Below are 60,839 nucleotides of genomic sequence, written 5' to 3' on the forward strand. Positions count from 1 at the left end.
CCCTTAATTTTCTTTTTTTTTGGGAGAAAATTTTAGCTAGATTTGTGACAATTTGTGTAATTTTGTATGCTTTACATGGAGATTATAAGATCATTAGATTTTTTAAATACCACACGTCTCTCATGTAACTAAAAATATAAAGAAATGGAAAGATTTAAATGTAAGATGTTTTTTTCGCACAAATATCATCCCCTCCTTAAAATAGTCACGCAACTCAAATGTCACTCAGTGCCTAGTGCTTACATTTTAAATTTTACTCTAAACTCCTTCAAAGGCACTCCATAGAAGCCGGCCCTCTAGGCTTTGGCAAATCTGAACTCATACCAATAATTCATCTTTGGATTTCATCAACATATTGTTGAAACCAGATGGGGTTTAATATATTTTCATTTGTGCCTTCTCATTCATCCTGTGCTCATTTAAATTCCAAGACAAAGGTTAGCCCTACTTGATTCTTAAGTAAACAAAATTATTTATCATATGTGTTCAGAATAAACAAAGCAGACCCATCAATTGTTTGCTCACAATGCTAATCTCTAATTAATGCCACCGACCATAATTTTTTTTTTTTTTTTGAAATTTGTGGACAGAACATGTCTATATTTTTGAGTGGTGCTAAACTTGTTATCTTTTGCCATCATACAAAAAGCAATCCACAAAATCTCCTTCTCTATTTTCTGCTTTACATATAAACCTTTCAACTATTATGAGGTAATTTAACAGCAAAAACTATATTCCCTCCCCACTTCATTTTTTTTTTTTCAAATTCCAAAATGATGCTACTTAGGAGCAAGTTGCTCTTGCTACTTTAAATTTAAAGTGCCATGCAATATTTGCTAGCTTATTGGTTACCCAGACCCCAAAGCCACACACTACATGTTTGCAGGAATATGACAATAAGTACACTTAGAAGGATTCGGTTAAGGTACTATTGTACATTCATTTTAACATCTTTGACGAAAAAAGAAAATGGAAAATCTCATTCAATACATGTAAGATATACCTTTGGTCATTCTTCCAAAAAGTTACAATGTATTTGAGTGCATTTTTGGATTGGATGCATAGTTTTGCTTTTTTTACAACTTGGTGCGGCAAGGACTAAGATATGTGGCAGTACGATATTCACAACAGTAATATGCTTTAACACTGGACTGGGGTAGTCACACCTGGTTACTATTTGATGAGATATAGGGTTGTCCCCTTATATTTGACTGGCTCGTAAAGTATATGATTCTGCACTAGAGGGATCCACAATGTGTTTTTTTTTTCCTTCCTTTGTTTTTCCCTTCATAGCTATAATTAGCTTACTTTGTCTCAACAGTATAATCATGCTGAAATGAATCTTGTCTAAAGTAACCAAACCATGAATGGGGTTCTTTTGGGTTGAACCATTATATACTCATATTCTCTTCTTGATTAGATAGCTTTCCTTTCCTACCCGAAATTGGAAAAAGAACAAAGTGCAAATGAAAAAGAGACAACATATTGTTTTTTAATTATATTAATGTGACAGCTTTTCAAAATGAGAATTTTGTTCACCAATCATGGATCAGTCAAAGAATTTCCAATTCCAGAGGATTTTATATATATCTTATGCTTCAACCCTTTCAAGTGTTGTCAAATCGTTGGTCATAATAATGAATTAGCAGCGCAATTTTGAAGTGTTAAAAGTGTGGACTACATGACCCGTCTAGTATGCCACGATATTTCTAAGTTTTTACTAAGTGCCTATATATGCTATTCTTCCCCTCTTCATAAAATGGTTTCAGGAATAGCACTTATGTAATTTATGCAATTGATACAATCATTTTGATTTTGAAATGGCGAGTAGTGATGAACCACATTTAAACAGAATAGGAGTTGAACCAGAAGAGAGGCTTGTTAAGAAATAAACAAAAGATACAGAAAGCTTACAGCTAGTATACATTTTTACCCTGGACCAGAACTTGTTTAAAATATAAACTTGTGATGTTGTCAACGTCTAGGTATGTTTTTTTAATAAATTATCAGATAGATAAGCTGTGCAACTTTGCCCTTCCTTATTTCTGAAGCAAGAAAAACACTGTATCTTCTTTTGCTCTAAAAAAATATGAAGGTATCGCCAAAGTTCTAATCATACAATGCCTAGACTACTAGCCAATCATTTCTATGCAAGAAACTCAAAGCACCAATAAAGTAAGGTACCCATGTGTCAATATGATCAGAGCTAGGTAGCATTGCTCACAAAGGGACATTTTGGAACCATATCTACAGGATGCGATCACTCTTAATTGAAAATGCTTAATGACTAATTGTACACATTTTCTTTACTTGAAAAATGGCAACAAAGGTGTCTAGGCACTTGCGTATCATCTTTGGCATTAGAAAGAGATGCTTGATCATAAAGCTCTTTTCTTTCCATCTCCGCACTGTATGTTTGTTTTAGCAATAAAATTCTTTCAGCTTAAAAAGCAAACAAAAAAAAAAGTTCATATCTTCACAACAGTTTCTGAAGCCATAGCCCTCAACAAGCTTGGCATCTTTAACCTTCCATTATCACAATTTGAGCACCTTCTTTTTGAAAAAAAGATATGAACATTTCTTAGCCAAAGAATCCCCTAGCCTTATTATGTTCAGAATGACAGCCTATTATTGATCACCCCATCAAAAATGCCAATGGAAACCTAAAAAAGGAACAATAAGCATCCAATAGGAGTCATGAAAAGAGCTATAAAGATCGAATCTTATCAATCCACCGCCCTGATTTTTCCATTCTTGCTCTAAAAATCTATCATTACACAATTAGTTGATCATTAGGAAACCATCTCCCTGCTATGATAAAAATGAGAATGCAAGAAGACTCACTTAATGGGGAGAGCAGTATAGAAAAGAATTATTATTAAATTCAATCAACCCAACAACAATGATTCCAAAGACTAACTTTTGACTAAACCACAAAATTAGAATAATTGATTAAAATAATCTAGTTCAATTTCCTATCATTGCACTGCTATAGATTATGAGATGATTAGCTGATTAGCCTATAGGAAAGATACCGAAAGAGAATTTTCTCAAATATGAGAAGAAAATGACCAAGAAAAGGTTTCTTCTTGTTGGTACAGAGGAAATTCCATGTTTGAAAAATTTTAAATATTGGTTTTGAAAACCTATAGTTCAAGTGAAACTCATTTTTTATGTTTGCACACGAATGGTATATGATTATTAAGTAGACCAGCTCTATTTTTTTTCCAATATTTTATCTATCAGACAACCATATGTCACTGATGATGAAACTTTTGGTCTAGAAAAGAAAAAAAAAAAGTAGTACAAAGAAATTGTGCCTTTTTTGTTAGTGGGAAATCAGTTGGACTGCCATCCAACAGCTAGCAGTTTAGAATTCAAAACTTATTGGAATCAATCTCCAGAAATGAGATAGTATACTATTGTTAAGAAGAACAAATATCATATGATAACTAGAGCTGTATACAAATTTTGCCAGCTCCTAAAGAATATTTCAGTTCAATAAAATGACTATCTGCTCGAATAGAATTGAAAGTTGAAGCTTTAGATGGATTCAGTCCAGGGCATCTGCTAAGTAATGGTTAGAGATGGTTATAGTTGACCAAACTGTAGAGGTAGAATAATTCTCATAGTTTATTATTCTGTAACTTTCTTGTGATTTGCGCACTCAATCCTTTACTGCATTCAGTATTTTATTGTTCTTGTCTCCACTACTTGGAATTAGGAGTGAGGTCCATGTCATGCTAATGTTTTCTGGTTTGCTTTGCCTATTTGTTCACAAACGCGCGTGCGTGCGTGTTTTGCCTTTCATAAGCTTGATTTTATATGAACAATAATGAGCAGTCCTACTCTTAAGCATATTCTTTATGGCTTGGTTGACAGCTTAAGTGAATCTTTCGTCTTGCTGGGAGAGTGGCTTTTCCTTTTCTAGTTTTCTTTCTCTTAACTTTGTATTCATAATCAAGTGCAATTTGTGTTAAGCAAAAAGTAAAATGTAAATTGTCCCACAAGTGGTCAAATGCTAGAGTAGCTCTAGATCTCTCAAGCAGAAAAAATTCCTTCAGCGTGGAAAGAATCCACAAAGTTACTCATTAACTCTTTCCTTTCCAAAGGTATTTTGCAAATGGGGTCTCTTTCAAGTCTTAACAACTTCAAGATGGTGACACGCTAGTGCACGCCGCAGTGTGAATGCTACCAATTTCAATACCAAACGCAACTAGAGGTAAATCAGATATAAGTTAGTGCTTGTATAATTTTAACTTTTGAGCCACTCTAGAAGGAGAATCCAAAGAAGACACTCAAGGGGGGTCTCTTAATAACTTCAGTTTGTGACAAGTGTTTATAGTTAAAGGCAGTAGTGTAGTTACAGCCAATTGTGAAATTGAATACCAAACAGAATTTAAGGTAAAGGAGATGTTAGTGCTAGTAACTTGTGTGAGGCAAAGTAGTGTTATTATGTCTGCAAAATGGTTTGTCTGTGGGGCACATATCCTATCCAATGAACTCTTCGAACTACTAGAATTTTAATAACCAAGCTCTTCCTTTACACTTCCTCTACATGTGTCTTTCTTTCTATATTTAATTGAAAAGAGGGTGGTTTTCAACAAAGCACTAAGCCGCCCATTTTTTGGTCGTGAAAACCACTGCCCCTTATAGACCACATCTTCAATTTTCAATGGGACAAGAGTTGGTGCCCACTGCTCTTACATAATATAGACCTTAAGATAAATGGGGCATTGATGTGTGGATTTATTATATATTTACCTTTACATCATAGAAAACAAGGACGTGCCAAATGGATTAAGAGAGAGAGAAAAAAGAGTTTAAAAAATGAAGAAAAAGAATACTAAATAGTATGTTGCACATGCAAAGAAGTTAAAAAGGGAAATATAATGATGTGACTTGCTTTGCCATTGAGAAAATATAATTATGCATCACATTGTTATTGAACTAAAATGGTTTCGTACTACACTTTCAAAACGATGAATGCTGCTAATCTCTCAAAATTCTTGTGGTGTATGTACCCTCCAAAATCAAATTTTGTTCCCTATCAAATTCTTTGCTATTACCCGACTCCCCAGATAATCACCAATTATATGTATCCTCATCATACATGAACAAAATGTTACTTTTCCTTCTTCTTCTTCTTCTTCTTCTTCTTTTTTTTTCCCATTAATTCATACTTTCAAACTTCAGTAATTCATATAATATGTAGGCACTCTTCAAACTGACAAGGCTGGGGCACAAGATGATACGTTTATATTGGTACAAGTTTTGTGAAATAAAATTCCCACATAAACTTGTGATTACTGGCTGATTAGTGACTAGTGTTCCTTATCCAAAGTGGTTGTGTTATTTAAATAAAATAAAAAAAAAGTAGGCTTTTGTTTTTACTATATGTAAACCTCAAATAAGTTGTAGTGTGTGGTTCCAAACTCATCTTTCTTAAGTTTCTTGGAATCGCATACAGATTTTGAGTAAATTCCTTCTTAGATTTACCCATCTTGATAGCTCCTTTAACCCAATTTTACAATTAGGCCTTACATTTAACTGTTATCTTATATATTATTCCTTTTATTAATGGACTGAACACCACTTGGTTTTGGCTTAGTTGTAACACCTGTTTTCTTACCATTACTTTCCAACCATAAATCTTGGCAAGATATACTATATGCATTTTTTTTCTCTGCTAATGTGCGCTCAAAGTTTTTCAAACACTTGACTACTTCCCTGGTAAATCCAACCCCTTGGGAGTTGGGATTGATTGAAAATAGACTTTGACTCTCTTCTCTATCTTGCTGGTTTTATTTTATTTTATTTTATTTTAATGAGTCTTGGTCCCAAGGGAAGAGGGGAGGTTCAAAATCCTCCACACTTAATGAGGTGTGAATCGTGATCACCAACTAATTGTGCTGACCTGGGGTTAATTGCCATTTTTTTGTTATCTACAAGCAACTACTTTTATTCTTCAGTATGTACCACTGTTACTCTAACAAGAAACAATCATAGAGGGCTTTTCACTAGATCCTTGTGAAAGAAGACACTATGATCTAGTCCTAGGAGATTATGTAGTAAGAGACGTATTATCAGGGACTGCAACAGACAAAAAATCAACCTTTAAGTACAACATATTTACATAATTCTATATCTATGCAAGATTCTTTCTTGCCCTTGTTCACTTACAAAGCTTGTTAACTTTAGGTAGCTAGAATTCAGATTTAATTTACTTATTTGCAGCAAGAATTTCCATAATATTAAATATTTTTCCACCAAAATGAGCAACGTTCTTTCATTGAGACAGAAGCTAAAAAACCTTAGGCAGGTCAGAACACATAAACAAGCATGATAAACCTATGGCAGTTAGTTGAAAGCTAAAGGAGTTCAGTAGCTAGCCACTGAGCCTATGATATGAGCTGCAACATGAGTTCATAATCTAGAAAGTATGAATGAAATCAATCAGTAAAGGAGTTGTAAATCATAATTACATCACTGGTCATTCTTTTTAAAAACGAGAAAGAGAAAAACGAATTACACAACTTTAACTATCACATTTGATCAAAATACTACAAGCCTGCAGCCAAGTGTTGGTTATTCAAACCTGAGGAAAATGCAGGTGTGTCCATCAATGCAATTTTTTTTGGAGACTTAAACATCCTGCATTGCTGTGAAGAAGGATCAATATCCAGCAGCTCAGATGTCCATTAAAAAGGAGTTTGAACTTCATTTGGCAGCTCAGCCATCTCCACAGTTACCCAATTCCAAAGGGGACTCGCAACCTGAAAATACAAAATCAGTGATCCATATGTATACCAGCTTAAGAAATTGAAAAAGGAACACATTGTGGGAAAATAGGGACAGAAATGCAAACCCACCTTTCCTTGGCTCTGATCTAAAAGCACACTCTCTAACAACAATTGCATTGAAAAAAGGGAGCACAATTAGTAATCAAATACAAGCATAGAAAAGAATGTTAGGCGTGGCATTAAATGAGCAACATGAAAAAGGATATAGATTATTACCATCATCCAATCCAAGTTTCCTCACAAAGAATTCCATGTCAGCTGCCCTTGTTTTCTATTGGATGCACCCTTTATGATTGTGCGGGAAATTTTCATCTTCAACAAAGCCAACCTTCTTGGAATAATGATTAGTCTTTGAAGCCTGATGTAGATATAGAGTTTCTATATTTAAAATGTTCGTTAGTGCTTTCCTGCCATTTACTTTATTTTAAGCAATAAACTGATGGCTCTTTGTTGACTGGCTTATAGTGGGTTCAATAACATTGACCTACCCTTGGACAAAAGATATCGGCTTAGAGATATCAATCTCTCTATTGTTGATGCTCAACTTGTCTGTATGGTTCTTCTTTGATGCCTTAAGTGTAGAGGGTTTCCCAGAGTTTGGAAACTCAATGAGGGCTTCGATCTTTCCTCCAGAAGGAGATGTTAATTTACACACATTATGCTCTCCATCAACAGCAACCAACTTATTGGAATGGTTCTTCAATGCCAGGCATGTTGAGGGTTTTGCTGAATTTGAAAGGTCAGCTAGTTCTCTTTGACTGCCCACTGATGCAGTTTTCTTTCTAGAAACTATAAGTATGAAAGTTGAATATTGAAACTATAATAAGACACAAAATAATTACAGTAAAAACAACAATAAACAATAACATTTACAGAACAAAGGAGTTCAAATTCTCATCCTGAATCAAACCACCAGATTGAGTTGCCATTGTTCTTTTACTGTGAAAGAAAGTTGGGTGTGCAGCAACAAATATTCAGTGCAACATTATCAAATAGGGTTTTCAATATGATATCTATTCTGACACTGATGCTTGACATTAAGATTGTGATATTAAACCACGTACAATTCATAGAGTGGAAATGTTATCCAGTTGGTGTAGATTACAAGCCAAAAACGCATTGCCATTTAACTTACATCTATGTAATTAGATAGTCGAAGCTTGATCTTTCAAAGAAGCAGGAATCGTGATAAGAAGAAAGAACATATAGCATATCATATGAGATATGCAATCATATATTCAAACTTCTATCCTATGTATGATGAAAATGCTCTAGACCAAAACTACCCAAAGCTAAAAGAGGCTTAGTAAGTCATGATAAATACATACTAACAAACCTGAAAAATTAAAAAGGTATGAATTAAATACTTAAGTCAATCATTAAAAAAAATCATAATGACAAAATATTTGTATATAATTCAATTTCTTTATCCTCTTTCTTGATTTTTTTTTTTTTAATAATTTGCAGTCACTCTGCTTTAATAACCACTAGGCCAGATTCAAGACCATGTATGAGTGAGGTTGTTAACTTGCCTAACCAATATGAACCTTCCTGCTTTGGGGCTATATAGTAAGTCAATTTGTTTTTTTCTTTGTATTCAGGTAATTGCCACCCTTAAAGGAGGAAAATTTTGTGATATGAACGTCAGCAATAGTCTTACAAAGAGGAAGCTGAAATGCTTGCACCCCAGCTCACAATGAGGACAAAAGTACGGTTTCCCAATTCTCTTATATTAAAACAAAAACAAGTCGATTCGTCCAATAACGTGTTTCACCCATTAAATTATGAATTTTGAACTCCAACCAAGTACTAGGACTATTATTATTATTATTATATCAATCACAATTAAAGATTACCACAATTCTGTCAACACAAGAAAACACCAAGAAAGACTCATCAAGAAAAATAAAAGAACAGCTACAATAAAACAAAAGCAATTAAGAAACTAAATGAAAGGCAACATTTAATTTATAGGGGAAAAAAGGGAAGGGCAGTGTCTCACCAAGAAACTAAAGGAATAGAAAGAATAAGAAGAAAAACTCACATTTGGGTAATCTCCGAATAGTTTTGCTGTCTATGAAATTTTGTCGAGTTGCTTTTATTTCATGGAATAGTTGTCTATCAAGTAGTTTTTTTTGTCAAAATGTTTCAACGTGTTTGGAGCAAAACTTTGTCCATAACGTTTACGAGTTGCATGATCATATTATAATCCACATCACACATTAATCACTTCTTTTGACGTAACTAAATTATCCAATACTCCTTCTCAAAAAAAAAATCCAATCTTTCAATGCACTCCTAAATTTCTTTTTGACATTACACTGACCAATTGCTACCAGCCTATCACAAATTAATTTTGTAACGTTGACTCCAATTTGATTATTCTACGCTTATATAAAAATTTTTAAAAAGTAGATCATATAAGCAAATAAGTAAAGATGAAATTACTCCATAATTCAAATGTGAAATGCTACTAATAATATTGGTAGGTTTGGATATGGAGAATGGGAAGAATCCAACATGAACCAATTCATGAATATTGTTTCAGTGTTTGCCTTCTATGTTTCAGATTTTTTTTGGAGAATCTATGAGGCATAGGTTCAAATTGACTATATAAACCAACCACAATGATGTAACTTTGGAACACTTTTTAAGTTTTAATTAATAAACTTTATAGGTTCAAATCACAAAAAGTCATTTTTACAGTGGTGAAGAAAAAGTATGTCTTAAAATTATTATAATTTTTTAACTGATAACTTGCAACACGGTATTGCGCTTGACCCATTCATGACTTTTCCTACCCTAATTAATCCCTTGTTCTTTTCAAACAATGCATTCACGACTTTTCCTACCCTAATTAATCCCTTATTCTTTTCATACAATAATGTATGAGCATCTCCGATACATTCATACAATACTCATCTTTTTGCTTCCAATTCCATACATCATACGAGACATTTCATGCGTCATACAATATTATCCAATATGCACCCAAAAAAAAAAATATATATATATATATATATATATATATATTTATATCGCAATTTGTAGATAATCTTTCACTTAACTAAAAATAACTTAAACCATTCAAATTAAATAACTTCAACAATTTATACCCAGAAGGGGAAGATCGTCATAAAAATTAGGACAAAGTTTAACAACAAAATTGGTTGTAGCCTTAAGCTACAACTTTACTCAATATCTTTTTATTAAAAATGAATTTTAATAAATCCACTATTGGATTACATCTTCTTCTTATATCTTCTATAACCAAACTAATTTCTTTTAAGATTATGACAACACTTGATTTTTAACCCATCTTGTGAACATATTATTAATCCCATACTAGGCATGTTTTCGTTTTATGATTGGCCTCTTTTCCCTGCGCACCCTTTTTGATTTTAAAACAATTGAGATTTCTCTGGAGATGGTGTAGACGACTAAATTTCTTAATTCGAAATAAATTAAACAAGTAAAATAGTTTCACAAATACGAATTTGTATTGATAAATGTGTGGTACAATTCTTTGTAATTACAAAAGAGTGATCCTCTGATTCGATCTCCTTGAAAGATTTATTGATTGGAATTGTGGTAATGTGATTTTGATTTGAACATAAGATATTCTTCAATTTGGCTGAGGAATGGATCGAAGATCTTTGAAAAGGAATTACAATGAATCTCTGGCTATGAGCTTGTTAGAAATTCTTTGTTCTTCGTGTTCTTCGTGTGTTCTTCATGTTTGAAGGTTTGTGGTGGAAGTTCTTCGGTGCTTTAGAGGCTTGATTCCGTAGAGCTTCGTTGATTTATGGTTTGTTGAGGTTTCTAGAGGCTTTTGAGCTTGATTCCAGTGAACTTTGAGATTTGGACGAGTAATTTGGATGACTTTGCTTCGAATGTTGTTTGTATTCGAGGTTGAAGTTCTTGAATTTCTTGGAGGCTTTGAGGTTTGATCCTGGCAGAGCTTCTGGGTTTTTGAACTCAAGATATCTTCTTCCTTCTCTCTGTTCTGTGTCCTTCCCTCTCTGTGTGTTCTCCTAAATGTCTTAGGAAGGCTTCTATTTATAGGAGTTTAGGGGTAGGTGAGCAACACGTGGCGGAGTCTGATTGGTGACACTTGTCACAGCTTGATTGGTCTGCTTATGTCATCGCTTACACATGCAAGGCTGCTTATGTCATCGCTTACACGTGCAGGGCTGCTTGTGTCATCGCTTACACATGCTGATGCAGTTTCATGCCTTTATTTCAATGACACTTGGCGAATTTCTATTGGAATCCGAATAGTGATGGCAAAACCTAGCAGCAATACGTGGCGCCTTGTAATTGGCTGTATTTTGTGGACTTGGTAGTATGATGCGTCAGCTTGTGATAGGTCGAGAATTTTCCCTCTCTACAAATGCCCCCTCGAGACTCGTTCATGCACACAGTTTTGGAGTGTGGTGAATGAATGAGTCTTGAAAGAAAATGGATCTTTTTATACTTGACTCTTCTAGTGAAATAGTTGAAGGTGGTGGAGCTTTTAACAGGATGAAGTAATTGCAGAAGAGTAGACCCACCCATATGAAAGGTTTTGATGAGACTGTGAAGGGGTCTGCCAGTATTTGAATGTGCTCGTGTGACCGAGCTTTCTGAGCAAAGGTTAAGTCAAAGTAATTTCAGAAGAGTATTTTGGATCGTTGGTGGCGATCACAGGGTGTTGAAGATAGAGAAGAGGTGAGGATGTTGGCTGGGTACAGCATGCAGAGCTCTGGAGCTAGCCTCTTCTTTTTAAGGACTTCTGGTGAAGTTATATCTGAAGGGTATACTTCGGATCACAGAGAGAACATGTGGGAGTGTGGTTGAATGTGCTTGCGTTATCACATCACTTAGGTTAAGTTGAGGTAATTTCAGAAGATTATTTTGGGCATGTTGTTGTTGATGGTGAAAAAGATGGTGATGAAGCCAAGTGGATGGGTGAGACATACGACACCATGGCCCTGACCCTGCATGTTGGGGACTCTCTGGCGTAGATGCCTCTGGGAAGTACACCTTCAGATGTGGGACTGGCTGCATGCTGAATGAAGTCCGACGGCAAGTCATTGAATGCGCATGTGTGACTGGACCATACTGACAGACATTAAGTTGAAGTAATTTCAGAAGTATATTTTCTGAAATTCTTCAAGCTGATCTTAAGTTGGAGTAATTCCAGAAAGTGTGTTTTGTGGTACCAGCAATGATGACCTTTGGACCCCATGATGGTGGAAACATAGGATGAGGCTTTGGTGACCATTCACCGACACCAAAGGCTAATTTCTGATAAGCTGGTACCCGGGAGGTCATCACAAGTGTTGGATGGGAGACAATTTGTAGGATACCCCAACACTTCTTACCATCTTCAATTGATGCAACTTTATTGGGAAAGCATAACAAATGAAAGATGGAGCTAACTTGTGATCCTGGTTTTAGAAACCAGCCAAGTTGCTGTTTGTTCCGAACCACCGCTTCTATTGGGAGACCAAACAGTTGAAGAGAGACTACGGAAGTCCTGTTTTTAGGAACAGGTGTCTCAACTGGACTTGGATTTCCTGGCCAACCAATTCCACGGAGGCATGGGAGGTCGATGCAGACCTTGTTATGAGTAACTCTATGAACAAACGTGGTCATTATGTGAGGAAACAAAATTTGTTTGAATCCTAAAACAGTGATGATGTTGTGAGAAGGGTTACTACTGAACCATGAAGGGGTTGATTTCAAACTGATCATGAAGCGATCTTGGTTGCTAGGTATTGAGCATGACGAGGCCATAGTGAGAACTGGCTGTGAGAAGGAGGATTTGAAAATTTGAAAGAAGCAAATCTTCATTTCATGACTCAGTGTATGTGTTTTTTTTTTTCTTGATGAATTTAGCGGATTCGGCCCTTCTATTTATAGCGAAGAGATGAAGAATGGTAGCTGGGTAGTTAAGAATGGCGGATGAGACTTCTCGGTAGGAACGGTGGATGAGAATGGTAGACGCCGAATGGGAACGGTGGTGGATGAGAATGGTAGGCGCCGAATGGGAACGTTAGGTTGGAGACTGGTAGGCACCGACGAAAATAATAGGTTGAAGCAGTGACCCAATGTAATTTCAATTTCGAGACATACTTGTGAGAGTTCGTCTATTTTTGAAAGGGGAGCCTTGATCAAGTCTGGAGGATAATTTTGAGGGAATCCAGACCAAATGGATGGATCTCAAATTATGATCTTGAGAGCTTAAATTTTGGACACCGCTAGTACTTTGGAGAAGCGGGTGTAGTTTTTAAGTCCAAAACAAATACCCGGATTTCAAAATCAAAATCTTTGCGAAAACCTGATAGGACAAGTTTTGCTTGAATATCTTGATCTTCGGTCAAAGTTTACACCAAAGCCAATAATTGTATACTCACACTATTTGAGCAATTTTGGATTCTCAAATGAATAAATAGACCCCAAAATTGAAAAGTACGCGAAAAATTGAGCAAGACAGGTCAATCTTAAAAATTTTGACTTTTGGTCAAAATTTGTGCAAAAGTCAATTTTTTTTAGAAATTGGACTGTTGTGTAATTTTCGAGCCTCGATTGAAGAAACAGACCCCAAAATTGGAAAGTACGCGAAAAATTGAGTGGGACACGTCCGTTTTGAAAATTTTGACTTTTTGGTCAAAGTCAAAGTCTTAATTTGTCAAAGTTTTTTTTTTTTTTTTTTTTTTCCAGGCGGTCCGGATCCAGGTCGGATTTTCCGGGTCGAACCGGGTCTAAGCATATTGAACCGGGCCAGGAGGATGACGTCATCCGTGACGTCATCGACGAGGAACGCGTGTCACGCATGGCGCGTGCAAGCGCGTGAGAGAGCGCCGGCGCGTGGGAGCGCGTGAAATCATCCAGCGGCGCGTGGAAGCGCGTGCAACTGACCCTGGGATTTCCGGACTTTCTGGCGGCGCGTGGCTCATCTTTTGGGCTTGAAATTTTCACACTTTCTAGTTATAAGGCCGTAGAAGACTGCTATATGGTCGGTTTTGTGAAATTGTGCACAGATTTGCACAGTTTTGATGGACTACACCAGTGGTCATCGCTAGCTTGTGGCGGCGCGTGGCTCATCGTTTGGGCCTAAAAATTTCAGGTTTTGTAGATCGAAGGCCAATAGCTCTAATGGTGGTATCAGTTTTGTAAAATTGTTCTCAGATTGGCACAGATTTGAATGAGAAACCCGCGAGTCACTGAGAATTTGTGGCCATGTGTGGCGGCGCGTGGCCTGGTATCTGGGCCTGAAATTTTCAGATTTGGTGGATCGAAGGTTGTAGAAGACTCCTGTGAGGTCGATTTTGTGAAATAAGGTCTGAATTTTCACAAATTCGGCTGAGAAAGTCGTGGGTCTTTGTTGAATCTTATGGCATTTTGGTCCAATTTTGTGGAAGCCGCCCTGACAGGATGTAAAAATTCAGACTTGCCACGTGACTTGCCATGAATTCAGACTTGCATTATCTTCTGTCTCTATGGCTGAAGATGCTCTTTGATTTCAAAATTCAGCACAGACTTCTCTGATTTTAAGTGCATTTGAGTTTGCAAAATCTGACTTTGAATTCCAATTGTTTTCACATTTCTGAAATGTGAATATAAGTTTTTTTCATTGGTCGGTTGGTAGAACCATTTTTGCTGACTTTCTTCATTTTTTTTTGTCTGCTAGTTTAGCAGAAATTCTCTATATAAGAGGTGAGATTGGCTTCGTTCATTTGGGCATTCTTAGCCTTCAGTCTTCTTCTCCAGCTTTTAAGATTTTTTTTTTCTTTCTTTCTTTTTCTTTTTCTTTTATCCTTTGTTTAGCCATGCAATGAGATTTTCTTCTGACATTTTTTTTGTTGTTGCTTGTTTTTGTTTTGCAGCTCAGTTTCCTTGATCTTTGGGTTTTGACATCAAACTTCACGCTGACGTTCTCATAGAAGTGTTTGCCTTCATTTGGTGACTTTGTATTTCATTGATAGCAACGTTGCAAGAACGTATGCCTTCATGTTGTTACATTCTTTTCTTGCATCAACAATCTTTTAGTGATATTCGTCTTTGCAACGACGTTTCCATAAGGATATTCAGCTAGACAATAATGCTATCGCCCATAAAGCTACGTCAACACTTCATTTGCACAAAAGCTATGCCAACATTCATCTTTGCCATGAAGCTACGTCAACACTTTATTTGCACAGAAGTCATGCCAACATTCATCTTTGCTATGAAGCTACGTCAACACTTCATTTGCACAAAAGTCATGCCAACATTCATCTTTGCCATGAAGCTACGTCAACACTTCATTTACATCGAAGCTGGGCCAATAGTTCATCTATATTGAAGTCGTGCTGACATCCATTTTTGTCATGCAGTTGTGTCAACACTCCATTTGCACAGAAGCCATGCCAACATTCATTTTTACCATGAGGCTACGTCAACACTTCATTTGCACAGAAGCTATGCCAACATTCATCTTTGCCATGAAGTCGTGTCAACACTCCATTTGCACAGAAGCTATGCCAACATTCATCTTTGCCATGAAGCTATGTCAACACTTCATTTGCATCGAAGCTGGGCCAATAGTTCATCTATATTGAAGTCGTGCCGACATCCATTTTTGTCATGCAGTCGTGTCAACACTCCATTTGCACAGAAGCCATGCCAACATTCATTTTTGCCATGAAGCTACGTCAACACTTCATTTGCACAGAAGCTATGCCAACATTCATCTTTGCCATGAAGTCGTGTCAACACTCCATTTGCACAGAAGCTATGCCAACATTCATCTTTGCCATGAAGCTACGTCAACACTTCATTTGCACAGAAGCTATGCCAACATTCATCTTTGCCATGAAGTCGTGTCAACACTCCATTTGCACAGAAGCTGCACTAATATTGGCCTTTATAATGAAGCTTGAAGTTTCAAGAAGCTCCCATCAAGACTTTGAGGATGCAAAGAGATGCCAATAAAACCTTGAAGATGTGAGAAGAATGCCGCCATGATTTTGACATTGCACGAACATGCCCTTAGAGGAGAGATAATGCAACATCAACTTCAGATGTTGGAGGAAGGTGACGTTGTCCAGATTTTAGAGACATGATGTGAAACAACACCACTCAGAAGGGAGATGATATGGTTCAAATTTCAGAGTTGTGAAGTGGCACATCCTAGAAGAGAGACAATATAGCCTAGACTTGAAAGGTACAAAAAAGATGCCCCCAGGAGATAAGTGATGCAAAGTATACTTCAGAGACGTGGGAATATGTCCACAAAAGATGAGCAATGCCATGCAGACTCCATTCCTTGCAACAGAGGTTGAAGATTTTATTTTACTCCACAACCGAGAATCAAGTTATCATTATTTCAAGGAAAGCTAAGTAGCACCAATTCTTTGCAGCTATCACTTTCTACAATAATGATCTTTGAACATCATATAGTGAGCAATTGATTGATCTTAAGCGACGCCTTGCCAATCAAAGGGTTCTTGAAAGCATGTTGACAACCTTTGGACAAACTCTTCAAGCTAGACTGCCAGTCCTTCTTCTTTTTATGTGACTGAACTTAGTGAAAAGTACTAAGTTGCCTACGTACCCTGGAGAGGGATCAAGTCATTTACGTAGTTCAACCAAAATTTTTTTTTTTTGATGATTTTTTTTTTTTTTGTTTTTCTTTTGCTTTGTTTTTGATGATTTTTTTTTTCTTTTGTTTTGTTTTTGATGATTTCTTTTGTTTTTTTTTTTTTTTTTTTTTTTTTTTTTTTTACAAAGAGGGAAGGCTCACGTGTGTAATCCTCGCCCTACACCCCACAGCATTTCATGGGTACCAATTGTGCAATAGTGGGTATCACCTCTAATCGAACCTGAGACCTTGGCCTCAAGGGTGACATGGGCATCCAACCACTACGCCACACTCACAAATGGTGACATAGAGTGGGATTAATTTCTCCTTATTTGTGCACTTTCAAAGGTAATGGGAAAACATCAGGTACCCTTGTAGTGCTGCAGTGGGTAGTTTAAGCTCTTACCGAGGAGCAATTCTCGATTTTCAAGCAGAGAAATGTTTGAGGAACTTCCCATTGATGGGGCCGATCCTTACGCCATCATTGTCAATCAATTTGTAAGCCTTATTGGTGTTTGCCCCCTGCTTGAGAGTTGGCAGTACATCACAAGCAACGGTCACATAGTTTGACCCAACAACTTCATCAAGGTCTAGATCAATCTTGTTTTCTTTGGCTAGCTTCATGATTTGTTCTTTGAAGACGAAACATTTTTGAATTGGGTGGCCAATGATGCGATGATATTTGCAGTAGTTAGGGTTATCAACTTTCCCTATGTCTTCTGGTCGCTTGCATTCTGGCAATTCAACCAGCTTCAATTGCAATAGTTGTTCTAAGATGTTTGGCACATCTTCATCGGGGAACGGATATGCTTTTTGCTCACGTTCCTTAAAGGTCAAACGACGCACTTCGTTCTTTTGCCATCCTTCAAGTTGTTTTTCATTTGTCTTTGCTTCTCTCCTTGAAACCTTAATTATGGTAGTGTTAACAGTTATTGGGTCTTTGAGATTGCCTTTTGCATTCCTGTCATTCATCTTTACTTCCTTTCTGCTTTCCTCAGGTACGGGAGGTTTCATATTTTCGTGGCAAGAGATACTCAATTCCATGTCATGCGCACGAGTTGCCAATTCTTCAAATGTTCGGGGCTTTATCCCTTGCAGGATGTACAGAAGTCCCCAGTGCATGTCTTGGATGCACATTTCTACAGCAGATATTTCAAAAAGTCTATCCTTACAATCTAGACTCAAAGAATGCCATCGATTGATATGGTCAACAACGGGCTCGTCTTTCCACTGCTTAGTATTGGTAAGCTCCATCATGCTTACCGTACGACGTGTGCTGTAGAACCGGTTGAGGAACTCCCTTTCAAGTTGTTCCCAACTATCGATTGACTCGGGTTCTAAGTCTGTATACCAATCAAAGGCATTCCCTTTTAGTGAACGAACGAACTGCTTTACAAAGAGGCCCCCTTGAGTCCCTGCGTTCTCGCAAGTTTCTACAAAGTGAGCAATGTGTTGCTTAGGGTTTCCCTTTCCATCAAATTGCAAGAACTTAGGGGGTTGGTACCCATTTGGCATTCTCATACTGTCAATGCGTTTTGTATAAGGTTTTGAATACATGAGAGAATGTGTGGAAGAACCTCCATATTGTGCTCGTATGGTGTTCGTTATCATGTCCTGCAGTTGTTGGACAGATATTGAGGCCATTGAGGTGGATTGTTCTTGTCGAGGAGTGTTTTCAATTTCTTTCCCTTCATCATCCTTCACAGATGTGAATTTATGACCATGGCTTGATTCACCAAGATCTTGTACTTCGAGCTTGTTCATTAAAGTTGCAATTTGGAGGTCCTTATCTTCAAGTGCTTTTGTGAGAAGGACGACCCTTTGTTCCATTTCAGCCATCTTTTCTTCCATGGTAGAGGTGTTAGTCATCATGACTGACACAACTTCCACAGATGATGGAGAAGGAAGTGAATTGAAGTGAGCACGTGAAATCTCATCTTTTGGGTTCCCTTTGATGAGAGAGAAATCGTGCGACCAACTTCTTGTGAAGGAAGAAGGGGATTTGCCCCCATACTTGTGGTGTTCCAAGGTGGAGATTTCCTTGTTGATGACCTTGTTTCTTTTAAGAGGATCTAAGGAGATGATTGTCTGGACCTTGGCTTCCTTAGTTGATTGAGATTGAAGTTGATTGTGAGCTTTAGGTTGGCTACAATTGATTGCTTCAATGCAACTGTTGGTGGTAGCCGCACCAAGTTTAATTGAAGTAGCTATTGTTGAAGCTTGAATGTTCTTGCTAGAGGCCATTGAAGTTGGTAGCAAGATGATTAAGATTTTTTTTCTTTGAAGGAGAATGAGATGAGAGGCAGAGAGGTCCCACTGGGCGTGCCAGAATTTGTAGACGACTAAATTTATTAGTTCGAAATAAATTAAACAAGTAAAATAGTTTCACAAATACGAATTTGTATTGATAAATGTGTGGTACAATTCTCTGTAATTACAAAAGAGTGATCCTCTGATTCGATCTCCTTGAAAGATTTATTGATTGGAATTGTGGTAATGTGATTTTGATTTGAACATAAGATATTTTTCAATTTGGCTGAGGAATGGATCGAAGATCTTTGAAAAGGAATTACAATGAATCTCTGGCTATGAGCTTGTTAGAAATTCTTTGTTCTTCGTGTTCTTCGTGTGTTCTTCGTGTTCTTCGTGTGTTCTTCGTGTTTGAAGGTTTGTGGTGGAAATTCTTCGGTGCTTTAGAGGCTTAATTCCGTAGAGCTTCATTGATTTATGGTTTGTTGAGGTTTCTAGAGGCTTTTGAGCTTGATTCCAGTGAACTTTGAGATTTGGACGAGTAATTTGGATGACTTTGCTTCGAATGTTGTTTATATTCGAGGTTGAAGTTCTTGAATTTCTTGGAGGCTTTGAGGTTTGATCCTGGCAGAGCTTCTGGGTTTCTGAACTCAAGATATCTTCTTCCTTCTCTCTATTCTGTGTCCTTCCCTCTCTGTGTGTTCTCCTAAATGTCTTAGGAAGGCTTCTATTTATAGGAGTTTAGGGATAGGTGAGCGACACGTGGCGGAGTCTGATTGGTGACACTTGTCACAGCTTGATTGGTCCGCTTATGTCATCGCTTACACGTGCAAGGCTGCTTGTGTCATCGCTTACACGTGCAGGGCTGCTTGTGTCATCGCTTACACATGCTGATGCAGTTTCATGCCTTTATTTCAATGACACTTGGCAAATTTCTATTGGAATCCGAATAGTGATGGCAAAACCTAGCAGCAATACGTGGCGCCTTGTAATTGGCTGTATTTTGTGGACTTGGTAGTATAATGCGTCAGCTTGTGATAGGTCGAGAATTTTCCCTCTCTACAGATGGGATATAGTTACTAATTCACAAATACAAAATAAATTTTTTTCAGCAAAAGTGTTAAAGAATAAAGTTCAAGTTCAAACAGGTTTAAGATTTTGGGTCAAATTTTGGCAGACCTCTAGGTTGTGAACATTATTTTTCCTTTTCCTCCTGGAATCTGTAAAGCATTTGATAGTTGATATAATTAAATCGAGGCAGCATATAATAATTCTGGTTTGTAGGTTTAGAAGAATTGCATGGGATATGAGGTGCTTCTATCATTTGCAACTGAAGAGGATATCTGCTTGCATAGGATTCTGAGAATCTAAGGGGCTATACATCCCCTTTACCAATCCAAATTAACAAAAATGTAAATACAGATCCATTATTTTTCTGGGAAAGGTACAAGTAAATTATAGCAAATTAAAATACAAAATGTAAGCATCGTTTAAAAAATCAAATGTCATGAACAATAGAATATTTCTTTTGAAACCGCAAAAAAATACAGCTCATCTATTCAAATAAATCATAACTTTGAGTTGTATGGACACTTATTTTCCAAAATTTCCATTGAAAATTACAAGGGCAAAAGTCATCCTTATCAACTAGCTAACCTTGGCTACTAATTAAGGGGAAAATGTAGGTATTTAAAACTCAGCATGAAGATGAGTGAATGCCTTTCAGTCATCATAACCATAGCCATCATCGTCATCAAGCTCCACTTCATCATCAGATCTATTCATGAAAGTGAGAAAAAGTAGAACTGAAACGAGCTGTGCTGCCACAAAATATTTGGCCCTTTTTCTAAGAGTTTTCTCCTCCTTTGTTTTTTCCCTCTTGGATTTGCTTTTGGGCTTTGAACCTATGATTGATCCAAATTGTATGTAGAAAGAAATGATAAGCAAAGGTACCAATACGGCAGAGACAGGAATCCCACATGATAGAAATGCATAAAACTGACAAAGCATAAATCATTTGTGTACTAGTGGTGAAACACAGCAATACAATTTATTCAAGGTTAGAAAATTTCAACTATATTGATACCTCACATAAAACGAAAAACAACAAAAATGTTCAATTAGCCATGCCTCTGTTCATTCACATACACAATAAAGTTTCTATTTCTGACATGAACACAAACAAAAAATGCATAAACTGAAACTTTCAATTCCAAAGAGACCTACAAGGAGAACCTTGTCTTAAATTATACTCCTTTGTTTGCACAGAAGGAAGGTCTATGATTCTACTAGTACACATAATGCTATTATGGAATGGTCATAAGAAAGTGACTCTACTGTTAAAATGAACTGGCAGGATATCTTACATTGTAGAATTGGCAGTGTAAATGAGTTATTTGGGAATGCCTTTGGGGACACCTTCAAGGCTATCTCTGCACAGAATCCTATTTTGGAAAAGATGGAAATGGAGATTATTTGGTTGTAAGAGACTATATTTGTCTAAGGAAGGTAGGCTCACATTGCTGAAGAGTACGCTTTCTAGCCTTCCAACTTATTACCCCTCCTTATTAACTGTCCCAAAATCTGTATCTGAGAGGTTGGAAAAGATTCAAAGGAATTTATTGTAGGGCACCTTAGAGGAGTTCAAATACTCTTTGGTGGCGTGGACAAGGTGTGCTCTCCTATTGAGGTGAGTGGCTTGGGGTAAAGAAGATTGGGAACTTTAATCAAGCTATGCAGGGGAAATGGCTATGGCATTTTGGGCACAAAAATATACATCTATGGCATCAGATGGTGTACAAAAGCTGGTAGAGGATCACATGGATGTAGCCTTTGGTAGAGTGTTAGAGCATGTTGGGACTCTTTTTTCCAACATGTGACTTTTGAGGTAGGTGATGGTGTTCATGTAAGGTTTTGGCATGATAAGGGGAGTGGCCACCTTCTCTGAAGGATTTGTACCTTGATCTGTTTGCCTGCTTGGCCAATAGGTAAGCTCTTTGGTTTGTTGAATTATGGGTTGGATGATTTCACAGGGAATTTCATGATTGGGAGTTGCAATATGTGAATTCCTTTTTAAATCATATCTACTCTTAGGTGCCTAGTGGGAGGGGGCTGATAAAATGAAATGGTGATTAAAGGGGCGTTGCAAGTTTGATGTTTGTTCTTACTTATTAAAAAAAAGATTGATTTTTTTTCTTACTACAAGACTATATGTGGCACTACTGGCAATCCTTTTCCTCTTCTGAGCATATGGTGTGTCAAGGCTCCAAAGAGGGAGTCTTTCTCTTTGTGGACAGTAGCTTGGGTAAAATTCTTACTATTGATATCTTTATCAAGAAGGGCTTATCTTTAGTAGGCTGGTACTGGTTGTGTTAGTGTAGCAGGAAAATAGTGGATCGATTATTGCTTCATTGTGATGTTACTTATGTTTGTAGAGTGTGAAGTATTAACATGTTTGGAGTTTAGTGGGTGATGCCTCTGACAGTAACATCCCTATTTTTGAGTTTCGCAATTCTCTTAGATTTTTTGTAATTTTTATAAGCACTTTGTGTTCATTGTATGAACATGATGTGATTCTCTGTGATTTAACTATTTTGAATTTTATACATACATACATACATACATACATACATACATATATATATATATATGTATGTATGTATGTATGTATGTATATATACACACACAGTGGCATAACCTTTTACAAAGCAGATCAAACAAACAAAGTGTCATTCAAGGTTTATATTGTACCCCTTTTTATTGTAGCACCCAGGCAGCCATTATCCAAATTTAAAAAAAATAAAGGTTTGGCTAGGTCATGAAGAATGAAGTAGCATTTAAATAAAAATCACTCACATCAGATCTGCCTGTCTTTTTTTCTTTTTCTTTTTTGTGGGGGTGGGGAAGGGGGGAGGGGGGGGGGGGGATATGTACTATATCTTCCTGTCAATATCAGCAATAAATTCTGGGAAACCACAAGACACAAGCAAGGCTGTGTTGATACTGATACCCTATTAAGCTTTTTTATTTACAGATTTCACTTTATTTAAGTATCTGAAATATAATACCAGCATGATTCACTAGAACTTTAAAAATGTAGTCTCTGGATTGCTCTTTTTTATTCTCTTTTTTTTCTTTTTTTTTATAAGTTGAATTGCACTCCTTTTTTTCTAAACAAAATTTTTAGTTACCAACAAAAAAAAATGTAGTCTGGATTGGTAAAGGCACTAAAACTGCCCAACCAAAATTAATAAAGATTTTAGAGAAAAAAGTACAAGTCTGGAATTTTAAAGGATCTTACTCCAATTTGAAGGACCCTTTCTTGGAGCTGATGATGAAGGGCCCGACTGAAACTGTGGGACAGAAGAAGATGACGAACCAGCCTCTATCTGCTCCATCTTATGTTTTTCAGCATACTTTACAAGATTACCATGCTCCAAGAGTGCGTTCCTCAGCACTGATGTTTCCTGATAGTATTGCAGGAAGCATGCTTAACGTCACTTCCGATACTACTAAGACTTAAAAATGTATTTAGTATATGGCAAAATCTAATAATGACCAAGCTCAGCAGGCATTTTTTACCAACATGCAAGATCAACCTCCAATTGACGCATGGTCACTACAATACGTAAAGCATCAGAAAATCACAAGCGCCGAAATAACTTCTGACATTAATTTCTCATCCAACAACTAAAACAGGAAAATTGAAAAAAAAAAAAAAATTCTCACGAGATGCACTAATGAGGGGAGATGTTATTTGAGCTAGAGCTCATTGGCTACTAAAATTTTCACATTAACAGTTGATTTCAGCTGGTGGAAAACTCACATCAGAAGCTGTTGGTTGGTGCCCCCCCCCGGGGGGGGGGGGGGGGGGTGTTAAGCCTTCCGACAGCAGCGACACTCACCAATTCTGTTTTTTTTTTTTTTTTTCCCCCTTCAGATGACGATTGATTTTATTTTGGGGGAGGGAAAACATCATAATTTTGGCCAAGTGGATGAGGGGAAAATCTAGTTTTGTGGGGAGTATACAAGAGCAACACAGAAATTAAGACTTGCTATGTTCAACAAAGATAAACTTCAAAGTTAAAGCTAATTAAAATCAATATACTTTATTAATCAAAAAAATAACCACAATCAGCTTTCACAAGATCATGACTACGTTACAATCTGTAAGATCACTCACAGGTAATGCTTGAAGAATTAAAAGCACATGCGCAAGAAACATTGCGTCCACACTTGATGGCCTACATGAAAGGAATAACACGTGCAGTTATTGACATCAGCATGTTAAGTTCACTTAATGTGAGGAAAAAAATCTCAGAAAGTTCCAAAAATTTGTTGTTTAAGGAAATAAAATATCCAAGACAGGATAGCCAGAAGAGTCACCTGTTCTCAAAGAGAAAGTCCTGTTCCCCTAACCTATTTGACAGAGCTTCATATGCAATTTTTGCTCTATTGTAAATCTGTCTCCAATAAAATATAATTTAAAACATAGAATAATTGTCAAAACCAGTGAAGAACAAATGGTAAGTAGTGGATATACAATTTCCTTAAACATTTGTGCACGTGCATATTTGAGAGAGAGATAGAGAGTCTGAACATATCAAAGTAAAAACAAGGAAGATCAAGGAGAAAAGGGTACCTCTTCCTCCTTTTGCTCAGCGTTGCCTTTAGTTATTCCAAGTTGCAGCATTACAGTCTGAGATTGCTTCCAGAACAGAACCTTTCCTATTGGCCATGGAAGATCAGGATAATAGATCATCTTAGCAGAACTACCATCAGACCCCACCCAGAGTTCATACATGATTGCATCTCCTAGCCAGGTGCTAACCATTGCTTTTGTTGATATCCATTCTGGGACTGACTTGAACTCAGTGTCCAAATCAGCAATACCATCTCTCTTCAAACTTTCAATAACTCCACCATTCTCATTATTATATGCCACATAATCACCAGACTCAATATATGGAATTTGATCTAACAAAGAACACAACAAACAACACCACAATTAGTATGCCTATTTACTTAAATATGAGTACAAGCATAATGGTTTTCTTTCTTAAGTACCAGAATACATCTACACCATGTAGATCATATACATATACAGTTATGCTATACCGTTTCTACCTACACAAAGACATACACGAAAGGCATAAATGAGCATGGATGTACAGTAAATAAGAGGAGAATTAAGCTCTAACTGCATCTAAGATTCCCTAAGACATAGACCAATAGTACATGCAAAAAAAGGGTAATCAGGAATGGTATTTCTTAGTCAAACATGAAGGACTGTCAAGCCACATCCTTAATCTATTTTCAAATCGAATGCAATTTGAATACGAACAATGTGATTTGCAACAGATCAACCTAAAGCACCTCACCTTATGCTTTCACCTTTTAAAACACTGATGAAGACTGAAAAGTAAAAGAATGGTAAGAGAAAGTCTCTCTAAGAAATAAACACAGCAAGGCAGCAATCACAGAACCCAGAGTACACACAGTGAATTATTTCTTAAATACTTTAAATAAACAACAAAAAATTGCAAAATAACAACACACAGCAGTTGTGAGCCTCAAACACAAAAAAGCAACCAAGCCAACACCCAGAATCTCTAATCACCAAAACTCACAAAAGTATAACAATAGAAACATGAAGAGAGAGAGAGAGAGAGAGAAAGAGAGAGAGAGAGGAATTACCAGAGTCCGGGTAGATAGAGCTGAAATCCAAATGGAAAGGGAGTTGAGCAAATTTGAGATACAAGTAAAGAGGGAGGCATGAAGGGCATGCTGTGGGGAGACCAAAACAGGGCTTCCTTACCACCAATGTGAAATTCTGCTCTTCTCTCCAGTTATTCCCAGTGTTCATCTCCTCCATATTTCAAAACACCAATAGTCACAACAACTACAACTACAACAGCAACAAAAGTTTACAACTTTTTAGAGATATAGCCATTTGTTTATTGTTTGATTTCGTGAAATACAAGCAGCCAACAAAAAACAAAAAAAAAACAAAACAAAAAAAGGAATCAAATCGGAGAAACAAACCCAATTCAGAGTAAAAGGAAAAGAACCCAGAAATAGATTTATTAAGGGTTTTACCTGTCCAACTGTATAAGAAGGAAGAAGGTGTCAACTGTGACTGTGTAGAAGAAGCAGAAGCGAGAAAAGGTATGGACTGTGGACGTGGGGTTTTTCTTTGGGGTTTGTGGAATGCGTGGGTTGCAAACTTGTGGGCCTGGGCCCGGTCCCTGGCTGCTATATCTGAGACTGAGACAGAGCTTCTCTTGGGGTAAATTAAGACGAGACTTCTCTTAACCATTGAATATAAAAAATGAGTAAAAGTAAAAAAAAAAACTAAAAAAAAACTAAAAATTAAAATATATATATATATATATATATTGTGAGAGGATGATGGTGAATTGCATAGTGCAATTTGTATAAGCAATTGCACCTAATCTCATTTCCTAATATGTTACGTTTTTTTTTTAAATTTAGAATCTCTAATTTATAATACCTTGTTAATGAGCCCACCATCTTTTTTTTATTATATAAACAAATTAATTGCTAACCACACTTAATTACGGAAAATTCTTAAGTAGTCCTGAAGTATAGTGAAATGGTGCTCCCCCTCTCACATTTATAGTGGACTCCACCATGAATTTAATGAGCAGACCCCACCATAAATGTGAGAGGAGGGAGTATCATTCTTTATACTCTGAAAGTACCTAAGAATTACTCATTAATTACACTCTCTCAATAAATTCAAACATATTACTTAACCTAAAGTATCACTACAAAAGAGCATCAATGAACCCACCATCTGTGTGTCCTAAAAGAAACTATATTGCTTATCCTATTGCATGTGATCATATATCTATATTACACATTAATCACTTCTTTCTATATAACCAAATTATTCACTCCTTCCATGCATTCCTAAATTTCTATTTGACATTACATTGAGTAATTGCCACCACGAAACTTTACACGGACTCTACTGTAAATAATGAAGTGCTTTAAATAAAATAAAAGGGTGGAACAGGTAGGTAAAAAAAGTAGTTGAAGACTCTTTTTTCGCTAAACATGACACTACTTCATTGGTAACCCACGCCACATCAATATATTATTAATTTTTTGGGTAAATCTCTTTAAAACCCAAAATAAACTTATATTTCATGGATTGGGTTCACATGGCCCACAAGATCCTTATTTTAAAAGGCGGATTCATGGTCCATATTTCCTCTTCATCAATTGGGATCATAACCCCATGACATTATTAACATCAACATATGGATCGAGCTTAAAACTCATGGCCCATATTACCTCTCTTACACTCATGACAAGCGGCTTCTTCAACAAAAGCTCATATTTAAGCAAAAATGACAACAAAACCCAAGGTACGTCATCTCATCTTCAGCTTGTGATCTAAGCTCATGAGACTCTTTAGGGAAACCTTGGAAGTCGTGGTTTGGAGGGCCAAGAGGAATATTCATTTAAACTTCAACGGTTTAAAGTTGATAAAAGAAACATGTTGTTTGGCGTGTCTTCTCCAACTCCCTAAACTCTAACAAATCCGTGTGTAGTAGGTAACATATGGTAAGTATCTCTTATCACATAGCACTTAAGATGATAAAACTCTCCGTTATTCTTTTCCTAAAAATTAATATTCATCATATGACAAACACACAATATCTCCAGCCATCTGAATGCTGAACAAATAACTATTCATTCAATCTCCAGCTGCTTCTATACAAATTTAGAAATTTCATTATATTATTTTACATAAACTACATTATTACTTTCAGCTAAAATCCAATTCAAACATATGGCCTAATCTGATTAGCTCTCTTTAATCTCCAAATATATAGAATATTCATGATATCTCTAATACCCAGCTACTGTCTGCCACAATCAGACCAGATATTCCTCTGCCAGTTATTATAGCAGGGCATTAAATACTTTTCTTGCTCACCAAGATTAAGTCACAATACAATGAGATTTTAACTAGATCTCTAAAACTTCATTAACAATTAACCAATCATTCTATTACTTACTAAAAATATGTTGTAATAGAACCTGGGACCAAAAATACAAACACTCAAAAAAATGAAGCATTTACAGCATAACACCACCAATGTGTTCAACACTTGACACCCGGCTGAAATTGATATCATCAGCCATTCAATATTGAAATCTTAGCAGCCTGGCATCTGACCTCATCTGCTTCTACCCCAAGAAACAGCTATCTTATGACAGTTGTGACAACTTTTCCTAGTAGCTGGGACAGCTTTTTCAGAAAATTTGTGACAGCTGACCTAGCAACCTTAACATTACAAATTTTTCCTTATATGGCTAAAAACCAAAACCAACTAAAGTAACTACCTCTTTCTTGCTAAAATACTTTCTCATTTTCTGCTTCTTTTTCCCTAGCAACTATTACCCAAAATAACAAGAACATCTTAAAGCTAAACATACTATTTTTGGCCAAATCTTAAAATGAATTTTCTAAAGATTCTTGCTAATTGGGACAGATTTTGGCTAAGATTCTTTGCTAAATACCCGCTTAAACTCAGCTATAAATAGAACCCCTCATCAACACACCAAAATACACCAATGGAGAAGAACAACTCTCTCATAAACTTCTCTATTCTCTCTCAATCTAATTATCTTCTTAAGCTCTTTATGAAGTTTTAAACTTTTGAGTTTTTAGTTTCCAAATTAGAAACAAAATTCTTCAACCCTTAGCTCATAAGCAAAAAATCTCAGTAGCTTTGCTAAACACACTACAACGCCATTACTCTCTTATATACTCATTCTCTCACTCTCCATATGCTGAAAATGCATCTATCTTGCTACCTATATCTCTAAACATCTCTTTCTCCACTTCTCTTACACAATCTCACACACATTTACTACATCATTACATATAACACACTACAACTCTTCTAAACTCCACTCTCTCACTCTGAAGTTCTATTATTTTGCTGCTCATAAACACATATCAATACTCTTCTCCACCTTTCTTATAAAAGCCCTTCTCATAGAAGACACAAATTTATAGTACTAAAACCCTTCTCCTATAAGGCACCAATATTTTATATCAAAACCCTTCTCATGGAAGACATAAATCTATCTTACATGAAACCCTTCTCTTAGAAGGCACAAATACTTCATACAAAAGCCCTTCTCATAGGAGGCAACACCATTCATAATTTCATAACAACTAAAAGAGCATTGTCAAAAGGGAAAACTTATTTAAGTGCATGCTAAGAATGGCAAGCTTAGCCAGCCTTTGCACACAGCTGGACATACCCTCTCTCCCTCCAGTTGCACCCATTTTTCCCTTCAATCTTGAAGTTATCATAGCATACTGCCTTTTCACCGCTGGAGTCATTCTATTGGAATAATATCAGCTCACTGATGCTACACAGCTGGAGTTACAAACCATACAAAGATAAGCGACTTTGCTTCCATATCTTTAAATATACATCATTGAGTACATGATTACTTCACATTTAAATACATATTACTTTATTCTAACCACTATTACAATTACTAATCAAAACTATTATATCAAACACATATTATATATTTATTCAACCATTATCATGCTTCTTAAACTTTGGCTTTAATAGTTTTATAGACTTAAAAGTACACCGGTAACCATTTGACCACGTGGCCCAATGTTGAGTTCTGGATGCAACTCTCCAAATGTAACTCGGGCCTAGCAAGGTCACCCCTTCAGCGGACAACACGTAGCCGAGCATCGAAAAAAGGCCCCCGAACAAAAGTTTAAATGAATTTAATATTTTGAGATAAAATCATCTCATGGTTAAGAGTTTTGTAACTTAACTGACACCTTTTGCCATGAGTAATTTAAATGTGAAAGGCTACCAATAATATTGGTTAGTCAATAGAAAGGAGAGAATCCAGCATCAATCATTCATGAGTAGTCTCTTAGCGTCCACCTTTTTCATTTCTTTTTCTAATATTAGTTTTTTTTTTTTTTAAATGATATGTGAGGCATGGGAATTCAACTATGTTATATATAGACCATAACGAAATGAAGTAACTTTGGAACACTTTTAATTAATAAATTTTATAGATTCAAACCCATCATATTAATGGTTGTGAAAAATGTTATGTTTTAGAATTATCATAAACTAGTCCGCAACACATAATACACAAAACAAGTTTTTAAAAATATGATTTTTTTCAAAAAAAAATTTTTGATACAAGATAGAATTTCTACTCTAGCCTAATCTAAGTTTATATAATTGTGTTTGTTTATGAAACTTTTTTGTTGTTGTAGAAATTATGAAACTATTTATTCTACCATTTAATTAAAATATACTACAATACGACTCTAATTGAAGATTTAAGTATAGAATATAAATTTTTAACTTAATTATATATAATAATTGATAGAATAGTAACAAACATTTGTGAAGTTTCAAAATTTTATGTGACAAAAATATTATAAGGTCGATCAAAAATCAAATTTCTTCAATTTTATATATTATTATAGATTTCGCACATGCAAATGGATAACTTGCCATGTGGCATTGAGCTTGACCCATTCATAATTTTTAACTACCTTATTGAATTTTTTAATCTCTTCTCTTTTCCTTCCCCTTTTCCTTTTCTTTTTTCATTTTTTTTAAGTCATCTGATTCCGAAAATGCAGTAATGTTTCTCTTGTTTAGGATAGAAGTAAAAATAAATACATAAAAATTATTGAGCAGCTTTATTAAATGTTGTTGAGATTCTCTTAGAGATACAAATTTAAACACATTCTGAGTTTTTGACAAACAAATTGCACCTCCAAGTGCTCTAAGTTTCTAAGTTTAACCACAACTTCTTTCTATCTTCAACAAGGATTGAATGAAAATAAATTGTATATAAATGTACATTCTCCTTCTAAAATACTAGGTATCACTAATTCATTTTTCAACCAAAAATCAGGGAACATATTTCTTATAAAAACAAATAAATTCACAAACCTTTCTATTAAATAAATTAAATCAAATTCTCAAAAGTCACACCATTCATGATAGTAGAAAAATTTGAAGGTTTGATATATTTACTCATATCCAATCATGGAGCAAACACAAACAGAACATCTTACACTTACAAATAAGTAAGTAAGATATTTTCTTGTGATATTTTCTAGAAATTTCTTGATCCATTTTGAGATTTAAGAGATAATTTACAGGGTAATTATTTTCTTAGTTTCTTCCAATATTTCAATGATGGTCATTTGAACACTTCATTGCAAAGACACCAATTTTTGATATTTGTGTGTTTGTAACAATTTTAACCTCAATTGAATTGATTTTTTTAAATATCAATACTAACAATGATAATGCCAAAATCATGACATATTCACTATATTATTGGCATGATAAATGTCTTTCAAGCAAAATATATCCACATTAGTATGAAGATTTTTCATTTGCATAGAGTATTTCAAATAAAAATAATTTATAAAAAACTTATATAAATTCTAAATGGTATTGTTTTTGTCAAATACCTCAATAATAGGGCTCAATCTATGATAAACTATACACATTTTAGAGGCTAAGGTGACAATTTTTAGTAGGACCTTTTATTTTAAATATTAATTGAATAATATTTACATTTTAATATTGTTTCATCAAAAATATATTTTCTTGCCTTTTGAAATGTAATATTACTATTTTTTTTTTTTTTTTGCTTAGCTCCGCCAAGATTTTCTCTTTAATTGGTAATAACAATAATATTACTAATTCACTTAATCTTTCCCGTTACATAGTTTATTAATTTTAATTTTGGCTAACTTTTTTCTCCAAACACAAATATAAAAGTACTGTTAGTTAATATTTTATAAGCAATACATTCATTAGAAAAAAAAAGTCATTTTAATCTATTTAAGTCTATTTATAATATTTATGTTAAATTTTAAATTCTAAACAATAAATCTAAACAATAAATATAAGATAAATATCATTATGGAGATAATTATTGTTTCTCTTGGCAATATTAAATTTTAAGTATTGAGCAATGAATTTCAGTAATCAATTTGTCTGGAAAACTATTAATTATAATTCTAAATTTTGATAGGGAGAAGAGAGAAGAATAAAATTTTTGGGAGATTAAAAATATTGACTCTTAAGCCTCCACAAATATAGTAAAAAGTATTAATAGAAAGCCGTCAAAGCATAGCAATTGAAAAAATATATAATATTTTTCAGAAATAATTTTTATTCATTAAATTCGTAGGCCTTAATTACAATTTTTACATTGTAAGACTGATAGACAATGCATTCTATTAGAAGGTCTTTTTTTTTTTCTTCTTTGCTAGGCAAGAGGCTTACTTTTTCTTTTGGGCAATATTATAAGACATAGATTCAATATATTATATTTTAGGACTTTCTTCCACTTGGGAGCCTAAGGCCATTAGGCTATTCATTGCCTACATAGCCTAATGGTTGAGCACCCTGAACTCTTTGATTCTCTCGAGCATATTAACAGGCTATTTGTAGAGAAATATACAAAATGCCAACTCATTATAACATCATACAAATTGTGGGGGTAAATAAACATGAACACCAATAAAACCATGGCATCCTGCTAGTTTGAACGCTCCTCTCTTTTTGGGATACAAAGTTAAGTTGGCTTATCATCTCAAGTAAAGCGCCTTTTGAACAGGTGATGTCGCTTGGCTGGATCCTTGGGCTTACCCTTCATATGGCCTAGCATTTTTCGCCCAGTACTGCAAATGGAATAAGAGTTATATGACAATTACAGATTTACATGATGAACCGATGGCAATATGCATTAAAAAGAGTGGCACAAAAAAAAAAACTGTGGGAAGCAAGTGTGGGAAATATGGGATACCATACCTGTACTCCATGTAAACCATCCCATTTGCACCTGACATAGCACTCATGGATCCCATAAAACGACGGGCTTTATGAAGCGCTATGTCATCTGCATCTTCTTCTAATTGCTCTAAACCAACTGCATCATCGCCAGCGCTCAACACCTGATGTGCAAGAAAGGTCAGGAATTTCTTATTCAACAACTGAATTTAAGGTTGAAGTGCAGTGCAGATAAAGACCTTGGAAAGTAGTGCCAATTGATCTTGTAAACTGTGGTAACTCAAATCAGCTCCCGTATCAGGTGGAGGCAAGCTTGTTATTACCTGTCACAAGTAAAAGTTGAGTGCCATTTACGAACTAATAATAACCAAATGAAATACAGTTTTGACAGCTATGTGCATAACAGTTACTGGGCAAAAAAACAAAATTCTACATGTATTAGCAATTAGCGTCCTCATCAGAATAACTGCTGCAATAAAATGAGACACATAATAAAACATAAACATATACCTTAAAGCTATAACCTTGATCAATCAAAAACTGCTGCCTTTTGGTAGAGTAGTACATCTCCTGCATTCAGACCCAATAATTTGGATATCAAAAATCTTAACCAAATATTAAAAGGTTCATATTTCCAATTTTTTTTTTTTTTTTAAATCTATAATAAAATGATTTGACAAAATACCACTAGTCCCATAAGCCTAAGCTAATAGGAAATGATGAATTTAATCACTTAAACATTATTTTTAAAACTCCACCCAGACCCCCCCCCCCTCCTTAATATGTGAAAATTTTAAATTGGAAGTGGAGACAAGGCTCTAACTCAAGATACCTACTCTAGGAAGTGGTGATTTAATCATTTAATTATTCTCACACAGTTCAATAACTAATCAAATCAAGAAAAGAGAACAGATGCATACCTGTGTATCTGTTGACACAAGGGAATAGAAAAATGCATTGTACTCCTCTTTACCTCCCGCCATCCTATCTTGAAGTTTACCCTATAAATCCAAATGGACAGAATCTTAAATCTGATGGTTGGCATACTCCATTAAAATGAAACTCTCACAACAATGTCCAATGCTTTTTTATTCCAAAATCATCACAAACAATCTTCCATAATGATGTCAATCAATTAAAGTTGCTAATTATTTCTGATGAGCCTTAATTAGTCTATTAAGATCCATAGCTAACGCCAAAGTTTTGGGACTTAGGCTTGTTGTTGTTGTTGTTACCAACAACTATAGACAAGCCAAGATTATATTGTATAGAACAAGGATATGAAAACAAACCTTAGCCCTAAGAATACGACCCAGACGTTGGGCTTCTTGCCGTCTTGAACCAGCATGTGAGGAAATCTGAATGATAACATTCGCCTCAGGAATATCTATCGAATTATCACCCACCTGAAAATGACAAAAAAATTAGGACAACCTTCATTGATATAATGTTCCAATTTTTATTTTTTTTGATAATTAATATAATGTTTCAACTTCATAAGCTGTATCTAAATTAAAATGAAAAACTAGTCAATATCGTGGAGTTCTAATTGTTTTCAACTCCGAAAGAAGAAAAAATCAGAAAATTCAACAGTATGGGCAAGTCTACCACATCAACCCAAATAGGATCACATATATGCACCAGTTTCTTGACCTTGACACACACCCAATAGAGAGTTCATACATTCAAGCATGTCATAATGATCTTACAAATACTTCAATCGTCAATTAGGGCAAATTGTATGGACCCATCAGAAATAAGATGCAAATATTTTGAAGAACCAAAATTACTGATAAAAGAAGATAACATCAATTGAGTACCTTGGACAGGAAAACTGTGTTTACTTCCTTGCTAGTTTTGAAAGCTTCAAGAATTTTTGTCCTCTCAACATGGCTAAAACAGTAAACAGAGAGATTGCCAACATTAGATATGAAGCAGCACAAGTAGAAGCATACTTCTTAAGAAAAAGATCTTCATAGACAACCTGGTAGCACCATAGATCATAGGTTTGCGTAGTTTCATTGCATACTCTGTGAGTGCAAAAAGATTGTCAGCAAAGACAATTATTTTATCGCCACGCTGCTGTTCATGAAACCTTATAAGAAACTCGCATGCCCTGAACTTATTTGGGTTCATCACATAGAGTGCCTGAAAATTCGAGAGACCATTAAGTTAATGAAGGGGGATATATAACAGCAGGGAACCTGCTGACTTTCTATAAGCAATTACTTCCATAGAGAAATGTATATATAAAAAATCACAATCAGAAAATAACAGCATACCATGGAAGTCAAAATAGAGCAGCAGAAGTTAACAAGAAAGACATGTAACAGCAGCATATAAAGGCATTATATGAAGAAGAATTGACATGATGCAGAATAATACATCCATCCATCCATGATTTCCAATTAAGAAATAATTTGCATGAAGAGAAAACAAAAATGAAGGATTTGTAAACCAGGCAAACCTGCTTTTTCTTGGAGTTTTCTTTCTTCAAATATTCAGCAAAAAACTCCTTTGTCATTGGACACCATACTTCAGCACACTGTACATTTGCAATAAATCCACCTTTTACTAGATCCAACCAGTTTGCTTCATACAATTTCGGCCCAATAAGAAAGTTCAGATCAGTAATCCTTTCATCCTCTCTGACAAGAGTGGCTGCAGTAAAATTAGACAACAAATTTTCAGTTATCATCAGAAAAAGGCAAGGGTGGATGTTGCAACATTCTAAACAAATAACTGAAGACATACCAGTGAGCCCAAGTTTGCAGTGAGATTTAGTGATACTAATGACCTTTCGAAACATGTGAGCAGGAACCACGTGCACCTGAACAAACCAGATGTAATTCACCAATCTATAATGCATATAACATTGATATAATCTTATACGTAGGAGGCCACAATCAACAAACGAAGTCAAAAGGATTACCTCATCCATGAGAAGCAATCCCCATTCTCTATTTCTTATCTCTTCAATAATCTTTTCAGATTCTTCAGACCGTTTACCACCAAAAGCAACCATGTTATATGTTGTCACAACCACCCCAGCATTACCACGGAATCTTTCTTTGCTATCAGATGTGAAACGACAGATTTGATCTTCTCGGATGGTTGACCATAGCCTGAACTGGAAAGCCCACTGATCCACAGAAACAGCATTTGTTGCTAAGCAAAGGCAGCTTTTTTTTATTCGGCAAGCTGCAGAGACACCAACTAGAGACTTTCCAGCACCACAAGGTAGCACTATAATGCCGGATCTTGCTCTACCTACAATTAAATAATTTTTTAATATCAACTGAAATTATACACCATTATTCAAAAAGTTAAAACAAGAGTAATATATTCGTTCTTGCCAAAGCCATCAGAGAGCTTGAGAAAATCTAACAACGAAAAAATTGTAAAAATGTTAATAGGAATACCCGTCACAAATAAGGAGAGAAAAAATCATAAATTTTCAAGTACAGAAGATTTAAGATTAGCATGTGGGGTTTCTACACCATTCAAAAATCTGCATAAAGTGTATAACTAATCATGCTTTCTTTTTATCTGCTCAAGTAATCTACTATGTTCCTTAACAATGGGCTGAAAATCAGTCTTAAAAAATGTGACTCAATCTATATTTGGTCCCAACCAAGAGATAATTAAACTTAGAAATAATATAGAGGGTGTCCCAAGTTAAAATCAGTCAAATAAGATCTTAGGAAAAGAAGTATGTACAATCACAAACTAAGCTTACCATTTCCAAACATTTTACTAAGACTCTTTTCCTGATATGGCCGTGGTTGTGCATGAGGCTTCAGTTCCATATCGAGGTCAGGGTTGACCTGCAGTGTCAAAAAGCAAAAGTTATGTTATAGGGGCACATAGTGACAAAAGGTATGTACAATCATCATATGACTCCATAATACGATGAAACTTGGAAAGGTGCTGGATGTCCCTTCACTCCACAACACTGAAATTCAACTTAACATTCAGTAATAATTTAGATCAGGGGAAAAGCATGTGAATCCTAACTCACAGTATCATTTCTGAAGTCATACTCCTCCAACATGGGGTAATTTAAAGCATTTGGCAAGCAACGTTGCTTTACATTCTCAACCTGTCGATTAGAGAACAAAAAAAGTTTCATTAAGAGATCTCTTCAAATAAGCCATGAAGGATCCAAATATAAAAATGATATCTTCACCTAATAAATATTAACTCAACCAAATCTACAGAATGCAATGTTGTCCATCTTTGTGGACATTTCTGTTTTCCACCACAATGGAACAAATTGATATAAATGTTCAGATTTATTGCTAGTGAAAGAGATGTATGTACATATAAACTTGCTTTTTATAAAAAAAAGTTACAAATGCACCCCATGGGTCTTGACCCCACAACCTCATCCTCCACTATGCTCCTACAAGGGGAGAAGGTGCCTCTGGAGCTAGAACTCGTTGGCATACATATAAACCAACTTACTCATGCAACATACAGAAAAAAAGCAGATCCAAAAGATCCTTTATAATAATAGTAATAATAATAGTGATTAATAATTGTATTGATCATTTAAAAATAGTACAATAAATCATGGGAACAATTTAAGTATACCAGTCATATCATATATGTTCAAACCTCCCCCAAAAAACAATTCAGACACACAAAGAATCCAAACATCTACAATATTAGATGGTATACATTTATCTAATACCATCCAGTTGAACAAAGAGAGAAAAAATATTGAATCAGATCCAAAAGATCATACAATACAAGCCAAGCCTCCCCAATAAATCCTTTCAAAGAAAACCTGGGAGAGAAGGGGGGGGGGGGGGGGGTTTGGATGAAGCTATGTATGCTTTCTATGCACTACAGCAGTTCAAATTTAAGTCACAGATTGGGACCAGGATGACCTAAATCCAGCTGATATCCTATTGCACCAAATGGGTGCCTTACTGCTCCAATCTAAGGAGTTTAGGCCTGACAAGGCAACACAAATCATGCATAGTCTAAGATGTGTTCGATTTCAGAATACTCTTATAGATTACCTGAGCAGGGTCAACCTCAAATGCATGAGTTTCTTTTTCTTCTGCTGCAGCTGCCACTTCTGCTCCACTAAGCAAATCCTCATGACCAGTTCCAATTTCACCCTTTGCTTTGCTGATTGTAAAGCCATCACTTCCATTTGAAACCTTAAGTCCACATAGAGATTAGAAAATTCAACATTCAACTAATAGAAAATGATGAAATATGATATAAAGCTACTTCTCCAAGTAAAAGAAAAAAACAAAACAAATACACAATCATGTACAGCCATTAGATTTTAAAAGAGGAAGAAAAGGAGTGTAAAGCAGCTATAGTTGACAAAACAATTGTGAGAAATATACTGGCACTAGACAATATACATCAAACATTGATAATGTTGAAAGTTTAAAAATTTATGTACAAATGCTCACCACAATGAAGCACAAAAATGAATCTTAATAAGGTCTGATAAGACAATCAATCTTCAAAAATTATTGGAAATGGGCAAGCACACACAAACAAAGAGACACAAAGAAAGCACAGCATATGAACCTAAAACATGCCTACAATTAAACATTGTCTTCAAAAAAAATGTTCAGATAACTGGTCACCATGGATCAAACAAGCCAGTTCTTAAAATAGTATCCCTTAAACCATTTCTCAATATCTAAAAACCCCCAGTCAAATCATCCAAAGAATAGAAAGCTATTAGAAATAAGTCATGCCATGGAAAACAATACGCACACCAGCCATTTACAAATTTAATTGTATTAACCAACCAACCTCAGCATTAATCCTTGCTTTGGCTATGGCTTCATCCTTAAGCAACTTCTTCAATACCTGCAAAGAGTTCACTAACCATTAGCATCACAACTTGAAAATCTCTATACACTGCCAATAACCAAAAAAGCTCAAAACACAATCACTTGCCTCAGGAAATGGAGATTCCACAAAGTACCGATTCTTCTTTAGCACGAGCTTCACTTTGCCGTAATTGGCCGTGGAAGCATGTATGAAATCAATCATTTCCTTAGGCAGCTTTGTCTTTGACAGTTTATTCAAAACAGCTATGATAGTTTCAGTTTCAAGACCAACAGACACCGCGGCATACAATGAATGAGGGGTCAGGTTGTACTCATGCATCGACTCGGGCCTATAAATCAAAATTCACACACACAACACTGCTTTAATCTGACAAACACAGACCCATATATAATTAAAAAAAAATACTCAATACATAAAACACAAATTGATGTGTTACACTCAAAATTTGATACCTGCAAACGGGTTCAGCTATAGCAATGAGAAAATCATAAGCTTGTTTATACAAAGGCGAAAATGTTTCGAGGAAAATACGTCCATCCGCGCAAGCCCACAAAGGCCTATTAGCGTGATCCGGTTTCAACTCTAATTTGGTAAAGTCTCTCTTTTTCTCACCTTGAATCAATCAAATTGAATTCAAATCAATAAAAAGAAGAAAAATATATAAAAACCCAACAAATACAAATCATTATAGTTTATACAAAGAACAATGATCATACCATCGCGGTTATCATCGTCGACTTCTTCGCCATAATATGCATCTTCATCTTCAACAATGTTCCTGTGATCTTCCTGCACATGGAGCTTGGGTTTTGTGAGTACCATTACTTATAGAAACTTAAAAACACCCATGTGGGTCTGTGTAAAAATCAAAGAAATTTGCAAAAATGATAGTGGGTTTTGACGAACCTTGGCTGAAGATTTGTGCTTTTTGTTGGGTCGGCCTTTTTCACCTGGAATCATGAATTCAAACCAAAAAATTAAAAAATTAAAATCAGTAACTTTTATTTTTCCATTAATTAATTTCTATTTAGACAACAAATTTTATACTAGGATTTTCATGAAAGTACCGTGTCCCATGACTGTTCTGTCTGATGTAGTTTGCGGAAGCGAAGTTAGATTTATAGAGTACAGTGAGTTACAGAGGAACCGCCTCGGATTTTTGCAGATTGTGTAATCGGTGCTCGCCTTTCGTAGTTAGTTCAAACTTTTATTTATAGCCGAAGGCCCGAACTCACCAAGCTTCAGAAAAAAGAATAGGGCCTACTATTGAGCCCATTACGGCCCACGTTGAGAGTCAATTTATTGACCAGCAATATCCGGGTCATATCCGCCAAGCACAAGATGGTCAACTAACCGGTTCTCTAAACCGGCTTTAGACCTCCGTTTATTTCACTGTAAAACATTTTTCAAAATACATTTTTAATAAAATGTTTTAAGGTGTTTGGTGTGATACAGCTAATTCAGTTTATTTGAGGTTTTAAAAAATTATGCATAATTTTCTTGTCTTTTCTTTTTAATAAAAAAAAGTTAGCTTATAAGCGAGTCTCAAATACACATTTAAATATTTCAAGCACAAATCGTAAAAACTTATGGCTTAATCATTGGAGTTGTCAATACTAAAGGTCTAGTGACTAGACCACCGGGATTAACAACTTGCTCAACCAAATTGCGGCAACTCTAGTAATTGAACAAGTGGCTTAGGTGACTGAGCACCAACATCGACCATTGGACTAGGGGCTACGACAACTAGGGAGTTAGCAATAGTTAATACCAAATGGAGCCCCGAGAGGCATTATGTGTTTTTGTAAAGGTTCATGCTAATGAGTGCCCTTAGAGCATTAATTAACAATCTATTTTAGGAAAATTTTGACATCACTTTTATGAAAAATGAAAAAAACTGTTAAAACATTAATTAATTTTAGTTAGCATTACTCTTTTGTAAAATGTTTTATAAAATAAAGGCAAACCATTTTACAATATTTTACAAAAATAAAAGAGGTAACCAAATTTTACGAAGAAACGAACAAGGTAATTAAAGCTATTACATGGGAGTGTGGCTTGATGGTAGGAGTACTCGTTTCGCACCTAGAGAGGAGCGGTTCAAGTAATAATCCGAACAAGATCTACGTGGTACACGTAGTATTACCTATTACCGTCACGTGATGAAGATCAATGAGCCCACAACAGTGTCACGTGATGAAGATCAATGAGCCCACAACAGTGACCCTTTTCATTAAAAAAAAAAAAAAAAAAAGCAATTAAAGCCAAACAAAAACAAACGGGGAATTAATTACACACGCACAGTAATTTTTAAACGAGAAAAGCGATTTCTCGGTCTCCACCATTGCCATTTTCCATTTTCGCTCTTCTTCTTCTTCTCTCTCTCTCTCTCTCTCTCTGATAGAGAAGACGAAGACACACAGACACAGAGATGAGTGGCCACGACTCCAAGTACTTCTCCACCACCAAGAAAGGTGAAATCCCCGAGCTCAAAGAGGAGCTCAATTCCCAGTACAAGGTCTCTCTTTCTCTCTCTTTCTCTTTCTATATGTTTATGTAATGGAGCTCTCTGATCTGGATCCATTTCGTTTCTGAGTTGATGCGCGTGATAATTTTGTGGCCAATTTGATGAGACTTTATTAGCAGATCTATTGGTTTACGGTTTGATTTGCATAAAGATTTCATCGGATTGGCTTTCTGTGATTACATAACGTTTCTGAATTGTACGGATCGAAGTTGCTTTTCTCTTTGTTTGTCTGTGACGAACTTTGTTCTCTGTTTGGCGGCTGAGAAAATCGCTGGAAAATGAATTAGAATCTGGATTTTTTTTTTTCCTTTCTGAATCAGTATAATTAGGCGTAGGATGAGATTTGCTTTAGCTGTTAATTTTGATAAATAGGAGTGTTTCGATTTACCTCTCTAGCATTTTTGAGTTTCTGACTGTGGAATTTAGATGTTCTATTTGATTGTCGTGGAATCATAGGAGAATAGAAGAAGAAACATTGAAATGGAATTGGTTTTGGTATTAGTCTTAAGTCTGAGCTGTTTTAACAATTGGGGGATTTCCATTTCACCTATGTAAGAGGGTTTGTGGGTATTTTGTAATATTTTGATTAAAAAAAACATAGGAATAGGTAATGGTATATTGCTTGTGGGGTCTTAGGAGTAGAGATGGAAGCTACCTTTATGTTGATTGAGTTTGAATTAAGACGACAATGTGAAGAGATAGGCCATTGAATCAAGCAGAACTTTGTGGTCAGATTTCTGAGCAGCATAGTGCTGGAAGGAAGTGAGGGTATCATTATTGCATTTTAGGCTTTAAGAATAAATGTCAAGACTACCTTTACTTGAGAGGAGTTCTTATTTAGAGCGCAACTTAGAGAAGTAAGCTGTTGCGTCTAGGGGGAAATTGTTCGATGCTAGAATGTGCCTGTGAAGGTTAGTGTTGGAAGTAAGAGAGGCTTATTAATGTGAGCAACACTGAACAGAATTACCAGTTTTATAGAACTCTTGCATGGCTAACGAAAGTGACATTGCTGGTATTGGTATTAAAAGAATCTATGTATAAGACATTTACTTGTAATATTATTTAGATGTGATTTATTTCTGTTTTACTTTTTAATGACCATAAATTATTGTTATTTCTCCATTGCAAGAAGCTTATGGTGTTTCTGGTGCTCTTAGATATCATTCCCTTTGATTGAGAGGTTGTTAATAAACCAATGAGCCCAAGTTCAAATTGCACCTCCTTCCCTTGTAAAACCAAGGCAGAGGGTGACGTTGTGGGTTTAAACTTATTTGGTGCACACATCATTACAAAAAATAAAAAACAAAAAACAAAAGAAAAAAGAAAAAAGAAAAAAGAAGAAGAAGAGAGTAGTTGTTTATTCCCCTCTGTATTGGCTGCAATAATATTTTGGTATTTAAGTCTCTCTCTCTCTCACTCATTTTGCAGTTCATCAGAAACTATGTAAAACAGACTCTTCTTTTATTTGTTATGCAGGATAAGAGAAAAGATGCTGTTAAGAAGGTGATTGCTGCAATGACTGTTGGGAAGGATGTTTCATCATTGTTCACAGACGTAGTAAATTGCATGCAAACAGAGAATTTGGAGTTGAAAAAGCTTGTTTATCTGTATCTTATTAATTACGCTAAAAGCCAGCCTGACCTAGCTATACTTGCAGTAAATACATTTGTGAAGGTAAGAACTACTATTGATCATCTGTCTTGCATTGTTTAAAACTTTAAATTTGTTAATTATTAGTATAATTATTGACATTAGTAACACAACAATTTAGTGTATATTTAATAAAATAAAATATAAAAAACACAAAAAGGATGTGTTTTTTTTGCAAACATCCCCCTATTTCAAAGGGTTGGAAAATAACCCTCCATCCTAGATGATAGTACATTTCTATCTTATACTTTATTGAAGGCTTATGTTAATATCTTTTCCTTCGAGTGATTCTGAAACATAATATGTTTGACACTGTAATGAGCTTTTGGGCATCTCTAATTAACTTTTACTTTATGAGCATTTATGCAGGATTCACAGGACCCAAATCCTTTGATTCGAGCATTGGCTGTACGGACAATGGGATGCATACGTGTTGATAAAATCACAGAATATTTGTGTGACCCCCTTCAGAGGTGTCTTAAGGTGATCTAAGGAGGGAATTTTTACCACTCATGCATGATTGTTGGAATTAAGTGTCAACTTTTGACGAGTCAGATACATTCATAACTTATTTGACAATTATCCTTCTCTTGCACCATGTTACCCCTCTCTCTCTCTCTTATTGTTCTATGTTAAACTCCTTGAAATTTGACCCAGCAATCTGAGCTTTCCTTTTTCTTATATTTTGACAGGATGACGATCCATATGTCCGAAAGACAGCAGCTATATGTGTTGCAAAACTTTATGACATCAATGCTGAGTTAGTTGAGGACAGAGGTTTCTTGGAATCTTTGAAGGATTTGATATCTGACAATAATCCAATGGTTGTAGCAAATGCTGTCGCTGCTCTTGCTGAGATACAAGATAATAGCAATAGTCCCATTTTTGAGATCACTAGCCACACACTCTCAAAGCTACTTACTGCATTAAATGAATGCACAGAGTAAGTTTGCGTCTTACTTTTATTGATAATTTGAATATATATATATATATATGACTGATATATAATGAATGACATCAATTTGCTTTAAACGTCTGTTAATTGTTTATTTGAAGCAGTTGCTAGTGTGCTTCTTTAACAATTTAGTGTAGTTTGAAACCAAGCCTCACCGTCGACCTTGCTCTTACGAGGGAAGGAGATGTCATTTGAGCTAGAGCTCATTGGCACAGTTTCATCATAGTAATATACTGTAGAAAACAAACTTCATGCATTTGTTATCAATATCATGTGTCAAAACAGTCTTAAAGTTTCTTTTTATGCCAGTATCCATTCCTCAGTTCAGTGTATGTGCTTGTGTATTGGTATTCTGAGGCTAGCATTGATTGTCACCATAGGCTAGAGCTGATACTTCATGTCTAACTTAGGTTTTGTGGTAGCAGTGTAGTGAAAAGCTCTCAGCGCATGCTTCTAGCACCTTTATAGCTATCAATATTTTTTTAGTTCCTCTCTTTTTTCCTGTTTGTTTCTTTTCCTGCGCAATTTTCTGCCGCAACAACTTGCTTGTCTAACATTGGTTGTGATACATATTCAGGTGGGGTCAAGTATTTATCTTGGATGCTCTTTCTAGATACAAGGCAGCCGATGCTCGTGAAGCTGAAAATATAGTTGAGAGAGTTACTCCACGGCTACAACATGCCAATTGTGCGGTTGTACTATCAGCTGTTAAGGTGGCATTTATTTCCTTTGATTAATTGGTGTTCTGCATCATTATTGTTGCTGGTAGCGTTTTCAACAGTTACCAACTTGTCAACTATGATAAATATCTATCATCCTTTATCTTCATCCCCTTTTGCTTTGCAGATGATTCTCCAACAAATGGAACTTATCACCAGTACTGATGTGGTTCGAAATCTTTGCAAAAAGATGGCACCTCCTCTTGTGACATTACTTTCTGCAGAACCTGAGATACAATATGTTGCATTGCGTAACATCAATCTTATAGTACAAAAACGGCCTACGATCCTTGCCCATGAAATTAAGGTGAGTTCAACCCTATACATTGTCATATCATTATATGCTGGTTAATGTACTTAGGGGGCTCTTGCATCCTATGTTTTACTGAATACTTTGTTCGTTTTTAGGTGTTTTTCTGTAAGTACAATGACCCAATATATGTGAAAATGGAGAAATTAGAAATCATGATAAAGCTTGCTTCTGACCGAAATATAGATCAGGTATGTTCCTTTTGTAAGAGTTATTGTTGTCAGTTTGAGTTTGCCTTTTTCTCCAATATCTCTTCATCAGAGTTTGTGATGCTCACATGGTTAACCTTTCTTCAGGTTCTATTGGAATTTAAAGAATATGCCACAGAAGTAGACGTAGACTTTGTTAGAAAGGCTGTTCGTGCTATTGGCCGTTGTGCCATCAAGCTAGAAAGAGCTGCTGAGCGATGCATTAGTGTTTTGCTTGAACTGATCAAGATTAAAGTGAACTATGTGGTTCAAGAAGCAATTATAGTCATTAAAGATATCTTTAGAAGATACCCCAACACGTAAGTTAACCTTTCTATTTTTTTTTTTTAGGGGGGGGGGGGGTGTGTAAGAGTGCTTTCAATAGCTTTCTTTTTGATTTGTTGTATTTGTTTCAAGTACAAAGTGTTCATCATCGTGAACACAATGTATTTTTTAATCAATAAAATCTCTATTACCTTAAAAAAAAGAGTGCTTTCAATAGCATTTTAGTGAATGATGGTATCTTTCTTCCAAACTTAATTTTAAAACTTTGTTATCCCATACAGTTATGAGTCTATCATTGCAACACTCTGTGAGAGCTTAGACACTTTAGATGAGCCAGAAGCTAAGGTATTGCTTCTTCTTCCGTAACAAATCAATTATAAAAGTTTTATGCTTTCTATTATCATTTTTTTTTATTAAAAAATTAAAATCCCCCCCCCCCCCCCCCAAAAAAAAAAAAAAAAATCCCCAAGGCGTCAATGATCTGGATAATTGGTGAATATGCTGAAAGAATTGATAATGCTGATGAGCTCCTTGAAAGTTTCTTGGAGAGTTTCCCCGAAGAACCTGCACAAGTCCAATTGCAATTGCTGACTGCAACTGTCAAACTTTTTCTCAAGAAGCCAACTGAAGGCCCACAGCAGATGATTCAGGTTCTGATTTAATATTTGACTAGCACTTGATTAAATCAGTTGTTTGTTCTTGCTTTCTTCTTTGTTCATTTGTCTTCAGATGGGTTTCTAGAATGCCCACTACCTCTTGTTTGCACATATTTGCAGCTGACTGAGCATGATGATATTAAAGCGGGGGTGGGGTTGTTGTAGATTATAATTACTTTTGTGGAAAACCCAGGTTAATCTTTTGTCATAGAGGGTGTCTGAATTGACCACATGAAAGCTTAGAAAAAAGGGGGAAGAGAGAGAAATTTCATCTAAAGGAGAGTGAAGTTATTGGCTTTGTAGCCTAATGGTACCTTTCCTTCTTTTCGAGGAGGTTTGAGGTTTTACCCATTGTAGGTGTAGGATTTGTGGGGATTTATGAGATAAGGGGGACCTAGGGTTATTTGTATTGTTTTTTAAGGGAAAAATGTATCCAAAATAAATTTTAAACTTGCTAAAAAGAGGACATTCATGAAGTATGTAGACAGTAAGACAGCATATATTTTTGGTTTGAACAAAGAAATATACTTAAAAACCCAAAGCAAATTTTTTCTTTGAACAACATTTTCAAAAGTGACACATTGATTGGTGTTGTATGTGTATGAATAGTAGAGAGGCAGTGGAGCTCCTTTTTCTACGTTATCCTGTAATTAGGAACTTGTGGTCTCTTTTGTTTTTGCTTTATCTAGAGTGTCTTTGGTTATGCCAAAGATGGTAGTTCAGATGTTGGCTTGTTGGCAAGGAGGGTTCCATAAGCACAAGAGTGTAAAAGTTCGGAAGGCTGCTCCTTTTATGTATTTTGCGGACTATGTGCTGAGAAAGAAATGGCAGGAGCTTTGATGATGTAGAACTTTCTATTCATGTTTTTAAACCATCATTGTTATGATCCTCCTATGATTGGATGAATGCCTTAGGCAATATCCCTATCATATCTTTCTCAGATTGTCATTTTTGAGCTAGCTGGTAGTCATCTTCTGTATTTATTATGCTGGTTCTTTTTATTAAATTATTCTTATTCATGAAAAATAAAAATATAAAGAGCAAAAACACCATTTCTTAAGTAGCAAATGGTAATGAATCTATGTGTTACTTGCCTCTTGTTATTGATTATATATATTCAATAGTCAATACCCTTAGGTTGACTAAAAAAATCTCTAATTAATTCATTAAAGAATTTTCAATATTTCGTTGTCCTTCAGTGATTCTGTCATAAATCCTGTATTTGGAGGGATTGTGGCTTTTCTGGAATGTTCCTTGCATAAACTTGTAATACTAAATAGTTAAAAACTCCGTATGATGTTTTTCAACAGTACATTTATTGCATGCATGCCCTTTGAGTAGGCAACTCTAGATTGAATATGAAACAATTATGTTGTTAACCTTGTTGGAGTAAATATCATCATGATCAGGACATTGTAGTTATGTCATTCTTTTCTGCCTATAGAAAAAGAATAGAATAGCATCCTATGCTTAAGATGAATTTTGGCAAAATGGGTGCAATGTTGAGCAGTCTTTATATGCACAATACGATCTTCAATCTTGTTTTGAGTGAATTTTCTTTATGCCATGTTTACAGGTTGTCTTGAATAATGCCACTGTGGAGACAGACAATCCTGATCTGCGGGATCGTGCATACATATATTGGCGTCTCTTATCAACCGATCCTGAGGTATGGTTTGCCAAAATGAACTTTAGTTTCTGTGTTGATTTAAAGTCCACTACATGATCCTTTTAATTATTTTAGAAAGAACTGCTTTTTGAGATGGGAGGCTGCTGGGAGTCCTCATGCTTATGTCTCAATTAGCACTTCTATGTCAATTCCATGTTGGATTAGATGATCAGACTCAGCTTAAAAAAGCCTATTCCTTTCTTGGGGTCCTAAGAATCCAACAAATTTCAACCCCTGTAGGAAAGAGGCTGATTGCACAGGTAGCCAGCCATGTCATGCCCTGTAGGGTTTTTATAAGAAGTTTGGCTGCAGTCATCTATAATACTGTAATAGACAATTTTAGGACCACAGTATTGAGTTGTACATTAATGGGCCTATGTTCTTATCTCTCAGGCAGCTAAGGATGTTGTGTTAGCCGAGAAGCCTGTGATAACTGATGATTCAAACCAACTTGATCCATCTCTTCTGGATGAGCTTCTTGCTAACATTGCTACACTATCTTCTGTGTATCACAAACCCCCAGAAGCATTTGTAACCCGTGTGAAGACAACAGCCCAAAAAACCGAAGATGATGACTATCCTGAAGGTGGGAGTGAAACAGGATATTCTGAATCATCTGCTCATGCAGCTGATGGTGGTGTATCTCCAACTAGTTCAAGTAATGTTCCATATTCTGCTGCAAGGCAGCCGGCCCCTGCACCACCTTCACCCGCTGCTCCAGTGCCAGATTTGCTTGGCGATCTGATAGGCCTTGACAATAATGCTATCGTTCCTGTTGATCAGCCTGCTACTCCTAGTGGGTAAGTATGATATAATGTGTGAACTGTCTTCTTGGTATAATATGTAATTGTTGCACAGTACTTTTTTTTTAATTAAAAAAAAATTACATGAATAATATGTCATGAATGTTGGGAAATGTCCTATAATTTCTTTAGATAATCCAGGGAGCTTGTGAATACTTAGGAACAGTATAACATTGTTTAGATATGTATAAAATTGGTCTACATGAATTTAATGATAAACTTGGCACAATTTGTCTAGCTTGAAAAGATTCTGATTATTTTGTTTCTAAGACATGAGCGAAATCTGAATGCATGCTATAACTCACACTTACTAGATTTGCTGGCCTTAATTGCAGCCCTCCATTGCCTGTTGTACTACCAGCATCAACCGGCCAAGGTTTACAAATCAGTGCACAGCTGACACAACAGGATGGTCAAATATATTACAGTTTGTCGTTTGAAAACAACTCCCAAATTCCACTTGATGGGTTCATGATTCAGTTCAACAAGAATACATTTGGTCTTGCAGCCGCTGGACCCTTGCAGGTAACTAATAAATTCTTCCATTGAGATTTGAGAGGGATATTCCACTTTGGGTTGTGTGGCTTACTTCCCAGCCCTAATAGGACCCTTGTATATCTCTATTTCCCTCCTATTGATATTTTGCATTTATTGGTTTTAAATTGATACCTTTCCATCTAATAGGTTCCACAAGTGCAACCTGGGACATCAGCTAGGACTCTTCTGCCTATGGTTATGTTCCAGAATTTGTCTCAAGGTCCCCCAAGCTCACTTTTACAAGTAGCTGTGAAAAACAGTCAACAGCCAGTGTGGTACTTCAATGACAAAGCCCCATTGCATGTGTTCTTCACTGAGGATGGAAGAATGGAGCGTGGAAACTTCCTTGAGGTAAAAATATATGTAGTCATTTCTTCCTTTTGGAATAATATGGTGGGTTTGGTCTCTTAGCAAATAAATACAAAAAGAAGAGAGAAAACAGAACTTTACTTCACTGCTTTCGCTTTTTTGTGCTTGTGTTAACTTATTTAGGATTGTTATGTAGTTATACCGTGCATTTAATTTCAAAGGGAAGAACAGACCTGTTTTAGTCAGAGAGACAGAGACATTAAAATATCAAAATAATCTCATCTCTACCATGAGTAAGACATAATAGAAAACTACTTAATTTTCACTGCTCTCTCCACCAATTGCAGCAGCATGGGTGCCTTTCTTTACTTGCATACCATGTGTTGATGTGTTCTATCTTGGTAAGATTAAGTTGAAATCAGAGTGGAATGATAGGTAGAGAGAGAAATTTTTGAGAATGAAGGTTAGGTTGAGAAATTTATGGAATAAATTGCATACAGCTTCTTGAGTTATATGAGCTAATAGTTAATGAACAAGTTTAAAAGTAGTAGGCTGATGATTCAGATAATGATTTCACTGTGCATGTATAGTTTTAATTGATTGATTATGGCAATTGAAATCTGATACTCATTTCCATCACAGACATGGAGGTCCCTTCCTGATTCAAATGAGGTTTCGAAGGACTTCCCAGACATTGTGGTGAACAGTGTGGAAGCAACTCTAGATCGGCTGGCTGCATCAAACATGTTCTTTATTGCAAAGCGCAAGCATGCAAACCAGGACGTATTCTACTTCTCTGCTAAACTCCCTCGAGGGATACCATTTTTGATTGAGCTCACTACTGTCATTGGAACTCTTGGGGTCAAGTGTGCGATCAAGACTCCAAGCCCTGAATTGGCACCTCTTTTCTTTGAATCCCTTGAGACTCTCCTCAAGGTTTGAATCTGTTAGGTCAATTTAATGTGTATATTTTTTGTATTTCTTAATTTGGCTATTATCTGTAAAATCTATATTAGCTGTTGGGATTTTGATTGATTTTCTTGTTTTTGTCTTCTCTGTTATTTGCTTTATTGTTAGCTGTCCTGCCACTTACATTATTTTCAATTTGTTCAGACTCGTGAGATTTTGTTCCAGGAGTTCTCTATTTTGATGAGGGGTCATTTCTCAGTGTCGTTTCTATTGTTATTATTTTTCTCTAGATGATGCTTACAATTTTGTAACTTGTTACCTTTTGTGTGTATGCCAGTTTTTACTTTACCTTTATGGTTGCACAACTCTTTTCCTTTTATTTATTCTTCTTTTCTTTTGATAATTTGGAGCGGAGTGTTATTTTTTTTATAAATCGGGTATGGTAACTAGTAACTCTTATTTCGTTTTAACTATGGAATATTAGTGTAATTCATTTGAGTGATTTTGTAAACAAGAACAACAAGCGAAATATAAATTGCTTTATTGGGACACCACATCCTTGTATTTTTTTTTTTAAAGAAAAAGGATAATTAACTCACAGGCCGGATTACAATAGCATGTACAAAGATTAACTGATTAAATAGAAAATCATTTCAAACTGGTCCCAGTCCACATGGAATTACACCCATGCCGAACCCGGCTTTGTTCGGGTGGGCAAGATGTGTGTGGTTGGCCCACTTGGATAGGTCCTCTCCCTTCAACAAAAGTAGGTAGTTAGCTTAAGTTATCCTTTGAAGTTATATATATTCCATTTCATGTAACTTGAGTCCATATTGGGCATGATGCAACAGTCTAAAAGAATGTAGGAGTGAATTAAAATGCAATGTTTGTTTTTCAATAACTTTCCTTGAAATTGGGAAATGTAGCCTGGAGGAAAATAAGGTGGCTTTTCTTCTCTCATTCTTGTGCTCAATTAGGGATGGCAATTTAAATCCGACCCGCGGATACCCGGTCTAGCCCGACCCTAATGGGCCGGGTTTTACCCGGTCCGATAAAAAATAGGGTCGGATATGGGTTTTTAAAAAAAATCCGAAGCGGGTCCGGGTCGGGTCCGGGTCTTATCAAAAAAATCCAGACCCGACCCGAAACCCGACCCGTTTAAATACCCGTTTAAATACCCGGTTAAATACCCGGTTAAGTAAATTACTAAAATACCCCTTATATATATATAAATATTTTTTCTGATTTTGTAACCCTAGGTTTCTGCTCTCTACACTCACACAGCCACTCTCTACTCACACAGAGGTCACAGCCGCCTCTCTTGCTAGCCCTCAGCACAGCGCCACAGCCCTGCCCTCTCGCCAGCCCTCTCGCCTCAGCACAGCACAGCCCGCACAGCCCTCTCGCCTCGCCTCAGCACAACCCTCTCGCCTCGCCTCAGCACAGCCCTACCCTTTCACATAAATAAAATTTCCCAAGGTGTTTTATATCGAGCATCTTTCACGTTGCCCTTGATTTTACAAAAAGCTGATGCACAAGTGCTATTAATTTTTACATTGGAATTTTTGTATTGGGGCTAAGTAGCGAACATAAAAGATTTGCTTTCTATTCCATATGTTATTATTTATGTTGATGTTCAATTGTTTGCCGAATCCTCTCTGTTTTGTTTTCTGCAAATTGTATATCTTACAGCATATAGTTTACATTAATGATGATCCTATTTTTTCCCCCTCTCTAGCTCACAAGATTGGAAGGCAAGGCTAAAGATACCACCACCTGATACACGCTTCAGAACCGAGGTATGATTGTGTATGCGTTTGTTATTAATTATTATAAAGCATTAAACAGTTATGTACTTAGAGAGCTTTGGATTCTTGAATTTAATGCATTGTATTCTTATTAGTTTCCTGCTCTTGTTTTGCTCCCATTTACTTGGGTTGATTGTGGTATTTATGCATGGATACATGGTTGTGGAAATTAATTTTTAAAAGGATCCATGTAATTTAGATGACAGGATGGAAATTTGTTTCAGTTTACTTTGGCACACTACTTTATCTATGGACTGAATAAAACACCCTGCCAAGTTTATACATCACTTCAACAAGTCTCTTTACTGTATGTTTTTCCATATCTTGGATAAGTTTCCCTGTCAGTGAAGTTGCTTGACAGTTGACAGAGAATATGGATGTGTATATGCATTACCTTCACTGGTTGGAAGGCCTTGACACTAAGTAACAAACTACATTTTTGTAACCGAATTATTTGTTTGGTCCAGAACTTCTGAATTTATTTTCAATATTCTAAAAATGTTGTGATGGATGAAAATGAGAATTTCAAGTCTATACCATATTTTTCAAGTCAATTAAGCTCAACGGTTAGTAATTGTCTAATTTTTATTTATAAAACCAAAATTGTATTTTTATATTTGCTTGTTACAAATTGATGAAGTTTATTCCATTTTTTAATTCATTGTTGTTGTAGGTTCTTCAACTATGTCCGGTGATTGTGATTTTCAAACAATTCTTGATGATGGGGAGCCTAATGAAGAGGATGGGAGTTGTGTCACAGTTGTGGACGATTAAATATTTTGTAATAATTTAGTAGTCCTTTTAATTTCTTAGACTTGTTAGATTAATTTGTTAGTTTGTAATTATTCTAAACCTTTTGTAATTTTTTAGTCTTTTAATTTGTTGATTTGTGAAGGATAAGACATTTTGTAATTTTTTAGACTTGTGAGATTTATTTTGTAGCTTTTTAAGTAATTTATTGATTTAAAATCTTAGTTGTGATTTATTGATTTGGTTGCCATATAATGTGGCCTAAATGCCATATAAGATGATTTTGGGTGCCATATAAATGGAGGTAAATGATTTGGCTACCATATAACAAGACAAATTTTGGCATTTGGGCCATGTTAAATGGCTTGAATGGGCTTGAATTTAGGGGAAAAAAAATTTAATGGGCTTCAAATTTTTTTTTTTGGTTGGGCCAAATTTAGGTCCAATAAGTTAAACGGGGCCCGCGGGGCCCGGCGGGGCGGGTCTGGGTCCCGATAAAAAAACCCGATTATTATTCGGACCGGGTTCGGGTTTCGGGTTTTGCCCCGCGGGTCGGGTTCGGGTATGCAAAAACCCGGCCCGAACCCGACCCGTTGCCATTCCTATGCTCAATGGGCAATTTGAGTAGAATTGGTTTGGAAAAATTTGCACAACCGATGAACCCATGTGGGAATGATCTTAGATTTGCTTAATAAGCCACATTTTCGACCATCTGTCATTTCACCATAAATGCTAGCCATTACCATTAATGTTGATTTTCACAAATCCCACAAATTTAGCAGGTGTTGAGAGTTGGATTTTTCGTAAGAACAAAGTTTCTCTCCAAACTAGTTTGAAGAGAAACTCTTCAAACTTCTCATATATTTCCTTTTTGAGTGTGAATTTTGAGAATCTAACCGTTGAATTTCATGTTCCTTATGTTCTTAACAAACGTATCAAATTTTGTTCAAATTGGATATTATTTACTATTTGATCAATTAACTTATTTTTTATATACAACTTTAAATTACAAAAACTTGAAATTATAACATTTATTTGATGACATAGCAATTGATCTTTGATCTTCTTGAAATTTTGTAAACATTAAGAATGTAATAATAACATGTAATCTAACGGTTAGATTTTCAAAATTCACACTCAATATAAAGATATATGATAAGTTTGGAGAGAAACTTTGTTCTTCCCGTAAATGAACAAGTTTGATAGGATTTGGTCAAGTAGATTGCCTTAGTAAGCACAAAACCATATCAACTCAACTTTTTTTTGAAATCCCACTACTAAAGGCTAGTTTTTGGTAAGAGAAAAAGACAATTTGTGACTTATTTGATTATGAATTTTTTTTTTTCTTGTTGAGAAGTCATGGACACAATTTTTGCCACAATTATGATATGAACAATTGTGAATGGTAGAGAAAAAGTGATGGATTCATATGAAAGTAATAAACAATCACTCACATCAGAATCATGACAAAAGTTATGATACATAATAAAGCTATAATAAAAGTCTAAGTATTCCTAGTGATGAGGATAATTTTATAATTAACTCGTGACGAAATGAAAGGAGACGGATACAACGTTCCTGTCAGTTTTGCTCATTAAACCCCTTCTTGTAACGTCTGCAACTCCATCTCATCACTGACGACACTAGGCTGAAGGGAGTGAGTTGACGACATCAAGCTGAAGGACGTAAGTCGACGACCTTACTGGGATCAATGATATACGTTGACAACCTTATGAAAAGGACGATTCAGTAGGCTGACGGGAACGAAGGCTGAAGAAGACAATCGAACCTCCGTCCATAACCTTGCTTGGTTCCCACGCAAACATGTGTAAGGAGAGTTCTTGCGCTACACGCTTAATCCTAATTAAAGAGACTCCTATAAGGAAAAGAGCTCTAACAGATACGCAAAATCTATGAGTTACTCTCCTAGAAGGAAAGTACTTCTTAGCCAAGGCGCAGGTTTCGGCCCTACACTACTATAAATACCCCAAAACTCTCATAAACCAAGGTACGCATAATTCACCCCAGCTCTGGCACTCTAGAGTTGTGAACAAGAGATTTCTCTAACTTAACCATCGGAGGGTATTTGGCTGGTACCACACCGGTACTCCTCTTAAGGTCTTCAGCTTTCATGTTGTGCAGGTTCTTCATTGGGAGCACGTGAGGACTGTGTGGCTGACGATTTTTGGCATCATCAGTTGGCACCGTCTGTGGAAAGTTTAATGACTTGTAAAGCCGTGCTATCGCTTCCCGAACAAAGAGTTGCATGGTACTCACTCGCTCGATGGCAACCACCAACAACATTCAAGGAGACGAACCACACACGACAGCGCTCAAGAGACAGCTCCAAACTCTGGCCGCCACCGTGGAACGCCTCACCAAACAGAACCAAGATTTGGAAGAACAATTGCACCAAAGGAACGTGGGCACTAACACCCAGGAGGAAGATCAAGAAGGAACTAGCGCGGAAAGAAAGAACCAGGAGGGGCCGGAAGGCAGCAACACCCTAGCAGGCCGAAACGACAAGACACAAACCGGCCGTCTGTCACCAATACTGTCCCACCTCACATAGTCGCTGAGATGTAGATGATGAAGGAACAAATGGATTGCATGATGAACGCCCTCAAAGGACGGGTGTCCAACGACCTTGATGATCTGGTCCAACGAACTGACTCGCCCTTCACAGCGTCAGTTAGTTCATTCCCCCTTCCACAAAAATTTCACATGCCGCAAGTAGAAAGCTACAATGGGTCCAAGGACCCCTTAGATCATTTGGAGTCTTTTAAGACCCTAATGCACCTTCAGGGGGTGCTAGACACGATCATGTGCAGAGCTTTCCCCACCACGCTGAAGGGACCCGCAAGGATCTAGTTCAATAGGCTGACGACCAACTCCATTGGTACCTTCAAGGAGTTAAGCGCCCAATTCGCCTTGCACTTCATTGGAGGGCACAGGTATAAGAAATCCACCGCATGCCTGATGAACATTAAGCAGCGAGAAGACGAGACACTGAGGTCTTACATAGCTCGTTTTAACAAAGAGGCTCTCTCGATCAACGAAGTAGACGACAAGATACTCGTAGCAGCGTTCACTAATGGGCTGCAGAAGGGAAAATTCCTATTTTCCCTATATAAAAATGACCCGACGACCATGTCAGATGTGCTTTACAGGGCGACCAAGTACATGAACGCGGAAGACGCACTATTGGCTCGAGAAGAGAAGCCCAAAAAAAAGGAAAGACAGGAAGACGTGCGATCAGATAGAGGGCGAAAGAAGGCTAAAAGAACGATGGGATGATCGACGCCCCAAACCACCCGCGGGGAGATTCACGAGCTTCACCTCACTGACGGCCCCGATCGACCAAGTACTAATGCAGATTAAGGATGAAAGGGCCCTGACTTTTCTCGGCAAGCTGAAGGGAGATCCTAACAAGAGGTCAAGGGACAAATATTGCCGCTTCCATCGCGATTATGGCCACGACACAGCTGACTGTTACGACTTGAAGCAACAAATAGAAGCTCTTATCAGATAGGAAAGGCTGCAGAGGTTCGTTAGCAGGGAAAGAATGGACCTGCTGCAAGAACTAGCCCCCCGGTAGGAGAACGAGTGCCCTAGGCCGCCCGTAGGAGATATAAGAATGATTGTCGGGGGCACCGCAACAGCCGGGTCATCAAAGAAAGCCCGGAAGACTTACCTTAGGACGGTTCAAAACATCCAGCTAATAGGTTCCGTACCCAAGATGACGCGGGTTGACAACCCTTTCATTGGATTCTCAGAAGAAGATGCTCGACGTCTTCACCATCCCCATGATGATGCACTCGTCGTCACCATACAAGCTGAAGACTACAACATACACCAGGTTCTCGTCGACAACGGGAGCTCGGCAGACATCCTCTACTACCTAGCATTCCAGCAGATGGGGATTGATAGAAAGCGACTAATTCCAACCAACGCACCGCTCGTCGGCTTTGAAGGGACGAGGGTATTCCCCCTTGGCACCGTCACTTTGGTTGTAACCATTGGCGACTACCCTGAACAGATCACGAGGAATGTAGCATTCCTCGTGGTCGATTGGTCATCAGCCTATAATGCCATCATAGGGCGGCCTACCCTCAACTTGTGGAAGGCCATAACTTCAACCTACCATTTGATGCTAAAATTCCTGATGGACTATGGAGTAGGAGAATTGCGAGAAGATCAGGTGGTCGCATGCGAATGTTATGTGGCTATGATGGAGATGGATAACCACCTCCAGACCATGAGCATAGAAGAGCATTGGGCAGCAACGGAGCCCATCGAGAGACTCGGGGATGTGTCTCTTAATGACTCCCGACCAGAGCGAATAACCAAGATTAGCACCCTTGCAAGCTGGGTGGTCCGCCAAGCACTCACGACATTCCTCAAAGAAAATCAGGATGTATTTGCTTGGAGCCATGAAGACATGCCAAGAATTGACCCATCAGTCATGGTACATAGGTTGAATGTATCTCCCTCCTTTCCGCTCGTCCGCCAAAAGAAAAGAGTGTTCGCCCAAGAGAGAGATCGGGCGGTGGCAGAAGAAGTTCGCAAGCTACTAGAGGCGGGGTTCATTAGGGAAGTTTACTACCCTAATTGGTTGGCGAGCGTCGTGATGGTTAAAAAGAGCAACGGAAAATGGAGGATGTGCGTTGACTTCACGGACCTAAACAAAGAGTGCCTTAAAGATAGCTACCCCCTCCCATAGGTCGACCTCCTTATGGACTCTACGGCTCAACACCAGCTGCTGAGCTTCATGGACGCATTTTTGGGATACAATCAAATCCAAATGGACGAAGCTGATCAGGAGAAGACTTCGTTCATAACAAGCCAAGGACTCTTTTGTTACAAGGTTATGCCATTCGGCTTAAAGAATGCGAGCGCAACATATCAAAGGCTTATGAACAAGATGTTCGCACGATAAATGGGGAGAAATATCCAGGTATATGCTGACGACATGCTGGTGAAAAGCCGAAGGGAGGATAACCACTTGGAGGATCTCAGGGAAACCTTCGACATTCTTCGCTCCTACAACATGAAGCTCAATCTAGACAAGTATGCCTTTGGAGTGACGACAAGAAAATTCTTAATTTACATGGTGTCCTAGAGAGGTATTAAGGCTAATCCAGACAAGATCCGGGCTATAATGGAAATGACACCTCCTAAAAATGTAAAAGAAGTACAAAGCCTCAATGGCAAGATCGCCGCACTCAATAGATTTGTGTCCAGAGCAACTAATAGATGTCTACCGTTCTTCCGCATGCTGAAGAAATCCTTTGAGTGGACGGTAGAGTGTCAGCAAGTGTTCGAGGACCTGAAGGCCTACCTCTCTTTACCACCGCTGCTAAGTCCTTCACAACCGGGAGAAGAATTGTTCCTCTACTTGGCCGTTTCTCCGGCTGCCGTCAATGCGACCCTAGTCAGAGAAGACGACAAGGTGCAAAGGCATGTATGCTACGCCAGCTAGGCGCTTCATGGCGCAGAAGAAAGGTACCCCCCGATGGAAAAGCTCGCCTTCGCTCTAGTCACAGCGGCCCGTAAGCTCAAGCCGTACTTCCAAGCCCATACGGTGGTCGTCCTAACTGATAAGCCCTTATGGTGAGCGATGAGCAGCCTTGAAGCCGCCGGACGTATGGCCTTGTGGGCAATAGAGCTAAGTGAATTCGGCATACAATATCGTCCACGTACCGCCATCAAGGGGCAAGTAGTCACTGACTTCATTGCAGAGTTCACCAACACGGAAGGCGAGGAGGCAGGGGATCCCCAATGGAGTGTGTTCACGGACGGATCGTCCAACAAGAAGGCCGGTGGAGCAGAGGTAGTACTTCAATCTCCATAGGGTGATGAGACCGAATGCATGGTTCGACTCGATTTCCCTACGACTAACAACGAAGCGGAGTATGAAGCCTTAATAGCAGGATTAGATCTCGCCAAAGCTGTAGGGGTTGCGAACATGGTTATCCACTGCGACTCCCAAGTTGTCACAAATCAGGTAAACGGCGATTATGAATGTAAGGGTGAAAAGATGAAGAAGTACTTGGAGCAAGAAAAGAGAAGGATGAATGAGCTACAAGCGAAGGTCGTCCAAATTTCGAGGGGAAAGAATGAGCAAGCCGACCGCTTTGCTAAGGCCGCATCAACAGAATACATGACCACCCCCGACAAGGTACTCTCCTTTATTCAGCTCTCGCCACTAATAAATGTTGTCGATGTACAGGAAATAGGCTCTGGAGACAACTGGACCACCTCTATTATTTCATACTTGAAAGACGGCACGCTACCTGATAGAAAGGAAGCCGCGAGAAAGCTGAAGGTCTAGTCAGCGCGATTCGTCTTGATAAAGGATGTCCTGTATAAAAGGGTTTCTCCAGACCATATCTAAGATGTTTGAGCCCCGCAGAAGCAGATTATGTCATGAGAGAAGTGCACGAAGGAATTTGCGGCAATCATTCAGGATCGTGGTCGTTGGTGCATAAATTGATTCGGGCCGGATACTACTGGCAGACCATGCAGAGGGATGCCCAGATTTTTGTCAAAGCTTGCGACAAGTGTCAAAGGTTCAACAACTTCATCAGACAGCCGATGGAAGAGCTGACACCAATAACCGCTCCATGACCATTCGCCCAATGGGGACTGGACATTATGGGCCCATTCCCGATAGCAATGAGATAGCTGAAGGTCTTGATAGTCGGCATAGACTACTTCACGAAATGGGTAGAAGTTGAAGCCCTGGCCACAATCACCGAGAAGAACGTACGAAACTTTGTTTGGAAGAACATCATTTGTAGGTACGGAATCCCAAGGGTCCTGATCTCGGACAACAGCAAGCAATTTGACAATGACTCATTCCGAGACTTCTGTACACAGTTAGGAATCAAAAACCACTACTCCTCCCCTACCCATCCTTAAGCCAACAGCCAAACCGAGGTCGCGAACCGATCCTTGCTACAGATCATCAAGACTCGGCTCGAGGGGGCAAAGGGTATATGGCCAGAGGAGCTACCCAGCGTGCTGTGGGCATATAGGACGACAGTCAGAACTCCTACAGGAGAAACTCCTTTCCAGCTAACATAAGGATGTGAGGCGGTCATCCCAGCTGAGGTCGGGCTCACAAGCTACAGAGTGGACAATCATGACGAGGCTATACGTCTACAGCTTGATCTAGCTGACAAGGTCAAGGCCACAGTTGAACAGAGACTCGCACGATACCAAGACCTCATGGCCAAACATTACAACTCCCGAGTCAAACACCGAGACTTCAAAGTTGGAGACCTCGTCTTGAGGAAAGTGATGGACGCCGCCAAAGATCCCACACAAGGAAAGCTTGGCCCAAACTGGGAAGGACCCTACAAAATAACGTCATGGCTAAGGAATGACACCTACCACTTAGAGACATTTGACGGGCAGAAGCTACGCCACCCATGGAACGCCGAGCATCTCAGGAAGTACTACCAATAGAAGATAGCATGAAAAACACTACTCCTCATTCCCAATTTATTTCTTTTAGTCATTTGTCTTAGTTTACTTTTGCCTACAATACATTTAAAGCCCAAAGGGCTGAGGTTTATTCTTTTTTGAAACAATTTTCTACTTATGCATTCATCATAATAAGAGGAGTTTATTCAGAAACGACTGGTGTATTTATTATGTTAGCTAGTCTTCAAGACCAAATGGACAGCATTATCAAGTCCACAAGGTGGACAAGTCTACTACTAAAGTCCTCAAAATGGACGAGTATTCAGTCCGTCAAGTAATTGACCTCATCCTTTAGTCCACTTATTTTCTATTCCCAATGGATGGCATTATTAAGTCCATAAAATAGACGAAGTCACCACTAGGTCCACAAGATGGACAAATCTACAGAATAGACGACCTCATTATTATGTCCACAAAGTGGACGAGGCTATTGCTCGGTCCGCAAGGCGGACGACCCTACTGCTAAGAACAAAAGGTAGACAAGCCTAAGTCTAAAAAATGGACGGGTTTATCATCTACAAAGTAGATGAGTTTAACCAAGTTCGAACCAAAGTGGACGAGTTTGGCCACTACAATGTCCACAAAGTGGACAAGTTTATCACAAAGTCTACAAAATAGACGACCTTATACAACAAAATGGGTGAAATCTACTATTTAAGTCCACGAAACAGATGAGTTCAATATAACGATGGGTTCATTACCAAACTCACAAAAAGTCAATAAACTTATTAGGATCCATAAAATGGACAAGTAGTCAGCCGACACCGTTAATTATAAAGATGATGGGCCCATGACGAACAATCAGCTAAAAGAAAGCCGACGGGTCCATAAAGTTAACGGGCCTAAGCCCACACAGTCCACCAAGTGGACGACCTTATCTTTTAGCCCCAGTGGACGACATTATCACCAAGTCCAC

The 60,839-nt window shown here is 37.0% G+C and overlaps 4 protein-coding genes and 2 long non-coding RNA genes across 6 annotated transcripts; 3 read left to right on the plus strand and 3 right to left on the minus strand.

The window, feature by feature from the left end:
* Positions 1-6,496: 6,496 nt before the first annotated feature.
* Positions 6,497-8,057, minus strand: LOC142611811 (uncharacterized). Its single transcript, XR_012840129.1, has 4 exons — positions 7,292-8,057; positions 7,020-7,181; positions 6,873-6,904; positions 6,497-6,776 (listed from the first exon to the last, which is right to left on the minus strand). It is a non-coding gene; the product is annotated as an uncharacterized LOC142611811 (long non-coding RNA).
* Positions 8,058-20,093: 12,036 nt separating this feature from the next.
* Positions 20,094-25,878, minus strand: LOC142612537 (mitochondrial outer membrane import complex protein METAXIN). Its single transcript, XM_075784615.1, has 7 exons — positions 25,762-25,878; positions 25,360-25,570; positions 24,305-24,639; positions 24,049-24,125; positions 23,846-23,906; positions 22,964-23,129; positions 20,094-20,567 (listed from the first exon to the last, which is right to left on the minus strand). Exons 2-7 carry the CDS (start codon positions 25,535-25,537, stop codon positions 20,386-20,388), a joined length of 999 nt encoding a protein of 332 aa, XP_075640730.1. The 5' UTR covers positions 25,538-25,570; positions 25,762-25,878; the 3' UTR covers positions 20,094-20,385.
* A 6,140-nt stretch (positions 25,879-32,018) lies between these two features.
* Positions 32,019-39,544, minus strand: LOC142613701 (general transcription and DNA repair factor IIH helicase/translocase subunit XPB1). The gene is made up of 20 exons (XM_075786161.1): positions 39,425-39,544; positions 39,264-39,307; positions 39,074-39,146; positions 38,810-38,969; positions 38,463-38,685; positions 38,316-38,372; positions 37,556-37,699; positions 36,547-36,627; positions 36,265-36,352; positions 35,458-35,795; positions 35,280-35,355; positions 34,993-35,186; positions 34,510-34,673; positions 34,346-34,418; positions 33,818-33,931; positions 33,446-33,526; positions 33,036-33,095; positions 32,765-32,848; positions 32,547-32,689; positions 32,019-32,416 (listed from the first exon to the last, which is right to left on the minus strand). Exons 1-20 carry the CDS (start codon positions 39,432-39,434, stop codon positions 32,329-32,331), a joined length of 2,295 nt encoding a protein of 764 aa, XP_075642276.1. The 5' UTR covers positions 39,435-39,544; the 3' UTR covers positions 32,019-32,328.
* A 1,111-nt stretch (positions 39,545-40,655) lies between these two features.
* Positions 40,656-50,132, plus strand: LOC142613195 (beta-adaptin-like protein C). The gene is made up of 15 exons (XM_075785427.1): positions 40,656-40,875; positions 42,361-42,558; positions 42,904-43,017; positions 43,227-43,477; positions 44,067-44,202; positions 44,336-44,515; positions 44,617-44,709; positions 44,815-45,026; positions 45,273-45,336; positions 45,462-45,641; positions 47,224-47,316; positions 47,710-48,116; positions 48,455-48,644; positions 48,804-49,007; positions 49,608-50,132. Exons 1-15 carry the CDS (start codon positions 40,789-40,791, stop codon positions 49,905-49,907), a joined length of 2,709 nt encoding a protein of 902 aa, XP_075641542.1. The 5' UTR covers positions 40,656-40,788; the 3' UTR covers positions 49,908-50,132.
* Positions 50,133-51,131: 999 nt separating this feature from the next.
* LOC142612957 (uncharacterized) lies at positions 51,132-52,656 on the plus strand. Its single transcript, XR_012840207.1, has 3 exons — positions 51,132-51,353; positions 51,613-51,673; positions 52,356-52,656. It is a non-coding gene; the product is annotated as an uncharacterized LOC142612957 (long non-coding RNA).
* A 3,413-nt stretch (positions 52,657-56,069) lies between these two features.
* LOC142612364 (uncharacterized) lies at positions 56,070-57,914 on the plus strand. Its single transcript, XM_075784464.1, has 2 exons — positions 56,070-56,849; positions 57,555-57,914. Exons 1-2 carry the CDS (start codon positions 56,070-56,072, stop codon positions 57,912-57,914), a joined length of 1,140 nt encoding a protein of 379 aa, XP_075640579.1.
* The last annotated feature ends 2,925 nt before the right edge of the window (positions 57,915-60,839 follow it).

The sequence above is a fragment of the Castanea sativa genome, chromosome 10 (assembly GCF_040712315.1).
Source record: "Castanea sativa cultivar Marrone di Chiusa Pesio chromosome 10, ASM4071231v1".
Classification (NCBI taxonomy): Eukaryota; Viridiplantae; Streptophyta; class Magnoliopsida; order Fagales; family Fagaceae; genus Castanea; species Castanea sativa.

Bases quoted from the DNA above. Each gene is read 5' to 3' on its own strand.
- LOC142612537 (XM_075784615.1), bottom strand. From the start codon at position 25,537: ATGGAGGAGATGAACACTGGGAATAACTGGAGAGAAGAGCAGAATTTC. The intron at 24,640-25,359 runs GTAATTCCTCTC...GTTCTTTGTTAG, and splicing joins CTCTATCTACCCGGACTCTG to ATCAAATTCCATATATTGAG. The intron at 23,130-23,845 runs GTGAGTGATCTT...CAATACTATCAG, and splicing joins TAATTCTTCAAGCATTACCT to GAAACATCAGTGCTGAGGAA.
- LOC142613701 (XM_075786161.1), bottom strand. The intron at 33,932-34,345 runs GTACTCAATTGA...TGTCATTTTCAG, and splicing joins ACACAGTTTTCCTGTCCAAG to GTGGGTGATAATTCGATAGA. The intron at 32,417-32,546 runs GTATGGTATCCC...TTCCATTTGCAG, and splicing joins ATGGTTTACATGGAGTACAG to TACTGGGCGAAAAATGCTAG.
- LOC142613195 (XM_075785427.1), top strand. From the start codon at position 40,789: ATGAGTGGCCACGACTCCAAGTACTTCTCCACCACCAAGAAAGGTGAA. The intron at 43,018-43,226 runs GTGATCTAAGGA...ATATTTTGACAG, and splicing joins CCCTTCAGAGGTGTCTTAAG to GATGACGATCCATATGTCCG. The intron at 43,478-44,066 runs GTAAGTTTGCGT...ATACATATTCAG, and splicing joins GCATTAAATGAATGCACAGA to GTGGGGTCAAGTATTTATCT.
- LOC142612364 (XM_075784464.1), top strand. From the start codon at position 56,070: ATGATTGTCGGGGGCACCGCAACAGCCGGGTCATCAAAGAAAGCCCGG. The intron at 56,850-57,554 runs GTATTTGCTTGG...ATGGTGTCCTAG, and splicing joins TCCTCAAAGAAAATCAGGAT to AGAGGTATTAAGGCTAATCC.